This window comes from Salvia miltiorrhiza, chromosome 7, assembly GCF_028751815.1.
Source record: "Salvia miltiorrhiza cultivar Shanhuang (shh) chromosome 7, IMPLAD_Smil_shh, whole genome shotgun sequence".
In the NCBI taxonomy this organism is placed as follows: Eukaryota; Viridiplantae; Streptophyta; class Magnoliopsida; order Lamiales; family Lamiaceae; genus Salvia; species Salvia miltiorrhiza.
This window is the reverse complement of record NC_080393.1, coordinates 32,251,645-32,323,733: the sequence shown is the minus strand read 5'-3', so window position 1 is coordinate 32,323,733 and position 72,089 is coordinate 32,251,645. Positions and strand designations below refer to the sequence as shown.

The 72,089-nt window shown below is 38.6% G+C and overlaps 3 protein-coding genes and 1 non-coding gene across 5 annotated transcripts in view; 2 read left to right on the top strand and 2 right to left on the bottom strand.

Moving 5' to 3' along the window:
- Positions 1-22,314: 22,314 nt before the first annotated feature.
- On the top strand, positions 22,315-27,552 carry LOC130996040 (polyadenylate-binding protein RBP47B'-like). 2 transcript variants are annotated; one of them, XM_057921543.1, is made up of 8 exons: positions 22,315-22,605; positions 23,388-23,874; positions 24,743-24,813; positions 24,886-25,016; positions 25,270-25,366; positions 25,821-25,976; positions 26,956-27,056; positions 27,140-27,552. In XM_057921543.1, the coding sequence occupies exons 1-8, from the start codon at positions 22,477-22,479 to the stop codon at positions 27,228-27,230; spliced, it is 1,263 nt and encodes a 420-aa protein (XP_057777526.1). In that variant the 5' UTR covers positions 22,315-22,476; the 3' UTR covers positions 27,231-27,552. The 2 variants fall into 2 exon arrangements, with proteins under 2 accessions (XP_057777526.1, XP_057777525.1); XM_057921542.1 differs by having other exon boundaries at positions 24,740-24,813.
- Positions 27,553-43,112: 15,560 nt separating this feature from the next.
- Positions 43,113-49,310, bottom strand: LOC130996039 (origin of replication complex subunit 1-like). The gene is made up of 16 exons (XM_057921541.1): positions 48,399-49,310; positions 48,164-48,299; positions 47,747-47,899; positions 47,519-47,671; positions 47,281-47,432; positions 47,109-47,208; positions 46,869-46,991; positions 46,624-46,782; positions 46,491-46,548; positions 46,214-46,392; positions 45,964-46,075; positions 45,009-45,079; positions 44,505-44,600; positions 44,128-44,204; positions 43,545-43,628; positions 43,113-43,412 (listed from the first exon to the last, which is right to left on the bottom strand). The coding sequence occupies exons 1-16, from the start codon at positions 49,172-49,174 to the stop codon at positions 43,349-43,351; spliced, it is 2,493 nt and encodes an 830-aa protein (XP_057777524.1). The 5' UTR covers positions 49,175-49,310; the 3' UTR covers positions 43,113-43,348.
- On the bottom strand, positions 47,762-47,839 carry LOC130996370 (small nucleolar RNA snoR28). The gene has a single exon (XR_009092552.1). It is a non-coding gene; the product is annotated as a small nucleolar RNA snoR28 (small nucleolar RNA).
- A 21,901-nt stretch (positions 49,311-71,211) lies between the features above and the next one.
- The window catches only part of LOC130995986 (pectinesterase inhibitor 11-like), a 1,136-nt gene continuing 258 nt past the window's right edge, over positions 71,212-72,089 (top strand). The window contains exon 1 of the mRNA XM_057921519.1: positions 71,212-72,089. This exon is cut by the window's right edge and continues 258 nt beyond it. Coding sequence (XP_057777502.1) covers positions 71,484-72,089 — 606 coding nt within the window. The 5' untranslated portion in view covers positions 71,212-71,483.

The window sequence follows — 72,089 nt, the reverse complement described above, 5'->3', positions numbered from 1 at the left end:
GTTCACCATTCCTCTGGCGACAGAGAGTTCGTCATTCCTCTGGCATTTCTCTACTGCTATGCCAGAGAGTTTATGATTTCGCTGCCTTGGCAAGTTGATTCCTCTGCCCTGGCGAGTATTTTCCGCAGTTCTGCCGAGCTGCTCCGCTCCGCTCTGCTGAGTTTTCCACCTTGACCACCGAGCATTTCTCTGCTCTGGTCTCCGAGTCAAACTTATGTTTGTTTGTTGTGATATGTTATGTGAAGTTGTATGCTTACGTGATTGTGCATGCCTATGTGCTTGACTGCTATGAGTATGGTCCGAGTTGAGAGTTAAATCGAGAGTAAGTCGTGGAAATCCTTAGAAGTCGAGTATGCCTAGGGATTTAGTTTTACTGGGTAAATAGACGTTGAGTGAGAAGTTATTGTTGAGACGAGTTTGGATTTCAGTATTTAGTACTAACTGAGGTTGTTTTATCACATGAACCTTCGTGATGATGTTGATGATTTATGAAGATCCGAGCGAGACGAAGAAGTAAGTCATCTATTCCTATCCGAGCTTAAGCGAAGGACTACAGGTGGGCAATATTTTGAGTATACGTTTATCGTATGAGCTTTCTAAAATGATTGATGATGATACTTATGAGTTTATCAAATATTGAGATAAATGATGTTTAAGAACTGTTTGACTTGCCAATTATTTTTTATGTTGAGCATGTATGTTACCCTCTACTGATGAGACGAATTCGGTCCTGCCACAAGCGGGATTTTGTGCACAGAGGTGACTGTGAGCCGTCTTCGGGTCGGCCGGTCACGGTACTTGAGAGGGAGGCCTACTTCTCAGTACCGATAATAATGATGAGTTGTAGACGTGGTACATACATGATGAATACTTTGATAGCGCTATCGTTTACTTATGATGTTATGATTATGAAAACTGCATGCACAGATTCATTGATGCTAAACTTATTTCTGTGTATTGCTGATGTTATGGCAAGCTTCAAACATATAGCTCTAAGAGCGCCTTTGATGTTTTTCCGGCGTTTGCCCACTAAGTATTTTTACTCACGCCCTGCATATATTTCTAAATGTGCAGGCTAAGCCTTGGAGCGAGATTGGACTGGTGCTGGTGGGGACTGTTTCGTTGAAGAAGTTTCTTTGATGTTTTCCTTTGATGTTAGAGTCTTAAGGATGATGTACCTTGCTTTCCTTCTAACGTTGATAAAACCTTAGTGAGATGATGTCTTATTCCTTTCTAATCAAGCAATATACTCGCAGTTATATGTCTTCATACATATAATTGTTACGTTTTTTGCTGTGGTACTCTTGATATTATGTTTCCTTATGAAAAATAAGTTGTACCCACTTTGCTTTTCTTCTTGAAATTCCTAACATTCAAGAAGTTATAACGATGTTGACGTATATACCTTTGAGCCGAATGATAATGCTTTGCCTTAGTATGTTCTGATGTAAGCTTCCGCCCGATGTTCAGTTTAGTTCTATTGTTCTTTATTCAATTATATTAGTCGTATCGATACTCGTACCCCGCTATCACTAGCGTCGGGAAACGGGCTGCGACAGATTCGTTGGCGTAGAACGTCCTCAAGATTTCTTCCGTTGGAGAGCAATTCGAATTTGGGCTGAGGCTTCAATCTTCGAGGTTCCTTGTCTGGTGGAAACGGCTCTCTTGAGGGACAGGAGATGTGACGTCTCTGATAAAGTAGCCACCAAATAGGAATGACCTCTACAGAGATAAGATCCTGAGATCTCTGCATTTAATGCGGCTGTACTTTTGTGAGTACGTGGCTTCCTTTGAACGTTGGAAGATCAGTCCGAGGAAGAATGTTCAACTGATACTTGACTTTAGTATCAGTCCGCTGAGTCCACGTGGCACGCATTAAGTAATCAGTTCCGAACTGATTCTTCAACTGATACTTCAGTTGGTATCTTCAGTCTTCGGTCTTCAGTCCTTCGTCCTTCAGTCTTCAGTCTTCAGTCTTCAGAACCGCAAGCTAAACTAGAAACGAACTCTAACACTTGAGTTCAAAACAGTTCTAGTCTATTACAATTACGACCTATGAATTTTGGTATCATCAAAACAAGGATTAGGATATTCTACAAGGTTCCCAACACATATAAAGACCCCAAAATCCTTATAGTAAGATGATGGAAAGTGAATAAAAGATCAACTATTTGGGGAACCCTTGGGAAAGTCAACTCGATAATATGGATCTTCCAACTCAAAGCGCTCGAAAGCTTTAACAAACTTATGTGCGACACTCAACATCAAATAAGTGGAATTACATCTAGTGCACAACACATCAAGACACAACATACTTTTGTATTCAATATTTTCAGTTGTCACAGCCCAAAACCATTTATTTTCCTTATATAATTTATTTGAAAATTATTATATTTTTCAAGCTATAAAGTTTACAAAAATATTTTATTTATCGAGCTTTTTGGTTAGTCAAATCGTGCCCTAAATAAAAAAATGACTTTTTAATTTTATGAAATGGAATTTTCATATTTTTAATTTCCAGTATTTGATATATTTAATGTATTAATTAAATTTGTAATTATATATACATATATTAAAAATATTTCGTAACAAACGGTGCATTGAATTTAAAAGTTATATAAATTAAATTACATATAGCTTTCATACGTATATATATATTTAATGTGCATGAATACCATTATAATATAAATATATGTATATATATATGATAGACCAAATATTTTATATATATCTAAATTTAAATAGTTGTCTTATGTATTGATACTCCCTCCCCACGTGTCTCATATATAATTGAAAAAGAAGTGTTTAGTAAGCAAGCCTATGTAGTAGACTACTGACTCATATTATCTATGCTACAAACTTTTCTCCCTATATATATGTTCCGATAGTTTCTTTATATATCATCCCCAGCAAGTTTTCAATATATATATATATATATATATATACATATATATATATATATATATACATTAGATTTAAATTTATTTAGTCTTTGGTAAATTATTGTTCTATTTTACCGGGCATGGTGCGATACGACTAAGACGTCGACTTTGATTTGAATTACTTAAGTTTATTTTCAAAGCTCAAATTCAGGTGTGGAATTTATTTCAGTACATGCTGTGGTTAATTCTTGTCCATTTTAATATTATGTGTTTACCATATGTGAGTTGCATTAAATTATATCGCTAGGGGCCCGTTGAATGGGTCCAGGATGGAAAGATCCTTGGTATGCCACAATGCGATATTATGTTAAAGTTATGGTTGCAACCAGTCGCCAGGGGCCGGCTAAATCGGTCCAGGACGGAAAGGTCCTTGGTATGCCACAGTGCGACTTTCAGTTACGAATGTATTGATCATATGTGATTCTCATTTTATTAACGTGGACAATGATTGCATGTTCCCACACTGAGTGTACCCTGTATGCTCACCCAATACTTAACATTTTCAGGTTTATAAAGGCCGGAAGCGTGTGGAAGGTCGAATGGCGAGTCAAATATTTTGAATTTAGCATTACTTAAAAATGTTATGTTTAGTAAAGTATTTTAAAATAAGATATTTATTTCTATATTTTCACATTAAATATCTATTTATATTCATAGTTTTTCCGCGTGCGTTTTCATGGATTTGGGTGTCACAAGGTGGTATCAGAGCAGGTCTACTTTCCTGTAGACTCTGCAAAATAAAATTTTTTCTTAAAATGTTTTCAAGTCATTTGTGATAAAGCCATTCGACCACTACGCGCTCCGATTTCAGGGTAAAGGTATTTTAAAAAGTTTTTCAAGGGGATGAGTATAAATTGTTTACGTTGAAAGTATGTTGGAATTTGCTGCAATAATTGAAGTTATTATGAGAAAATTCAAGTTCAGTATCCATGTTATTATGTTGAAGATTATTGCAGCTATGAATTGTTAAATTTCGAGGACGAATTTTTTTTTTAAGTGGGTAGGTTTGTCACAGCCCAAAACCATTTATTTTCCTTATATAATTTATTTGAAAATTATTATATTTTTCAAGCTATAAAGTTTACAAAAATATTTTATTTATCGAGCTTTTTGGTTAGTCAAATCGTGCCCTAAATAAAAAAATGACTTTTTAATTTTATGAAATGGAATTTTCATATTTTTAATTTCCAGTATTTGATATATTTAATGTATTAATTAAATTTGTAATTATATATACATATATTAAAAATATTTCGTAACAAACGGTGCATTGAATTTAAAAGTTATATAAATTAAATTACATATAGCTTTCATACGTATATATATATTTAATGTGCATGAATACCATTATAATATAAATATATGTATATATATATGATAGACCAAATATTTTATATATATCTAAATTTAAATAGTTGTCTTATGTATTGATACTCCCTCCCCACGTGTCTCATATATAATTGAAAAAGAAGTGTTTAGTAAGCAAGCCTATGTAGTAGACTACTGACTCATATTATCTATGCTACAAACTTTTCTCCCTATATATATGTTCCGATAGTTTCTTTATATATCATCCCCAGCAAGTTTTCAATATATATATATATATATATATATATATACATATATATATATATATACATTAGATTTAAATTTATTTAGTCTTTGGTAAATTATTGTTCTATTTTACCGGGCATGGTGCGATACGACTAAGACGTCGACTTTGATTTGAATTACTTAAGTTTATTTTCAAAGCTCAAATTCAGGTGTGGAATTTATTTCAGTACATGCTGTGGTTAATTCTTGTCCATTTTAATATTATGTGTTTACCATATGTGAGTTGCATTAAATTATATCGCTAGGGGCCCGTTGAATGGGTCCATGATGGAAAGATCCTTGGTATGCCACAATGCGATATTATGTTAAAGTTATGGTTGCAACCAGTCGCCAGGGGCCGGCTAAATCGGTCCAGGACGGAAAGGTCCTTGGTATGCCACAGTGCGACTTTCAGTTACGAATGTATTGATCATATGTGATTCTCATTTTATTAACGTGGACAATGATTGCATGTTCCCACACTGAGTGTACCCTGTATGCTCACCCAATACTTAACATTTTCAGGTTTTTAAAGGCCGGAAGCGTGTGGAAGGTCGAATGGCGAGTCAAATATTTTGAATTTAGCATTACTTAAAAATGTTATGTTTAGTAAAGTATTTTAAAATAAGATATTTATTTCTATATTTTCACATTAAATATCTATTTATATTCATAGTTTTTCCGCGTGCGTTTTCATGGATTTGGGTGTCACATCAGCCACACAACATTCTTTGAATCGTGCAATTCTAGCAGGAGATTGTTTAATAAACTTAACTGCATCTCTAACTTTGTCAATTGATGGATTGACTTCTTTCAAACCATCTTTCACAATCAAAGCAATAACATGAGCAATGCACCTCATATGCAAATATTTTCCCTTAACCAATGCAGCACCCCTAGAACTCAATCTTCCTTTCAAATATTGAATGCAAGTATCATTTGAAGATGAATTATCCACTGTGATTGAAAAAACTCTTGAAATTCCCCATTCACGAAGACAACCATCTAATTGTCTACCCAATTCCTCATCTCTATGACTTTCAATTGTGCAGAAATTGATTATCTTCTTATGATATTTCCACTCATTATCAACAAAGTGAGCAGTGATGCACATGTAATTCAAATGTTGTAGAGAAGTTCATGTATCAGTGGTAATACACACACTTTGACCTGTTTTTTTGAAATACTCCCTTAGTTTCAACTTTTCATCTAAAAATAGTTGTTGGCAATCCCTTGACATAGTCCAACGTGATGGGATTTTAAATTTTAGCTGTAGAGCAGCAACAAACTCAATAAACCATTCCCCCTCGACATGCCTAAAGGGCAATTCATCTTTAACTATCATTGAAGCTGATTTCTTTCTACAAAACTCTTGATCAAACCTCCAAGTCGTGAGGCTACCCTCAACACAACCATCCCCTTCATGTATTGTTTGCAAAGATAATTGGGATTGCTTTAAGTCTACACTAGCAGGATGCTTCTTGCAAACATTAAGATGATTCCTAAGTGTAGAAGTGCCATGCTTTTTAGACTCGGATATGTAAGGCTTACCACAATAATTGCACTTTCCTTTTCTTTTAAGCCTTTCATAAAAGATGGTGAAGTGAGGCCATACATCACAGTACCCTTGTTTATGTTCGTTGTTAATTCATCACCCGTCTCAACTTGAGGCTCTGATTTATGCTTAAATTACTCTATTTTTAAGGGTTTGTATGTGAGTATTTTAAGATAATCTTCTGGAAATTGGTGCGTTTTATGGTGTATTCTATGCTTTGCAGGAGATTTAGGCTTTCGAGATGAAATAATGCAGTTTTGGAGAATTTTGGATGAATTTGGCATTTTCTAGGTGTTCTGGTCTCCAGAGCAGAGGAACCGACATCTCCAGAGCAGAGAAATCACCATTTCTCTGGAGTCAGAGAAATCACCATTTCTCTGGAGTCAGAAAAATCACCATTTCTCTGGAGTCAGCGAAATCCAGAAGTCAGTGTAGCGAAGTCATCATCAGAGGAGTCAATAGTCAGAGCAGAGAAATAAGTCAGATCAGAGGGGAGAGAAGCCATTACAGCGGAATCGAGAAGCCAGAGAAATCACCGTTCCTTTGGCGATAGCAGAGAAATCACCATTCCGCTGGCGACCCATTTCTCTGGCGAGGTCAGAGGAATCATCCATTCCTCTGGCGTGACCTGTTCCCCTGGCGACATCCATTCCTCTGGCGAGAGCTGCGAATTCGGCAAGAGTGGGAGTATTTTTCGGAGCGCGCATCCAGCTGGAGAGTTGCTGTATTTTACACGATTCTATTACCTTTAGAATTCTACTTTGCATGGCAACTTCCATGGTGATCGTAGGAAATATGAAAACTATAAATAGGTCCTCTTTTGACCTATCTAGATATACCGAGCACCCGAACATTCATATTTCAGTTTTATAGGTTTAGAATATTTTAGCTTTCTAGTTTTCAAGGCTTGGATCAAGATTGAAGATTCAAGCCGCTACTTCAGTTTTCATTCGGTTTTTATACAATTTGTTTTTACAATTGCGTTCAATTTAATTATGTTTATGTTTGATTTTAGTATGTTTGGCTAGTTCTTTTATTCTGAACCTAGGGTTTGTACATAGCTGATTAATTATGTGTTTTTGATTTATTGATATCAATTTGCCCTCCAACTTGTGATTCATGATTCCTGGTGCTTATTTTCTTGTGAATTATCTGATCAATGATTTACATGTCTAGCTGTTCAGTTTAAGTCTTGAATGTGATAATTGTTCAGCCGATTCAGGAATGCATGATATAGTGTTAGCCTTGAGTCTTGAATGCGATATGTGAAGCTATAGGAAGCTATTCTTTATGTGCTATTTGGAGTTAATTTATTCCTTGGAGTCTTGAATACGAAAAGGGGTTAATTAATCTACGTTCATAGGTGTTCGTTAGAGAAGCTTGTGAATAATATAGTGATCTTTCATCAGGGTTGGATTAAAATTGGTAATTGAATCAATAGGTTGAATGCATGTAGTTGATTAGTAAAAGTACATCCCTAGGGTCAGAGTTTTTCTTATATTTGAGTTAGTTATCATTATATGCTCTTTAGTTTTTATTTGATTAATTTTAGTTCGTAAATCACCTTCATCATTGTTTTGCCTGTTTAGGAAATAGATAGAGTAATTTCGTTTTACAGTCTTTGTGGATACGATACTCGATTGCTACGTTTGTGCTATAATTGCACCGTGTTAGTTGCGGTATTTTGTTGCTAATAAATTAGTGATCAACTTTTTGGCGCCGTTGCCGGGGACTGTTAAGAAGTTGCTTTAATATTTTCGATAGGACTCTATAGTACTACAGGTTTTATTTGTTTTTATTTTTTATTTTCTAACTTTTAAAAGGTGTGTTTCTGAAGGTTGCGTATGAACACTAGATCTCACGGAAATCCTCTGTTTGAGTTGGACCTTGAAATTAACAAGACTTTGCGCGATCTTAAGAAGCAGAAGAATCAAGTTGAGAAAGATACGATGGCTACTCCTGAACAAATTCAAATTCGAGCTTTGCAAGATCAAATGAAAAAGATACTTGATGAAAAGGCGGCTGCAGAGGCTCAGAAGCCAGCGATTAATGAGGCATTCATACCGCAATATATTTACCAGGAACCTCCACGAGTGAACGTGAACAATTTTGAGCTGAAGACGGGGTTGATTACAATGGTCCAACAGAGCCAATATGGTGGACATGCAACCGAAGACCCTAATGCGCACCTGGCGCATTTTCTGGAGCTATGCAGCACGGTAAAGATGAATGGTGTTCCCAATGACATTATCCGTCTTCGTCTTTTTCCTTTCTCACTGCGGGATAAGGCGAAGTCGTGGTATCATACGCTGCAGCTGAGAGAGAATACCATGTTGGAGGACTTAGCTCATGCGTTCCTACGCAAGTTTCGTCCGCCTGGCCTTACTTTGAAATTGAAGATGGACATAGTGCAGTTTCAACAGTTTGAAGGAGAAAAGCTAGTGGAAACTTGGGAGCGTTACCAAGAAAAGCTCAAAAAGTGCCCGGGCCATGGATTTGATGAAGGCACACTCGTGATAATGTTCTACAATGCCTGCGGGGAGCGTACAAGGATGCATATGGATACAGCTGCATGTGGCGCTCTACTCCAGAAAAGCAGCTCTGACGCATGGAACATTATTGATAGTATGGCTTCTACGAGCTACCAATGGCCATCTGAAAGAATACAATTGAAGAAGGTTGCAGTTGCGTCCAGTTCTGATCCTATGGCAGCATTGGTTACTCAACAGGCATCGATGGCTACACATCAGGCAACGATGGCTACACAGCTGGCAGAGCTGACTACAAAAATTAGTGAATTGAATGTTGGACGTCCTGAGCAAGCTGTGATAGACCCTTCAAGCATGGAAGATATCAGTTATATTAATGGCAGAAACTATGGGAATTTCCAGCGAGGACAGCCAGGAATGTATAACAGAGGTCAGCAATATCAGCAGGGCCAGCAGCAGTTCCAGCCAGGAGGACGCCCGCATCCGAATCTTTCTTATGGCAACCCAAATAATGTTGTGCAACCTCCACCAGGATTTTCTGTTTCTAGTGGGGGAGTAATCAATGAGCCAAAGAAAGATTCAATGGAGGAGATGATGAAGTAAGTGTTGGTGAAGGTCACTGGGATAGAGGCAAACTCGGCAAACTTGGGAACCAAAATGTTCAGCATGGAGCAAAAATTTTCAGCACTTTCCAAGCAAGTGCAGATTTTGGAGACTCAAGTTGGTCAGATTGCCAACCAAGCAGCTGCGCAACACACACCAGGAAAGTTTCCTAGCAACACTGAGATCAATCCAAAAAATCAGTGTAATGCAATTCATCTAAGGAGCGGAACTCAATATCAAAATCATGCAGAGCAGAGGAATCACCATTCCTCTGCAGAGCAGCGGAATCATGCAGAGCATAGGAATCACCATTCCTCTACAGAGCAGCGAGATCGTACAGAGCAGCGGGACGGCAAGAATGGAAAGGAGAAAAATGTAGAGATTATGGAGGAGGATGACCTGGAGACGATTGTGTGCGATTCGCCGCCTACTTCTAAGGTATCGTCGAATACCTCTGCTGTTAAGAAGCCTATTCCTACTCCTACGTTTCCCAGGCCAGAGTACAAGCCTGTAGCACCCTTCCCAAATAGCCTGGCAAAGCCGAAGATGGATCAGAAGTTAGCCAAGTTCATGGAGATGTTTTCAAAGCTTCACATCAACATTCCTTTACTTGATGCTTTGAGAGATATGCCAGGCTATGCCAAGTTCCTCAAGGATGCAGTCTCCAACAAGAGAAAGTTGGGGAAATATGAGACGATTAATCTTTCCGAGGAATGCAGTGCAGTGCTACAAAGGAAGCTACCATTGAAGCAAAAGGATCCTGGCAGCTTTACTATCGCTTGTGTGATTGGAGGGCAGAACTTCTCCAGCGTTCTTTGTGACTTAAGGGCAAGCATCAATTTGATGCCTCTCTCTATTTTCAACCGGTTGGAGATTGGAGATATCAAGCCTACCTCTATTGCATTGCAGATGGCAGATCGTTCCATCACATATCCCAAGGGAGTTGTGGAGGATGTTCTAGTGCAGGTGGAGCAATTTATTTTTCCTGCAGATTTCATAGTCTTGGACATGCCGGAGGACAAGAATACTCCATTAATCTTAGGACGTCCATTTCTAGCTACGGGACATGCGTTGATAGATGTGCAAGAGGGAGATCTGACTTTCCGCGTCAATGATGAAAAGACGATGTTGTCCATTTATGATGCGATGAAGAAGCCAGCTGAGCCACAAATCGAGGATTGCAACTCAATTGAGTCTGTAGTGGATTTTTCTGCAGCCGTGAAGGATCCTTTGGAGGAGTGCATCACACGGTCATTATACCCTTATTCCAATCTAGACGAGGCGTGTGATGAGATCTTAGATTATATTGCAGAGCTGGAGGCCGTAGAGAGACATCCCATCGATCCTGTGCCTTACATGGATATTCACAAACCTGTTGATGGGGGAAGCAAGTCGGTGGAAAAAGAAAAAGAATTCCATGCGCCAGCGGAATCATCCAGGCCAGCGAAATCATCCAGGCCAGCGAAATCATCCAGAGTAGCGGAATTATCCACAGCTGCAGCCGTACCCAAAATTGAGCTGAAACCGCTTCCTGAGCACTTGAAGTACCAATTCTTGGGGGCGAATGAAACTTTTCCGGTTATTGTATCTGCCTATCTATCTCCGTTGGAGTTGGAGAAGTTGATGAGTGTTTTGAGAAAATACAAGTCTGCTATAGGATGGTCTATTTCTGACATCAAAGGAATTAGTCCTTCTATTTGCATGCATCGTATTTTATTGGAGCAGGAATACAAGCCTAAGGTGCAGCCGCAGAGACGGTTGAATCCGGCGATGCAAGAAGTTGTGAGAAAGGAGGTGCTTAAGTGGTTGGATGCCGGCATTATTTATGCCATCTCTGATAGTGAGTGGGTAAGCCCAACTCAAGTTGTCTCTAAGAAGGGAGGCATGACTGTGGTTAAGGATGAGAGAGATGAGCTCATAGCTACGAGGCTGGTCACAGGATGGCGCGTGTGCATTGATTACCGAGCTTTGAATGCAGCCACACGTAAGGATCACTTTCCTTTGCTGTTTATTGATCAGATGCTTGACCGATTGGCAGGATACGAGTACTACTGCTTTCTGGATGGGTACTCGGGCTACAATCAAATCATGATAGCCCCGGAGGATCAGCATAAGACCGCGTTTACTTGTCCCTATGGCATCTTTGCTTTTAGGAGGATTTCTTTTGGTCTTTGCAATGCTCCTGCCACTTTCCAGCGCTGCATGATGGCGATTTTCCATGGGATGATTGAAAATATCATGGAGGTATTTATGGACGATTTCTCTGTCTTTGGATCTTCTTTTGATAATTGCTTGGAAAATTTGTCGCAAGTATTGCAGCGTTGTGAGGAGACGTCTCTAGTGCTTAATTGGGAGAAGTGCCACTTTATGGTTCGTGAAGGCATAGTTTTGGGGCATAAGGTCTCTGCCCAAGGTTTGGAGGTGGATCGTGCTAAGATCGTGGCCATTGAAAAGTTGTCGCCGCCTACTTCTGTGAAATCAATGCGGAGCTTTCTTGGGCATGCAGGATTTTATAGGCGCTTCATCAAAGACTTCTCCAAACTATCCAAACCACTATGTACTTTGCTAGAGAAGGATGTGAAGTTTGTCTTCACCGATGAATGTCGCGTCTCCTTTGAGAAGTTGAAAACCGCGCTGATCTCTACGCCAGTGTTGATCACGCCGGATTGGAGTGCTCCGTTTGAGTTGATGTGCGATGCTAGCGATTGGGTCGTGGGAGCTGTGTTGGGGCAAAAGAGAGATAAGTTATTCAAGGTAATTTACTATACTAGTAAAACTTTGGATTCTGCTCAGAGGAATTACACAACCACGGAGAAGGAGCTGCTAGCTGTGGTGTATGCTTTTGATAAGTTCCGTTCTTATTTGATTGGAACTCATTCAATTGTCTACACTGATCATGCCGCCATCCGCTACTTGTTCACAAAGAAGGACTCCAAGCTCCGCTTGATTCGATGGATCTTATTGCTTCAAGAATTTGATATGGAGATTCGTGATCGAAAGGGGAGTGAGAATGTGGTAGCCGACCACTTGTCTCGTTTGGAGAATCCGATCGAGGGGGATAATCCGAAGATGGCCATCAATGAGTCTTTTCCCGATGAGCAGATTTGGGCGTTGCTATTTAAGGATCCTTGGTATGCAAAGTATAGCAATTACTTGGTTATTGGAGCCCTTCCCGAGGGGTTGTCGCACTATCAAAAGAAGAAGTTCCTCCATGATGTCAAGTTTTATTATTGGGAGGATCCTTACCTATACCGGAGGTGCGCCGATGGCTTTATTCGACGATGTGTTAGGGAGCATGAATGGCCGAAGATCATTGAAGAGTGCCATAGCTCACCTAGTGGAGGCCACTTTGCTGCCAACCGCACTGCCATGAAGGTAAATCATAGTGGATTCTATTGGCCTTCAATTTTTGCAGATTGCCATGCTTTTGTGAAGTCTTGTGATCGATGCTAGCGCATGGGCAACATTACAAAGAGGGATGAAATGCCACAAAACATCATTATAGAGGTGGAGCTGTTTGATGTTTGGGGAATTGACTTCATGGGTCCTTTCCCTCCTTCTTGCGGTTTTTCTTACATATTGCTTGTTGTGGAGTATGTGTCTCGATGGGTGGAGGCGATCCCAACTACCACAAATGATTCCAAGGTAGTCATTAAATTCTTGCAAAATAATATTTTGACTCGGTTTGGAGCACCGAGAGCGTTGCTTAGTGATGGAGGGTCACACTTCAACAACAAGTTACTAGCAAGCGTGTTGGCGAAGTATGGAGTAAAGCACAAGGTGACGACTCCATATCATCCTCAAGCTAATGGGCAGGCAGAATTGGCAAATAGAGAAATCAAGCAGATTTTGGAGAAGAGCGTCGCCAATAAGAAAGATTGGGCAAAGCACTTAGATGATGCTCTTTGGGCGTATCGCACTGCCTACAAGACTCCAATTGGTATGTCTCCCTATCAACTTGTTTTTGGCAAATCCTGTCATTTACCTGTTGAAATTGAGCACAAGGCATATTGGGCGACGAGGAGAATCAATTTGGAGTTCAAGGAGGCCGGTCATACAAGGCGAGATATGTTGACGGAGTTGGATGAGTGGAGGAATGAGGCTTACGAGAGTTCTCGTATCTACAAGGAAAGGGCGAAGAAGTTCCATGATTTGAACATCCGCACAAAGGAATTCAAGCCAGGACATGAGGTACTCTTGTATGATTCTAAGCTTCGACTATTTCCTGGCAAGCTATAGTCTAAATGGAGAGGTCCATATGTGGTTCACAAGAGCAATTGGAATGGGACCTATGAGTTGCTTGCGTAGAATGGGTCTACTTTCACTGTTAATGGCCATCGCCTCAAACCGTACTTCAAAGCAGAGTTGGACCGCGACGTGGAAGTGGTCAACATCGTTGATCCATGACCGTAAGGCATCGTCGAGCTCTAGACGTTAAATTAAGCACTTGTTGGGAGGTACCCAACTGTTTTTCTTTGTTTTGTTTTTCGTTCTTTTAGTGTAGTTTTGTTTCGTTTTATTTCTTTTTGTTTTGTTATTTTGTTTGTTTGGGGTTTTTAGTCCGGTGTTGAGCTTGGAAGTTGCGAGATCTCGCGCTTTGTTCATGTCACCGCCAGAGGAACAGGTGTTTCTCTGCCGGATTCCTGGAGATCTTCATGTCCAGCACAGCCTTTTCTACTCTTCGCTGCCATGTCCAGCGCAGCCACTCACTTCGCTGCCCTACCCAGCGTCGCCACTCTCCACTCTGCCCAAGGTCACAAACCTCATTTCGCCGCCTCTCACGATGGTTCAGTTTTTCAATGCCGATAATCAGGGACATTTTCTACACTCTTCTTATTTCTTTTATGCCCTGAGGACATGGCATGCTTTAAGTGTGGGGGGGTGTTTTGTTGCTTATAATTTTCAAGAATTTGGGTGAGATCAATCTTTCTACGCTTAGTTTTTGGTCTCGAATCTTGCTAATTTTTATGAATTTGTGGAAGAGAAGATGGTTTTCGATGTGCATTTCGGGTTTGTGTTTGTTTGGTGGTTATTCTTATTTTACTTTTAATATATGTTTCTTGATTGTGCAAAGAATTATGAGTTTTGTTGCAACACTTTTGTAAGTTAGTAAAACGTGATTTGTCCGGTAGATGCTAGAAGGAGTGTTGTCATTGTGATTGCCTACGATCATATCTTATCTATGAAAAATGAAAGTTGGAACGAATTACCAACTCTGAAAATGCCAGCTCTGAAACATCTGGCCTGTTCTGAAAAAGTGGCAGCTCTGAGTCTCTGCTCCTCTAGTCTAACTATGAGCATGGGAAACCACGTGAAAAGACTTTGGATTATATCCAAAAGGTTTTATTTCATGAATTAAGGCTCAACTGTCGAAAATTCTAAGCACACAAAGTGTGAAAAATGGTGATATTGATTATAAAGGCGATCACATTAGGGAATTCACTTCTAGCAAAGAATTGGGTCTGATCGAATTACTTGCATTACTCTTTTGTTGCTTCTTAAACTTTGAGTTACTTGCATGACCGAGAGATGTGTGTTGATTGTAAAGTGTTGAATTGACTTTGTGAATGTCTGGATGGAAATTAACATTGTTGAAATCAATCTCTTCCTATGATTCATATAGATTTTGCTTGAGGACAAGCAAAAGGCTAAGTGTGGGGGAGTTGATTTATGCTTAAATTACTCTATTTTTAAGGGTTTGTATGTGAGTATTTTAAGATAATCTTCTGGAAATTGGTGCGTTTTATGGTGTATTCTATGCTTTGCAGGAGATTTAGGCTTTCGAGATGAAAGAATGCAGTTTTGGAGAATTTTGGATGAATTTGGCATTTTCTAGGTGTTCTGGTCTCCAGAGCAGAGGAACCGACATCTCCAGAGCAGAGAAATCACCATTTCTCTGGAGGCAGAAAAATCACCATTTCTCTGGAGTCAGCGAAATCCAGAAGTCATCATCAGAGGAGTCAATAGTCAGAGCAGAGAAATAAGTCAGAGCATAGGGGAGAGAAGCCATTACAGCGGAATCGTAAAGCCAGAGAAATCACCGTTCCTTTGGCGATAGCAGAGAAATCACCATTCCGTTGGCGACCCATTTCTCTGGCGAGGTCAGAGGAATCATCCATTCCTCTGGCGTGACCTGTTCCCCTGGCGACATCCATTCCTCTGGCGAGAGCTGCGAATTCGGCAAGAGTGGGAGTATTTTTCGGAGCGCGCATCCAGCTGGAGAGTTGCCTTATTTTACACGATTCTATTACCTTTAGAATTCTACTTTGCATGGCAACTTCCATGGTGATCGTAGGAAATCTGAAAACTATAAATAGGTCCTCTTTTGACCTATCTAGATATACCGAGCACCCGAACATTCATATTTCAGTTTTATAGGTTTAGAATATTTTAGCTTTCTAGTTTTCAAGGCTTGGATCAAGATTGAAGATTCAAGCCGCTACTTCAGTTTTCATTCGGTTTTTATACAATTTGTTTTTACAATTGCGTTCAATTTAATTATGTTTATGTTTGATTTTAGTATGTTTGGCTAGTTCTTTTATTCTGAACCTAGGGTTTGTACATAGCTGATTAATTATGTGTTTTTGATTTATTGATATCAATTTGCCCTCCAACTTGTGATTCATGATTCCTGGTGCTTATTTTCTTGTGAATTATCTGATCAATGATTTACATGTCTAGCTGTTCAGTTTAAGTCTTGAATGTGATAATTGTTCAGCCGATTCAGGAATGCATGATATAGTGTTAGCCTTGAGTCTTGAATGCGATAGGTGAAGCTATAGGAAGCTATTCTTTATGTGCTATTTGGAGTTAATTTATTCCTTGGAGTCTTGAATGCGAAAAGGGGTTAATTAATCTACGTTCATAGGTGTTCGTTAGAGAAGCTTGTGAATAATATAGTGATCTTTCATCAGGGTTGGATTAAAATTGGTAATTGAATCAATAGGTTGAATGCATGTAGTTGATTAGTAAAAGTACATCCCTAGGATCAGAGTTTTTCTTATATTTGAGTTAGTTATCGTTATATGCTCTTTAGTTTTTATTTGATTAATTTTAGTTCGTAAATCACCTTCATCATTGTTTTGCCTGTTTACTGTTAGTGTCTGTTTAGGAAATAGATAGAGTAATTTCGTTTTACAGTCTCTGTGGATACGATACTCGATTGCTACGTTTGTGCTACAATTGCACCGTGTTAGTTGCGGTATTTTGTTTCTAATAAATTAGTGATCAGGCTCTGCAGGTTCACTCGTTTGTGGTGGCTTTTCTTTAGAACTTGATTCCGCCATCTACAATAATAAGCCACATACAAATTCAGCCACTGCCACTACTAAGCTTAATCAGTAAAATTCAATAAACTTGTTCATTTCCTGCCACACAAATTCAGTAAACAAATTCATTTCATTAATCAGTAAAATTCAGGTAAACAAATTCCTTTCCTGCCACACAAATTCAGCAAGCTTAATCAATCAAAACACAAATTCATATTTTCCAAAAACTACAAGCTTAATTGAAGCCAATCTATGGTGGTAAAATTCAACCTAAAAAATTCAATAACCTGTGAAGCCAACCCATTACAATTTAGTAGTAAAAATTAAAAAATCAAACAAGAAAGAGAAAGGACTCACCGAGGTAGGGACGATGATGCTGGGCGACGGCGACAGCGGCGGCTCTGGGCGATGGCAAAGCTCGGTTGGACCTAGGCGACGGCGTCGTGGGGCGGGTGGGACTTGAGCGACGTCACGAGTCTCACGACGACAGCTCAACTGCTAGCGGCGGGGAGGGACGGGGGAACCTGGATGAAGAGGCGGCGCCGACAGAGGCCTCGGGACGGCGGGTGTGGGTGGGGATGGCAGTCGGCATAGGCTAGAATGGGGTGGGGGCGGCGGGGCCGAGGAACCCTAGCTGGAAAGTGGAAAAATCTCTAAATCTAAAATGGGAGTGGGGGCGGCAGAATATGGTATTAGGGTTTGAATTTTGAAATGTTTAATATTATTAATATTAATTATTTATAAAATATATAATATATTAATTAATTAAAAAGTTCAGGCGGGTTCGGTTTGGAATTTTCCAAACTGAACCCGAACCAAAAATTGGCGATTTGAAAAATTTCAAACCAAACTACATCGTTTTCACTACAAAAACTGAACCAAATCGGTTTGGTTCGGTTTGGTTCGGTTCGGTTTGGAAAAAAAGGTTCGATTTTGCTCAGCCCTACTGGTCAGGATATCATCTCTTGATGGCATAAAGACTTTCTCAGGAAATGGCTTGCCACTTCGTAGAGATACTGCATTCACGTGGGTCTCTTGCACTTCCACATTCGCTGGTAATTCCCTTTGCCTATGTTGCATCTGAGTCATTGTAGTGTTCAAATAGGTAAGCAGCGCATTGATATTGTTGATCGCCCATTTTTTCTCTACTCTGAATCTTTCATACTCCTACAAAATCTTGTTTTGTTCTTGTTGATACTTGGCAAGGTTTTGGGTATTTTGAGTAGTTTCTCGCAATATGGATTGCACCATATCGGTCAAGGAGGGTCATTTGTTCTGTTGTTGGTGCTGCTGTTGTCCTACCCTTGATAGTTATTGTTATTCCACCTGAAATTCTCATGATTCATCCATCCAGGGTTGTAGGTTTGGGCATTAGGATCATAGTTCTTGTTCTCATTGTTGCCTCATCCATGGTGTCCTCATATGGCATTTATTTCCTCTTCATAAAGGGTTGGACACTGGTCAGTGGCATGAGTAACAGCCATGCATATGCCACACTCTCGAACAACAACATTTTTCTTCCTTCGTGGTCAAGGTAGTTGTCAGATGCTTGATCAACGTATTTATCTTGTCAAGATCTCCATTTTGTACTGGGGCTGGCTGAAGTACTTACCTGGGGTATCTCCTCTTGATTCCTCTGCCATCTTAGCAAACAACTTGAATGTGTCACTCGGGATCTTGTTCAAGATAGATCCTTCACATGCGGCATCAAGACACGTCCTTTCATGGGCACGCAATCCCGCAGTAAAGTATTGAATCAAATCGTGCTCCTGAATTTGATGTTGAGGGCATTTGTGTAAGAGTTTCTTGAAATGTTCTCAATAATCATGGAATGTCTCCGCCATACCCATTTTGATGCTACTGATCTTCTTCCTCATATTTTGAATACGTGTGGTTAGGAAGTATTTCTCAAGGAACTTCTGTTGAAGTTGTGCCCAAGTTGTAATATTATCGGCTGGCAGAGTATACAACCACTCTCTTGCCCCATCATGCAATGAAAATGGGAGGATAATAGTATGATGTACTCTCCAATGTTCCTTGCATTCCGGACCATGCCACATACCATCTCGAAATCCTAAAGATGCCCCTAAGGGTCCTCTCTTGGGTAGTCACTGAACTTGGGCAAGATATTGATGAATGAATGCTTCAGTTCCCAATTTCCTTATATCGTGGGCAAAGTTATGCTTGATGGTCTCAAACTGATATTAGTCGGGAATACCATCTCTCGCAATGTTCCTTCTTGATCCCCCATCTCGTTGTCCTCTGGATCAAGAAGAATGAAATGATTGTTGGGCGGATTGTCCTCTCTGCCCGGGATCGCCGGTCGACCTTCGTCCTCTGGGACTCCTCCGTCCAGGATAGCTTTGTACACTTGCTTTGCCTTCTTGGCTACTCTCTTCCTCGCCTTTAAAGTTCTTTTGATCTCAAGATCAGTCCCAAGGTTCTTCGTGTTCTCCTGCAGGGTTAGGAACAAACATACACCAAAATAACAAAACAAATGAAATTGAGACTTTCTACTAGAACCGTAACTCCCCGACAACAGCGCCAATTTGATGACAGTTGAACTTTGGGTTTTATTCGAAGTTGTCGTTCTAGCTAACATACAAACAAATTTATAAAACCTTGCTCAATACAGGTGTAGTGCCAGTGGTAAGCGAGGGTCGATCCCACGGAGAGTTGGTGTAGCCTCTCTCTTGTCACGAACAAAAATAAGAAAATGGTGGGATGGACTATCGTCCTGGTCACGAGACACCTCTCGGGACTAAACTCAACTTGACTCACAATAACGAAAAATAGACTGAAAACACTAGGGGTGAACAAAATCGGACCAGAACCGCTGAACCGGACCGAACTGTTGTATTTAATAAATATATATTTTATTAATATTTTTAATAATTTAATTAATTATCTATAGCAAATCTAAAATCTAAAATCTAAAAAAAAGGCAGGATGTTACACTGCCAACAAAAAGTATAAACTATCTTGCCCAAACCGGGACTTAAACACTAAATGCAGAAAATAAATGATTGTTTTTGGCAACACCCTCACTACTCTAAGTTTGTGCACATACATAGAAAACGAAATGGGAACATATTTATAGGGATCCAAGCGTGGGCCGAAGGCCAACACGCAGCTAAAGAATAAAAAAAGTCCGACTTTAGTTGGAGTGTCCAGGTTCTGCCTTAGACAGAGTCTTCAAGCGTGAGGACTCTTCCTTGGATAATTTTCGCCTTTGATCCGTGCATATCCTGAAGCTTTGGACATATCCATTCCGCGCATGGGAAAAGGAATATTTCTGCGCCTTATCCTCTTGCACCGGATCTCTCACGTCAGCGTACTGCCCTGGATGCCTGGTCATGATGGATCCTTCCCTGTTCACCCTTCATGTCCTTCATCCTGCCCTTCTCGTGCCCTCGGTATCTCTCGTGGTGGATGCTAATTTTCGAGCGTAAGTCAGGCCAACCTCTTGATCAGCGGCAGATAGCCTTGGCTGCAATACTCTCTCCTGGAAATCGACTTTAGAATGCCCAGGACCCGACATAACTCCTCTTGTGAGCGGTACTACCTTCTTGATCAACATCATGCCCAACAGATCAGCATATGTGACTCTCGATCTTTGGATTGCATCCAACCTGCAGTATTCGTTAGACTTGATCGTTGAGACGCCTTCTCAGATCTCATTAGAATTCGTTCCATCGTGCCCATTATAGCTCCCACGAGTTCATGTCCATACAAGTGTCCTCCCGGACACAAAAACACACAAAACACACACGAAAGGCTTTATTTAGACCTAGACACGACAAATAAAAAGAGCACAAAACTTGGGCTCGTCAAACGTCAATACATAACAAATATTCTCATATAACTCATTATTTATATCAAATGTCATTCTACCTCACGAATAATTATTTTTTCTTTATTTATCTCTCCTATTTTTTGGACAAATATATTGTAAAAAAAGTTATTTTCTATCTCTTAGTTTATTATAAAGTACTATCCGTTTTTTAACATTTATGCCCAATCATGAGGCCTATTGAATTGGGATGAAGAGAGGAACTATTTTCTGCTCTTAGATCATCAAAATCTACGATTGATTCATCACTTTATTGAATGAATTCATGGTCCCGAGTTCGAATCTCATAGGTAGAAAATAATTTATTTCTCGCAATTCATACATTTGCACAGCAAATTCATAGTATTCTACATAAAATCCATACATTTTAGGTAGTTCGTAGTTTATATGTTAAGAAGTGATTATACCGTAGCCCTCCCCTGTATGTATATATACTCCATCCATTCACCAATTCGTATTCTAATTTGCTATTTTGGTTCGTTCATCAATTCGTGTCCTAATTCATTAATTAATGTATTGATCTTTACTAATTGTGAGTCTCCTTCTCCACTCAATAAATAATATATATATATATATATATATATATATATATATAGGGAGAGGTTCAAGAAAGAACCATAAATAAAAGAAGACCGGAGAACCATTTTCAGCCATTCGATCATCAAGATCTACGGTGGATGCATCATCTTGTTGGATGAATGCAGATCCTGGGTTCGAATCCTGAATGAAGCATTTTTTTAAAAAAAATTAGTGCATTAATTTTAACAGCAAATGCATTAATTTTTACAGTGGATGCATTAGATTTGATGGTTCTCCCGTTCTCACAAATAATGTAGTTCTCTCTAGAACCACACCCTATATATATATATATATATATATATATATATATAAATATATATATATATATATATATATTTTAAATCTATGTCCCTTTCCCTTAATACATAAATTGGTAGACGGAGGGAGTATTATTTTGTGGAGGATTAATATGCAAAAACACCCATAATGTTACCATCCCAACTACACTTAAGCCCCTAACCTAACGTTGATAGCAACTAACACCCCAAAGTTCATTAAGTACTACAATTAAACCCATAAACAAAATTTCTTTCACAAAATTAAGAAATTCATTTTTTTAATTTATATAATATATAAAAGGGGAGTTTTCTCCCTCCATTTTTTCCCATCATTTCTTCTCTCTCTTCTCCCATCAATTTTTTATATAAATAAATATATTCATACGCAGACATAAATAAAAGAATTGTAAAATTTTAACAAAGAGAAAGAAAATAGAATATTTTAAAATTTTAATAATTTATTTGTTTTAAATTTATTTTTAATAATTTTTACACCATATTAAATATTTTGTTACAAACTTAAACAAAAGATGCTTATTAAATATTTCTTCATAAATTAAATTTGTTATTATTTAGAAAGGTATTAAAATTGTAAAAGAAAAAAGAGATGAAAAATAATGAAAAAATTGATGGGAGAAGAGAGAGAAAAAATGGTGGGAAAAAATGGAGGAAGAAAACTCCGCTTTTATATACTCCCTCCATCCGAACTTTCTATCTTTCTTTTTTGGGACGTCCACAAAAAAACTTCCTACCTATATTTAGACTATATCCCACCACTTATAATTACTCTTACTTTTCACTTTTCACAATTCTTAATGTTAATTATAACATCTTTTCATCACTCCCAATACACTCAAGTATCTTTTATCCACTCTCAATGCACTCAACAATATTTTTTCTTAAAATTCGTGTCACTCTTTCTTAGAAAGTTCTTTCATGAACGGAGGAAGTATTATATAGATTAAAAAAAATAAATTTCTTAATTTTATGAAAGAAATTATTTGTTTATGAATTTAATTGTAATACTTAATGAACTTTGGGGTGTTAGTTGCTATCGACATTAGATTAAAGGCTTAAGTGTAATTGATGTGGTAACATTTGGAGTGTTTTTGCATATTAACCACAAAAGAATTAGGGAGTAATAGATATATAATGGGTCTATCAACTTCCATTTGTCATCCGCCCTAATAAGGAATAACCAAAACCCCTTTTGATGACATCGTCGTAGAAACTCGCAACAGCAGAGTTCATATCTGTAACAAAGACGATCGAATTTGAGGTTCTTGCATAAATACCAAGAGAAGAACAAGTAGAAAATGAGCGCACAAACGGCGCCGTATCACCAGCCAGCGACGCTGGAAGAAGTCCGCACTCTTTGGATTGGAGATTTGCCTTATTGGGCTGACGAGAACTATCTCCGTGCCTGGTTTTCCCACACCGGCGAGGTATCTTCCTCTCTCTATTTGCACACACTTATGCATGCCTATTTACCATATTTGCTGGCGCTTCTTAATATTTCACTCTATTTTATTGCTAGTCTTTTTTAACTGTTTTTCTGAGCTGATTAGTGATTACAGTGCTGTGCTGCAAAACACTGAGTTCGATGTCTCCAACACAATTTTATCCAGGATTCTTGAAAATCTCTTTTAGATTTTATTTGGAACCAATAGCTGTTATTCTGCAGTTTGCAAACCCCAGTTCTGTCTTTGTACTTTCTGTAGTTGCTGGTAGTTTGAAGTTTTGGTTTTAGGGATTGCCGTAGAAATTAAAAATGCTGAATTGCCTCTTCCGTTCTCATCTTAGCTTGAGTCCAATTAGATTTAGTCTGGATATTTTAGGGTTTATTGTAATTAGAAATTTTTATAAGTTTAGGGGGCATTTGGTTTGGTGGATAGAGATTGATAAAGATTGATAGGATTAGAGGGTGATTAAATAATCGATCCAACTTTGGGGTAATAAATAATCACTCAATTGGGCGATTAGAGTGTCAGGCAAGTTATCCATCACGGGCCAAATCATGCATATCAAACACTTGATTAAGTTGAATTATTTTATCAATCATGCGTTATCACTCAAACCAACGCCTCCTTAAGGTTCAAGGATAACATTTTCTATTGCCTCTTACCATAAAGATACTATTATTGTGTTTTTCTCTACATGAAATTAAAACTAGATTGATTTTTGGTCTATTGTTTTGTTGAACACTTGAACCCAAAATTGTCAGCAGGTCCTCTCAATTAAAGTAATTCGCAACAAAATAACAGGACAGCCAGAGGGTTATGGGTTTGTAGAATTCACATCACATCAGGTTGCAGAAAGTATTCTTCAGTCCTATAATGGAACCCAAATTCCTGGGACTGAACTAACTTTCAGGTTGAATTGGGCATCTTCTGGGATAGGGGAAAGGCGTACTGATGGAGGCCCTGAACACTCCATCTTCGTTGGAGATTTAGCACCAGATGTTACAGATTATCTGTTGCAGGAGACTTTCCGAGTTAGTTATCCATCAGTTAGAGGGGCCAAGGTTGTCACCGATCCGAATACTGGGCGTTCCAAGGGATATGGATTTGTTAAGTTTGCTGATGAAGCGGAAAGGAATCGAGCAATGGTTGAGATGAATGGTCTCTATTGCTCGACTAGGCCCATGAGAATTAGTGCAGCAGCTCCAAAAAAAACAGCCACTGGCGTCCAATTGCAGTATGCTGCAACTAAAGGTGAGTTCATTGGGATGGTTATGACTGCATGCTTTTGACATGATTGCATCTTATGGCTTCTGATAGCTTTAGCCACTGTTGAACGTTAAGTCATGTCAGTATTCTCTCTATCTGTTTTCTTTCTTGTTGGGTTTATCTCATCCTACTCCATTGTGTTAATGGCTTTGTTCTGTCGAGTGCGTGGGTGTATTGACCACACTCAGAGAAACAGTTACACAGGTCCTTATTGTCAGCAATTTGGAGCTGACAAAGTTTCTTAAGACTTTTTCTAGTTGGGGAACCCCTCATTCTTTAGAGTCTAGTTATACTTGAACTAATGCTAGTATTCTCTCTATCTGTTTTCTTTCTTGTTGGGTTTATCTCATCCTACTCCATTGTGTTAATGGCTTTGTTCTGTCGAGTGCGTGGGTGTATTGACCACACTCAGAGAAACAGTTACACAGGTCCTTATTGTCAGCAATTTGGAGCTGACAAAGTTTCTTAAGACTTTTTCTAGTTGGGGAACCCCTCATTCTTTAGAGTCTAGTTATACTTGAACTAATGCTATAATACGAGTGAATTCTGTGCCGTTTTTGTAAAAGATTGCACCATGTTTGTGAATTCATTATGTTGTACTCCCTCCGTCCCACTTATCTTGGCACATTTGCGTTGGGCACGAAAATTAAGAATAAAGGGTTAAGAGTATAAAGTGGGTAGGGTCCACTTATTTTATGTGTGTAGAGAAGGTAGGGACCACATACTTTATTTGGAAAGTGTCATTATAAATGGGACAAACTAAAAAGGAAAGTGTGCCAAGATAAGTGGGACGGAGGGAGTAGTACTTAATTTCTGTGCTCTTAGAAGGACCTTTTTCTCCTAATGGCAGCAGTATATCCAGCTCCCGCTTACACAACTCCTGTGCAGGCAGTCCCAGTGGATAACGATATCAACAACACTACTGTAAGATTATCTCTAAGCTCTAAATACTGTGGCTACGCATACGCTTGATCTCATTTCCTTTAGAAATTACAGGTTTTTATTGGTAATCTGGACCCTAATGTTACTGAAGAAGAATTGAGGCAGATATTCCTGCAGTTTGGGGATATTGTTTACGTTAAAATCCCTGCAGCCAAGGGATGTGGTTTTGTGCAGTTTGCTACAAGGTAATATTGGTAGGCAATTGTGTTTTCAGAAATAAGTGAAAAGCAAACTTACTCTTAAATCTCTAATTATTTGTGTGAAATGTAATCTCTTTTCCCTATTTTATCCTCTACTTTTGACATGTCTTAATCTGATCTCATTGAATTTCTAATGGAAAAGAGCCTCGTTCTCAGTGTGGACAATGTCATTCCCTTAAAATTGATTAGTCTTTTTCCCCACCTGAACATTTTGCTTCCGTGCTGTTTACTTGGACAGGACGTCAGCAGAAGAATCAATCCAGAGAATGCAGGGTACTGTGATTGGTCAACAAGTTGTCCGGCTATCTTGGGGAAGGAGTCCAACGGCAAAACAGGTCATCTAGCTTGAACCATTGTGTAAATTTTTTTTCTGATGCATCAATTATCTTTTGGGCAAGTTGTGTCTTTTTTTTTTTTTTTTTTTTTAACCAGGGGGCTTAGCCCACTGGCCACCGGGTCCTCACTTAAGTGAAGTGACCCGGGTTCGATCCCTCTTGGGAGCGAATTGGAGATTGGAGATATAAGGTGGATTTGGTGAATGGAGAGATAAGGTGGTTCTTGGAGTGGATGGGGAACTAATTACTAACATCTAACATGACTTTGCCCGATCAAAAAAAAAAAAAAAAAAGTTGTGTCTTTTTTTTTTGGTTTGAGATACAATCTTTTGGACAAGTTGAGCATGGCTTGTTTGTTGCTTTTGCTGCAATACTTAATTTCACATACACACACAAGATGGGAACAGGACAAACATCTTTTTCAATGATACTTGTCTATCACTGTACACTGTAGGATGTTGCTGGTGTTTGGGGTCACACAGATCCAAATCAATTGAGTGCATATTATGCATACGGACAAGGCTATGATGCCTATGCATATGGTGTCACGCAAGATCCTTCAGCATATGCATATGGTGCATATGCTGGTTACGGACAGTACCCCCATCAGGTGATCATCAACTTGTTTTTTCCATTATTCTGCAATGCCTATCTAAAAAAGGAAAAGAAAACAAGAAAATAAATGAAAAATAATTTCTGCAATGCAGCTAATGGTACATATCTGTGATTATAGATTGGTGCCCTCTCGTACTTATAATATATGAATTCTATTAAAAATTTCGATACAGGGCAGGAAGAGATATGCCTAGAAACTTCTAATACTTGGGTAATGGAATTGTTGAACTCATGCACCATTGTCTTTCAATCGTTTGTTCTCATGAGAATAGATGGGTGCTAAATCAGCTATTGTGTATGAACATTGCCAAGCTTCAGAAGTTTTTGTCTTGTTTAACACACTTAGTTTATCATTCTAACTTGGGATACTGAATCCTACAAGTCTTTAAATTTTACGTTAATCCTTGGTCATAAACCATATATATAGAATGAAAATATTCTCTTTGGCAGTGAAGAATTTTTTTTTTTTGTGGATAAATTGAAAACATTAACCATTCTACCACTAGGCCAACACAGACATACTTGTTAGTAAAGATTTTTTCTCAGCGGAGAGAAAAAAATGAAGACCGATCAATGCTGGTTCATACCGATCACACTTGTCACTATATCTTGTATCACTTTAGTGAAGATCTTTATTACTAAAAATGGATGGACTTCATACAACACATATCATATCTCAAAAGTTTCTGGATATATATTTAACCCTGGTACTTCTTTTAGGGACACTGACATATGAACTAAGATTACTTCACTCCAAGAAGTATCGAAGTTGAGGTGTAGTAGGAGTAATATTATGTTTTTCTGAACTGTCTTCAAGCTCGACTGTTTTGATATAATTGTTCTAGAAAAAGCCATTCACTCACTGAAAGATCACTTTGAAGAAAAAATTTGATTGGTAGAATGTTGCGATATGTTTTTGTGGATTTACATTTGGTGTTAGTATTATTGAATTAACATTTTCTCTTCCTATATAGACCGAAGGAGCTCCAGACATGACTGCCTTATCGGGAGTCGCTCAACCAGTGGAACACACAGAGGAACTTTATGATCCTTTGGCTACGCCTGATGTTGACAAGTAATATTCAAACTGTGATTTACTTGATAGAATTTTCTTTTTTTGATGGCATTTGTGATCCTTTTTCATTGAATGTAACCTAGGTTAAATGGTGCCTACCTTGCTGTTCATGGAAGAGCTATCTTAGGAAGGCCGTTGTGGCAGACCACCTCTCTGCTGCCACAGCAAACCTAGAAGCTGTGGACCACATATGACGGACTCATTACTGTTATTGCGCTCTGGGAAGAAAATTATGTGCTGCATTTATAATATTTTGCAGTGAGACTCTGTACAGCGTTGCAGCCATCTTTAGTTGCAAATCAGAGTCTTGAGTTTATTTGAGGCAGTAAAAATCATTAGTCGTTGATGCATCATCCCCACTTCAGGCAAGGCGATTGGCTTCGTTAGTTTTAGTTATGCCATCTGTATTGTTGGAATTTATAGATTGTTCTGTTGCTGTAATGTAAGGTTTGCCAGCGATTTGAGTAGCATTATACAAAATTATCAGTGTTTAACACTTCTTCGAAAAATGTCATAATATTTAGGGTTATTGGCGCCTAAATACATTAATTTTGGGGGTAGTTTGGTTTTGTACATGAACTTTGAAATGTGTAAAAAAATACATGAGTTTTAATGCGAGGCAAATCTTTTTATAGCCATGTTTCATAAATATGTAAGTTATATAGCCCTACTTTTTAATACTCCCTCCGTCCCATAAATAATGGCCTGTTTTTCTTTTTGGGTTGTCCCATATATAATGGTCTGTTTCCATTTTGGGATAAAATTAACACTTAATTAAAGCTTTTAATTATACCCAACAAAACCCTAATTATTTCAACCTACGCCTAATCTTTTTCTCCCTTACCAAACTTTTCTACCTTTTTTCCCAAAACACTCTCTCTCTCTCTCGCAGACACTCCTTTGTGCTTGCCGTCTCTCTCTGTCACTGGCGACATCACCGGTTCTCGTCGCCTCCGGCGCGTCGAGACCGGCGCCTCTTCTTCTCCCTCTTTCCTTTCTTTTCTCTTTACCTCTCTCTCTCTCTCTCTCTTTGCCCTCTCCCTCTCGATCTCCCTTTCCCTCCTGTTCGCGGTGGCCGTTGTGAGCCGCGGCGGCGCATGCAACGCCGGCGGTCACCGCCTCCTCTGTTCTTTCTCTCACTCCGCCTCCATGCCCCTCACACATCTGTCTCTCCCTCTATCTTACTCTGTCTCTCCATTGTTCTTCAGCCACGGTAGGGCTCGCCTCCACCTCTCCCTTTTCATCCACCATGCTCGTCGGATTCGAAACAACGAAATGGCAGTGGAGAGAGCCCTAATTTTGTCCAAGAAATTGGGATTTTTGGCGTTGGGTTTAGTGGTGTCCGGCTTGTGCAGTGATGCCGAGCCCTACCTTGAGATGAGGAGAAATTAGGGAATTCGAGGGGGTGTTGCCGGATTGTGCTGGTGTTGTCCTGCGTGTGCTGCTTTGCTTTGCTGATTTTGCTTTGCTTTGCGTTGCTGGTCGGACGGCTGAAGTTGCCGGATTTTTGCCGGAGTATTGAAGAAGAAGAAGGTGTTGAGTGAGGTCGAGCCCTACTTGGAGATGAGGAGAAATTGGAGATGGAGTTTGGTGGTGTCCGGCTGGTGGTGGGTTCAGCAATGGGTTTCGCACCGAGGCGGCGAAGGAGGCTGGAGATGGCGATTTTCAGAATTTTAATTTTGGGGATTTTCAGGATTTTAGTTTTGGGGATTTTCATGATTTAGATGATGGCAAAAACATCAACGAAGGTGAAGGTTAGTGTTGCCGAATTTCTGTATTGCTGGTGTTGGCAGTGGAGGAATGGCGGGAGGTTGGTGTTGCCGGATTTCTGCCGGAGGATTGAAGAGGAGAGGAGGTCGGTCGGATGATGTAGATTAGCTAATAATTAATCTTACTAATAAATTCTTTAAATACATGACCCATCACTTTATCTCCTTAATTCAACACTTCTTAATCTCTGTGCCCAAAAGAAACGGGCCATTATTTCTGGGACGGAGGGAGTATATAAGTTACATAACCTTTTTATGTTGAAAGTACTATTATACCCTTATTTATTTTTTTCTCACAAAATAGAAATTCCAACAATCCTCTCTTCTCTCTCTCAATTGAATTTCACGGTTTTTTCAAAAGAAAAGGAAGAACAGCGAGTAAGCGACTGTGCAACATCTTCACCACCCGTCGTCGCTGCCGCCGCCTCAGCTCCGCCGTCGCCGTCGAAGCCCAGCCAAGCCCGCCGTCACGACCTCCTTCTTCTTTCTTCACGCCGCGATTTCTGTCCCGCCGATTTCAAGTAGCGCGATTTCTTCACGCCGACGTCTGCCCCGTCGTCGCGTGCTGGACGCCGTCAGCCCCCGACCCGACGCGAGCCCACTGATGGGACGCGCGCGCCCGTCGCCCGGCGCGCGGTATCAAAATAATTTGTGTATGCCCTAGACGGACAGTACACGCTCCTATTGCTCGCAACCAAAGAATAGTCTTAGCAGCAAGTATAGGGTCGATCCCACGGAGAGTGAGGAACTACTTTACTCTTCGGGTGCACAAATTGAGTTGTCACGGTCTCAACCTGTTTATCTGCACAAGTAAACTTAAACAAAGATCAAATATAACAAGGGGTAAGGTTTTCGGTTAGGTCATAACTGTTGTCAATATTTATTTCGGTCATAGACATACTGATGATCCGTCCATGATTCATATAAACCCAAGGCGTGACCCAAAGACATTGGGGCGTTTCAAGGGGTTATACTTCACATTTAGGATGGTTGATCCCATTGCGATCACTTGGTCCGAAGGTCACACATTCCCCGGTCACAAGGCAGTGCTTCACTTCCCCTTAGATGGTAGTCATACCCGTTACTCACCAAGTATGACCCTCACCAACCTTCTCTCCCGAGGTCCCCAACTCCGCACTTTGAGTGACACATGCCTCCTGGACACAACCATTTCCGGCTTTGTCAGCCGACCAGTCATAGACATGCTACGGCGCCGAGATTGCTTTCCTCGTTTGATAACCATGGCTTTATGCCTCGGCACAGTTGATGGATAGTCTCTAGAGAAGCCCAAGACTGAGGAAGGACAGTGTATCCCATCAATCCTTTCCCCACCTTCCGGATCTACAACGCCTTTTGTTGACGCTGCTCAGCTACTCGGTCGTGGGTATACCGATTGTCACGCCCTGGTATGCCCTGGCCTTTGCTTAACACGAACAGCGTTTTACCGAACGGAGATCACCCGTTAGGCCCCTAGTGTCCATGGTTTGGCACAGATCCGTCTGGAACCACGAGACTCAACCGAAAGAACAAATGCCTCACGAATGTTTACATATTGACAACAATTATTTCCACCCCTTAAACCTCACCAAAGGAACTACTCACACATAATGGAAAACATAAATGCGAAATAAAATAAACACATGAATGAAAGGAAATTTGAAATACTTGATATAAAAATACCTAAGGCAACAACCTTGGCTTTGTTCGTCACAACGAAATTGAAATACGAAAAACAAATAAAGTGTTTGGTGCGAAAAATGTAAAATGACAAAGTAAATTATTTTCTTGGTGAACTAACTAAAGTCTAAGTCTAGAAGAGCACTAAAAACTGATGTGTAAGTGTAAAAAATCGTTCATCCCCCCCTTTTGGCAGCCACACATGTTGGTCTTTAAATAGCAGCTCGGTAGTGGTCAAACCCTAGCCGGCAGACCAAATCTGACAGATTATTTCCTTCCATATTTAGCTTGATCCTTGATTTGATTTGATAGATAATGGATCTCCAGCGGATTTGGGGTTGATTCCACATTATTCCAGATCCTTCCATTGCTAGAATTCGCCAGAATCTTCCATGCAATCTCCTCCACACATCTTTCCATATATAGCTCCAGCTGTTGACTGTTGTTGACGGGAATGGTCATACTAGCTTCTTTATTCGGTTGGCCTCATACCAGGTGGTACACTTCAAACGTTCCCGCGCCTCGAATGGTTCTGAGGGGTACTTCGTCGAGCTCTCTTCCTGGTTCATATATAGCTCATCTGTGCTGACTGCGACTGCTGTTATGGCCTTACCAACTGTTTCCTTCGGTTAGCCTCCCACTAGGTGGTACACTTCGGAGATTCCCGCGCCTCGAATGGTTCTGAGGGGTACTTCACCGAGCTCTCTTCCTGGTAAGTTTCACTTCTGGAAGCTCAGATAGTTTTGTTCCGGTAATGCCCATTCTGATCACATTTCGTGCATATGCCCTTTTCCGAGCTTCCTCCTCCTGAATATCTGTTTTCTCCCCAAGACGACTCAAACAAAACAAAATAAAGAGAAAAATAGGGCCAAATGGCTTAAAAGTCGAAGACGCATCACCTACTCAAAGCCCAGCCCTTGTCCGCCACCGTCGATTTAATCGCGAACTAGGGCTCAGCCCAGCCGTCGAAGCCCAGCCCTTGTCCACCGTCGAAGCTGCCCGTCACGAACTAGGGCTCAAAGCCTCGCCGCCGCCGTTAACTTCGTCGAAATGAGAGAGAGAGAGAGAGAGAGGGAGAGAGAAGAGAATTGAAACGTAGAGAGAGAGACCCGAGTTAGAGAGAGTTGTGGACGGTTGGACGGCGGCGATGAGTAACGCGGACGGCGGCGATGGTGGCGCGACTGCTCCTGCTGGCGGAGACGCGAACGGCCGGCGACTGCTCCTGCCGGCGACGCGTTTGGTGGCTGCTCCTGCTGCGGCGACGCGGACGCGGACTGATGGCTGCTCTTGCTGCTTCGCGCTGCGCCGACGGCCGGCGACTGGGCGGCTGGCGCGGCGGCCTGAATGAAGTCATGAAGTTTTTGTTTTTGAAAGGGTGGACGTGAATGTGAAGGAGGTGGACGTGAATGAAGGAGATGATGGGGTGAATAGTTGATTTTCAATTGTTTGTTTTGTTTTATTTACATATAAAATAAAATATGATATAAAAATATTGAAAAGTCAAAGGGCACTCTAGTCTTTTAAGTTAAAAAAGGTTGTTTAACTTATGTTTTATAAAGTGGGGCTATATAACTTATGTTTTTATGAAAAATGGCTAAACGTGATAATTCACACTTTTAATGTTGTAGCAATTTTATCATAAATTTAAATATTAAATATTCAAACTCCATAAAATTTTAACGATTACGGGTTTAGAGATGTCTTATACGATATCTTTTGGCGATATCCTAAACGATGTCTTTTTTTAAAACGCCTGATGAATACATGTCGATATTTCGACTTGGTATGTCAATTTAAATTTGAGCAAATATTGAATTTGCAACATCGTATAGGGCATTTCTAAAATATATCGTATAAGACATCTCTAAACCCGTAAATTGTAAGATTTTTATGAAGTTCGAATATCTAATATTTGAATTTGTGATAAAATTGTTACAACATTAAAGTTCATGTATTTAATTTACACCTTTTAAAGTTCATATGCAAAATCAAACTACCCCAAAATTGATGTATTTAAACGCTAATAATCCTAATATTTAATTAGTACTCCCTCCATTTCACTATTATTATTATTTTGAATGGTCACAGTAAAAGTTGCTCAACGGCAACAATGAACTCCCTTCGACTATTATTGTCATTCTTTCCGCTTTGAGTTGTTTTACTAAAAATGGTTCATTCCATAATAAAATTAGTTTTTTGTTTTGGTTTGCTTTGGAATTTAAAAGAAAAATAACAATTCAAGTATAATACTCTTTCCGTTCATGAAATAGAGTTTCATGAATTTAAAAAAAATTGTTAAAGTATGTGAAAGTGGAATATAAATAAAGTTGTAGGGGTAATGTTAAAGTAGGTGTAAGTGGAGTAAAAGTAAAAGTAGGTTTAAAAAAGTGGTTAATGAGGTGGGTCCTCCAATGGCAAAATAAAGTAAATATACAAATTCATAAAGAGTAAAATTGTACAAAAAAGTGAAACAAGACTCTTTTTCGTGAAAAAAAATAGATAAATATAACTTTTTTTCGTGGATGAAGGGAGTAATAATTTTAGTATTAAGTTTTTTTATTTTTCAAAATTTTCAGGTTTTATTTGATTTAGTATAAATATTGTACCGAAAACTGAATTCACGCTCCAATCGGTTTGGTTGAACCAAATTGGTTCAACCAAACTGAAAAACCAAAACCAAATTATTAAAAAAAATTATAATATCAATCGAACTAATCAATCTTTTTTCTTCCAACTAAACTGAATTGAATCGTACCATAACTTCAATTTTTGGTTTGATTTTTTATTTAATCAAAATTCATAATAAAATCAAAATAATCAAGCATTAGTTATATATATTTTTTTAAATTCCCCCTTGTAGTTTCGTCTTGAACAGTTCTACTACCCTCTGAAAAAAAAACATTTTGAATTAAATTTCATTCGCTAATAGCATTCCTTTTTGTTTGCCCATATAACATCACTTAGATTAAAGTGGGAATTTTATAATTATCCATTATTAATAACTATATATGTACACTTTTATAACTGTACATGTTTTGCGGCCAATTTTATTAGTTGAGAAATAATTTGTAGACCCATATAGAATTGATGGATAGTTATCTTTTATTTAAGGGTGCTAAATGGGGACGGTTAATCGGTTATACCAGTGGCTGAATCGTATCTGTCGATTATTCAGTTACTCGATAACCAAATTTTATGATTTCGGTACTAGTATCGATTAGGAGATGTGGAGGATATCAGTTAATCGATATAACCGATCAGTTATCGGGTGTACCGACTAAATTGAATTTTTAAAACTAAACCCTATTACCTTAAGACTAAATTTCCCCTCAGTTCTTCACTTCTTCTCATTCGTAGGCTCAACTTCACTGCTTGAACATTGTTGTATTTTTATTTTTATTTTTAAGTTACAAGTTTATGTAAAATCGTACTATAGTGTGTTAAAACAAAAGTGGTCTGACAATTTCTCATAGAGTATTAAAACCATAACTTCATCGTCAAGTCCATTGACAACGAGTGGGACTCCGCGGACAAGGAGATCTTTGATAGATTTTTTGACACGGATCCTCGCATATCTTCCATGCACAACCCTCCTGCACCGCAATCGACTTCGAATCCCTTTCGATATTTTCTCCAATACGTCGAACTATATGTGGAACCATGCATGCAACCGACATATTTTGTTGTTGAATCAATATATTGATATTGTCAAATTGAACAGTCGAGGCCGTTAGCATAGCATCCAATTTCTATAAGAGCATAAGATCATGAAAAAAATGCCATGGACCTTTTGATAGAATATGTTCCCTGTCTGTTTCTAGATTTAGTGAGATCGCGAAAATATTCAATCCCACTAGTTCCACCACCATCATGCATGTTGGTTGTAAGATCGTCGGAAGATGTTCATGCAAAGTTTCACGATTACCATATGCCCAGAGAAGATCTACCCATAATGATTTTGGCTGCCCTAGCACGTCCATGCAGAATCAAGAAGCGAGAATCACAGAAGTTAGAGCTTCAGTCGATAATTTCAAACCATCCACTCTCTTAGCAATTTCTTTAGGATCTATGGCCGAAAAAAAAGTCAAGGCACACCAGGACGCAACAACCAGACTCTGTCAAACTAAAAAACTCAAGAACTAATCAGAAAGACTACCGTCGAAGAAAGAAGACACTGTTTCCTAGGGAATAGAAGGCTACTCTCTCGGTAAACCCTAGCCGCCTAGGGTTTTACAGAGGATTAAAAAATTAAGCTAATAATAGGAAAATATTATTGATCCTCTTTTTTTTAAGTGGAAAATTAAGAAGAAAAAATAATGAATTCAATATCAAAATATGCCTAGCCAAACGATCAAGAAATGCATTGTACGCAGTATCAGACTGCCTCAAGTAGATCAAATGTCCAAAACACATTGCTTTAAACCTGTGTACCCTTTATTCTTGACCGACTATTGTTAAACGATCTCTAATTTGCCCTAAAACCTCATTGTGCGCATAAGAAATAATATGTGCCTTTACATTGCAAATCTAAACCAATGCCAACCAACCTACAATCAAGCCAAAAAATAATGTTGTAGTCACTTGGTCCGAAGGTCACACATTCCGCGGTCACAAGGTCCCTTAGGTAGTAGTCTTACCCGATATCCTCCAAGTATGACCTTACCAACCTTTTCTCCTGAGGTCCCTGGCTTCGCATCTACGGCATATGTACCTCCTTGGCTATTCATTTCTCGAACTACGTCCAACCAGTCCTAGATACACATACAATGCGTTCGGTGCTTTCCTCGATCGATAACCATGGCTTTATGCCTCGTCACAGTTGATGGGTAGTTGCTAGAGAAGCCCAAGACCGAGGGAGGACAATGTATCTCATAAATCCTTTCCTCGACTTCCGGATCTACACCGCCTTTCGTTAACGCTGCTCAGCTCCTCGGTCGTGGGTATACCGGTTGTCACGCCCTAGTACCTTGGCCTTTGCTTGATATGAACAGCCTTTTACAAAATGGAGATCACCCGTTAGGCCCCTATTGTCCATGATCTGGCTGAGATCCTTCTGGAACCCCTAGACTCAACCGAAGGCATGAAAGCCTCTCGAACAATTACATATTGACAATAATCATTTCCACTCCTCAAATCTCACCAAAAGAACTACTCACACATAATGAAAGACATGAACACAAACCGAATTGAACTCATAGCTAAAACAAAAGATATATAGATACTAGATAATAAAATACCTAGAACCAAGTGCCCGAGCTTGTCATCCTTGCAACTTTACAACAACTTGAAAATGATAAAGTGTTTAATAAACTACAGCAAAACGTAAAATGAAATTGTTTCTGGATGCAAAATGATAATGATAAAGTGGGATCAAAAGTTCAAAAGTCCTCTCCCAGCTGCATCTTCTCTTCCTTAAATACTGGCTACTGGTGGAGGGAAAACCCTAGCTGCTCTAGCTTCTATATCTTCATCATGATTTTCTTTCCTTTTTAGCTCAATCCTTGATTGATCTGACTGAAGATACTCTTTCAGCTGCATTCTTGAGTCAACTCCATTTTTCTCTCGATCCTTCCAGTCCCTACTGCCTGTGAGCTTCCCTTGGTAAACTTTCATTCTTTAATTCTTTCTATACGAGCGATTGGTTGCTGCTTCTGGTAATGGTTGAACTAATTATTTCTTCTGGTTTGCCTCATACCTGGTGGTACACTTCGGGTTTCCCACATCTCAGATGTGATACTGAGGGGTACTTCGCCTTGGCTTCTTCCTGGTAAACATGACATAATGCAACTATGGGCTGGTAACGCCCATTCCGACAACTTTTCTCTCGTCTGCCCCTTACTGGACATCTCCCCCTGTAAACCCTATTTTCTTCCCAAAAGATTCTGAAAGACGCAATAAAATGAAAAAAAAAATAAGGCCAAATGGCCCAAAAGTCAAAAACGCATCAATAAACATGAGAGTTTTTTGTTTTTCTGGCCTTATTTGGTCGAGGTGGCTTCTCACTAAGAATCATTTCTATGCTCAAGATTGAGAATTAGGGTTGATTTTCCCCATGCAATAGGCATAAGAATTTTTGGTCTTCTCATATGTAACAATATTTTCTAAATCAAGGCCAATTCACTTGCACATAAGCATGAGAGTTTTCGTTTTTCAGGCCTCATTTTATCAGTGGCTTCTTACTATGGATCATTCTTATGATGCAGGTTTGAGAATCAGGGTTGATTCCCCCACGCAATAGGCATAAGGATTTTTGGTCCCCTCCTACATTCCCCATCTTCCTCCTATCTACCAAAGGTTTTTGAATCATGGTTGATTCACCTTGCACATAAGCATGCATGTGTTTCATTTTTCAGACCTTATTTTATTGAGGTGGCTTCTCACTAAGAATCATGTCTATGCAACAAGTTTGAGAATCAGGATTGATTTGTCCCACGTAATATTCTTAAGGATTTTTTGGTACTTCCCTTATGTAACAAGGTACCACCTGACACGCACTCGTCGTATGGTACAATCAAAATACTTATTTTTGCCCCAGATGGACAAATCACTCTCCTATGCTCACAACCAAAGATCAGTCTTAGTAGCAAGTATAGGGTCGAATCCCACATGGAGTGAGGAACCACTTTGTTCTCCGACAACAAACTGAGGTGTCACAAGTCTCAATCTGTATAACCTGCGCAAAGAAACTAAGCGTAGATAAAAAAATAACAAGGGGTAAGGTTTTAGGTTAGGTCATAACCATTGTCAATATTTATTTCGGTCATAGGCATACTGAAGATCCACCTATGATCCGTGTAAACTCAAGGCGTGGCCCAAAGACATTGGGACGTTTCAAGAGATTACACTTCACACTTCAGATGGTTGTGTCCATTGTAATCACTTGGTCCGAAGTTCACACATTCCCCGGTCACAAGGTAGTACTTCATTTCTCCGTAGGTAGTAGTCATACCCGATACTCTCCAAGTATGACCCTCACCAACCTTCTCTCCTGAGGTCCCCGACTCCGCACTTTGAGTGACACATGCCTCCCGAATACAAAACTTTTCGGCTTGTAAGCCGACCGATCATAGGCATGCTTCGGCGCAGTAGTCGCTTTCCTCATTTGATAACCATAGCTTTATGCCTTGTCACATCTGATGGGTAGTTGCTAGAGAAGCCCAAGACCAAGGAAGGACAGTGTGTCCTATCAATCCTTTCCTTGCCTTCTGGATCTACAACGCCTTCTGTTGACGTTGCTCAGTTACTCGGTTGTGGGTATACCGGTTGTCACGCCCTAGTATATACCCTGGCCTTTGCTTGACACAGATAGCCTTTTACTGAACGGAGATCACCCTTCAGGCCCTACTGTCCATGATTCGGTACAGATCCATCCAGAACCACTAGACTCAACTGAAAACACAAATGCCTCACGAATGTTTACATATTGACAACAATTATTTCCACCCCTTATACCTCACCAAAAGAACTACTCACACATATTGAAATACATGAACACAAATTGAAATGAATTCATACTAATAAACACAATGCAAAGTAGAAATAGATAATCAACAAAGTACCCGGATCGAAATGCCCGAGACTGTCGTCCTTGCAATTATAACTATTAAAAGCGAATAAGTGTATGATAACTAATAGCAAATGTAAATGAGATTGTTTTTAGATGTAAAACAAATGCCACAGATCGGCTAAAAAGTCTAAAGTTGCAAAAAGTTCTTTTCCCGCTGCTCTTTTTCATCCTTAAATACTGCAGAATGGTGAAGGGCTAACCCTAGTTGCGTCAGCTTCAATATCTTCAATCTTGATCTTCTTTCCTTTTCTGGCTCCTTGCTTGATTGATTTGATTGAAGATCCGATTGAAGCTTCCTTCTTGCTTGCAAATTTGGGTCAACTCTCAAGGTTCTCGATTCTTCCAGGCTCTTCCTCTTGCATTCTCCTGTCAAATCTTCCTTAATTCACCTTTCTTTCTCGGCTTCGGTTGGCTGCTTCATCTGGTAGTGATCGAACGGATTGCTTCTTCGAGTTTGACTCATACCAGGTGGGTTGCTTCGGGTTCCCATGCCCCAAGTAATACTTGAGAGGTACTGCGCCTAGGCTCCATGCTGGTAAATATGACATTGCAATCTGGGCTGGTTGTAACACCCCGCCCATTTATATTATGATTAGAAGTATTTTTTGAACTTAGATTTAAGATGATTCACGCCGGATTGAGAAAAAGAAATTATTTTAATTCCAACAAAAATGATTTACAAAAGCATTTGTAAATTTAGTAATTTAATTTATATGCATTGCATATTTTTTTAATTAAACATTCAAGCATTTTAGGTGTGTTGAGATTTATTTCATGTTGGGCCTTATGTTTTATTCACATTTGAGTGCATAAATGAAAGCCCAACCCATCATCTTCCATCAAGGCCCGACCCACCTCTTTCCTTGATATTTTCGACCACCACCACCGCCTCACTGTTCTCTCTCTCTTCAATATATATATATATCTCCTTCGCTGCACTCCGATCTTTCTCTTCTCATTCACTCACTTCTCTCTCGTTTTCTCCCGGACTGAGCTTCAAACACTGAACTCCAAGAACAACAGCCAACGATTCACCCAGCAAATCCAAGCCAAGGTTTCACCTTTAAACTCCTCTGCTTCTTTACTTCACTTTTCGTCCAATAATTCAAAATGCATGTTCATGTATTTGTGTGTTTATATGTGTTTTAGCTTCATAACTGTTAAATGAATAAGGAAAGGTAGAGTCATGAACTGTGCTGCTTTAGTTTCGAGTCTTGAGCATGGTTTTTATGGAGTTGGTTGTGTGGGTTGAATGGTGGCTAAATTGGAGTTTTGGATGAGAGTCGAGAGTAGATGAGAGTTGAGGGGGGGGAAGGCCGTGGTTGCTGCGGTCGCCGGAAACAGAGGGAGGTACAGGTGCTTCGCCGTTGCCAAGGAGATGATCGGTGAGGTGTTCAGAGGTTGGAAGAGCAGAGCAGAGAGATGAGGGCAGAGCATGAGAGCAAGGCCAGCGGAGTCGAAGCCAGCGGAGTCAAAGGCCAGCGGAGTCGAAGGCCAGCGGAGTCGAAGTCAGCGGAGTCGAAGGTCAGCGGAGAAGTGATTTCTCTGTTCAGCGGGGAAGTGATTTCTCTGTCAGCAGGGAAGCGATTTCTCTGTTCAGCGGGGAAGCGATTTCTCTGTTCAGCGGGGAAGTGATTTCTCTATCAGCGGGGAAGTGATTTCTCTGCTCGAGAGACTCGATCCCTCTGCTCGGCCAGAGACGACTTCGCAGAGCTGGAACGAACCCGCTGGAACGCCCAAGCTGTAGGCCAGAGCTGGTAGAGACCAGAGCTGATTAACGTAACCGAGCAGAACAGATGTAGAACTCTTGTGCACTTTTTAGTAAATACTCTTTATGCTTAATTATGAAATGAGTCATGCATTGCATCACGTTTTAATTGGTTTTATTTATAATTCCAATTACAAAGGAAAGACGAGTAAGAATATTGTTGGTGTTCTTGACTCAAGAGAATTGTTTTCAATTATTTATTCTTTAAATTTTGAAAACCCGGCTAAGTGAATCATAGAATGTAAGCACTTTACCATGACTTGAGTTTAGATTTAAAAGACCTATTATGAATAGATTTCTTGTAGGCTTTGAACGTCAGGAGGATTAGTATTGCTATTCCGATTCAGAGTTAAGATTTAATGACAGGCATTGCCTAATCAGGTGGGCTTACTTTCCAAATGTATAAAGTATGATTGAGTTATTAAGCTCTAAATGTTTCAATGAAATGCAAATTGTTTATTTAATAAAATGCAAACTGTTTATCCAATAAAATGTTTATGTGCATTCTGCTCTGTTTAAGGCTCGCAATTCATGGATCGATCGAGGTTCTCTTATGGCCTAACACGTTATTTGAGAATTGTGTACACTTCTTAGTTGTTTCGGTGGGTTGATCTCCATCGGGCACTAATTCATGTATGAGGCGTTATAAGGGTGCTTGGCAGGATGTGTTCCGGAGCATGTATCATGTAAGGCCTGCCTGGGTAGCGTCCCGAGGTCAATTCAACTTGTCTGAGTTACGTCCTCAGGGCAAGTGCAATGGGATAAATGGATCCGTCGGTGGCTAAAAGGTCCGGGATCACAACGAGTAACAGAAAGGGAGTGTGACATGTGCGCACAAATGAAAGAAAATATTTTAACATGTTTAGAAGTCTTTTAAAATCTTCTAAGTCATGTCAAGTATAATTGGATAAATTGCTCTTATGATTATGAAATGTTTATAAAAATGCTAGCCCACTAAGTACATTAGTACTTAGCCCAAAATTACTTTCAAATGTTTTCAGGTTGATTGGTCGGTGCTGACGGAGCGAGCTGAGGCTAGGGTTCAACTCTGTATTTTGTCTTCCGCTGTTGCACTAGCTCTTTTGTCTTTTGTTTCTCTGACTTAAGACCTATATGTAAATTCTGAATTATGTTTCTTATCGAGCTTTGACTCTCAACTTATATATATATATATTTTGTTGAGCCGAGACTATTATTTCACAAGTATTTCATTCTAAATGTTGGTTATCAGAAGCATGACACTAAACTTGTGATCCAAAAGGGACTAGCCTGACTTGTTATTTTATTCGGGTTTTAACAAGGTTGTTCCTTGTTTATTTCTATGAATTAGTTGCACCTCGATTATATTTATTCATTCAAGAATTGGGGTGTGACACTGGTAATGCCCATTCCGACCACATTTCTCTTCTTTTCCTCTTATTGGACCTTCCTTCATCCACAATATTATCCCCCGGAACGACTTGAACTGACACAAATAAAGGGAAAAAGTAGGGTCAAATGGCCCAAAAGTTGAAGACGCATCACCACCCCACCTCATCCTTACAATAATGGGTGAATTTTGATTTGAACATATCATAACATTGACAACACCATATCAGATAGCACACATAAGTGATAAGTCGGCTACGTGATACCAAGATATCCAAAATCAAGAGTATCTATTTTATTAAGATAATTTGGCCTAAACCTCGTTAAATTCTAATGAAAAAAAGAGTGCTTGGTAGCATGATAAATATGTATATCTCGTGTTACAGAATTAAGTAAGTAAATTAGCGCAGCACGACAAATGAAAATATTGCGCCAGTTGCTATAACCAAATTTAACCATAACAAAATAGATAATTCGGAAGAAAAAAAATGAAATTTGGTATGGAAATCAAGCAAGGAGCTAGGAAATAAGGGAATCAGACTAGATATTCGAAATCGAGGACGTTAAATTGAATCTACTGATAATTTAGGATAGATTACTCAGAGAATGGCGAAAGCTCGCTCGATGATTTGTAGGAGAGACATACGACAAAAGTAAATAACACAAGAACACTTGATGATTATGAGAGGAAAAGTATTTGGATTGAACTGAGGCCATTACAATATATTTCTACAAAAATGGGAGAGCCTGAATCCAACGAGATAAAACTTATATTTATAGAGGGAAAATCTAGACTACACAAAGTCGCGCACTCCTTATACTTAAAAATGTCTTTGCACGAGCTCACGAATGAGACATGTCTAACCAAGTTAGTTACACTGAAATCACCCAAAAAACCATCTTCTTATTCTGTTCCTGACAAGGCCGACGTGATCCAACATTGTTACTCAACTGGACCTGAACTTCCTCTATACTTCATTGATCCTCCGATCTTTGGGAAAGACTAGCAGAGTTGACTTCTTGATCAATTCACATGCTATCAGCGTTGACTTTCCCGCTTTTTCCTTAATTAGCATATTTCTTCCATCATTCCATCATAGTCCAACAATTTTCTACAGTTTTAACGAGCCATCAGGTTCAATTATTATGCTCTTTGTTGAGATGCCCAATTTGTCAAGGGCCGCACATATATATTCACCTCACTAAAGATGGAGTTAGGGATGTCAATAAGTATGTTTCACCTGATTCAGAACAATTAAAATTGTTTCTGAAAATGAAAAAAAAAAAAAAACCATTAAGATGGATTAATTACCCATGGTATTATTTAGGGAATACCCAAAATTAAGAAACACATAATACTAATATCAAAATGCACACGGCAGAATCCTTCTTCAATTCAAAAACCCAAATTTCATCGTCGTTGCTCGCCTTCGTCACTGAGTCTCCTTTACTAACCGTCGTTGCTCAAAAATTTGAGTAATAGTTAAATTTTGTACCTATTTAAGTTATTTGTACTTTTTCTTTTTGGTAGAAAATATTATTGCAATATTATTTTCTGAAATCATTTTTAAAATGTCATTCCCAAAAGAAAAAAAAATCACAAGTTGGGTCAAACCAGACCCAAAACAAACGGCTCAGATCAGGTCTAGACTGATTAGGTCTCAAGTCTGAGCAAGTCGAGTCTAGAACTAAAATCAAAACCATTACTCTATAGTTCAACAGTTTCGGATAAATATGGATGAAACCCATCCATTGACACCCCTAGATATTGTCATTGAACTTACAATGATTAAATCCCCCGTCAAGGCATCAGCTTCTAAACATAAGTCCCCGCAAGGAAATCAAGTTTTCATTTAGGCTCACATATTCCATAATCCGCCGCACTTCATTTCCAAAGAAAGGTAAAATATTCAACAAATGTTTCAATAATAAAGATATTTCTCAGTTTACAAATGTATAAAGCTAGTTTAAATAAATGTTTTCAGGCTCTGCATAACAATCCTTTTGGGAGGAAAAGAAGCAAACAAAGTTTAGGCTCTGTTTAGAGCATACATGGTCATAAATTCAAGAAATGTGTAAACATACAACTCTAATGTAAATCAGGAATGGATCATCTAAATTGGATCTCCAAGAATTTTTAGATTCAGATATACTTTGCTAACCAAGGTAGGTCCTTGCTATCTTTCAGTGCAAATGTAACATCATCACTGCCAAATAAGGGGAAAAAGGTATACGTGTTACTGTTGTAAATAATCCATTGATGTAGTAAACAAGAATCGTTTTCGGAAGTGTATATTGATAGACTATCAACGCTTGGTTTTGTTTTTAAAGGGACTCACTTGGGATAGTTCAGTTGCAATTTCTGCAGTTTGTGCCGTGTCCCAGCCTCGCACAATAGTAGTCTGCACTCCCCGAGTTTACATCTGCCAAGATATTTGAAGGATAAGATGATCAATAAGTTCAAAAATTAATCAATCTATCAAAGTGGTAGATTAACCTGAACTATTTTATATATCCATCCTATCACTCAACGTAAACATCCTCGGAAAAGAACACCTTGCCACACAATCCTATCTCGTGTGGTTCTTGTTTTAGTTGGTAAAAATGCAACCCTTATGTGCATGGACAATTTCATGAAAACAAAATATTGTTTCAAGAATTCAAGTCTAGTTTTCCTTGCATTTCACTTAAAGAAGGTAATTTTCATTTCTCATCACATCACAGATGAGGCAAGTGATCTTGAAAGGATGACAAAGATAAGTCTCCACTGTCGTATATTATAGAAAGAGGCTTTTCTTAGCTTCTTTAACATAAGCTCCAAGCACTAATGATAGGTAATAATGTGGCGGTAAACTTCCCCAATCCTGATGTGTTAAGACCACACTGTTCATTTTAATGCTAAAAGAATATATAATGACTTACCCGACTTTCAGGAGCATGTCATATCCAGGAAAGGTTTCTCCATTGTTAGCACAGAAGCATGAGACCGCCATTGCTAACTGTAGAGATGGAACAAGCTATTAAAGAAGGCACTCGTTGGTGTAAAAAAGATTGAGCAAGCTAACATTGCATTTTCAATTTAATAAACTGGCAATATCTGTAGTTTTCTTCTGGTTGATTCATGTACACAATATAAGGGAAGACAGTCTTGGCTACTTAACCATGTATAGTTAGTTACTAAGGAACCAAACCAATTTGATCTGTTATCTTTATGTATCTGCTATTTGGCGAAACTGTGCGGATGTTATTAACATGACTTGCATGACAAAAATCTAAGCTCTTGAGCAGAGTTGAAGTACCTTTTCAAAGGTCGTTTCTCCCATTCCTGTTTTATAAAGCTCATATACCATAGCAGCCAAGAAGATTTTGCTTAGTTTACAAGAACTTCTTATCACCTGGTGGTGGAAAAAGAAACAAGAAATAGTAAAGGATCAACTTTTTATTGCATGATTACTACTCCCTCCGTCCACGAAATAAAGGCCTACCTGCCAAAACACGGGTTTTAAGAAAAAGTGTATTTTTATTAGTTGAGTGGAGAAAGGGTCCCACAAAATGTATTGTTTATTAGTTGAGTGGAGAAAGGGACCCACCAATTAATGTATTGTTTATTAGTTGAGTGGAGAAAAAGTATAGTGGAGAAAGGGACCCACCAATTAAATATGAATAAAAACTTTCCAAAAATAGAAAGTAGAAAGTAGGCCTTGTTTTTGTGGACATCCCAAAAAGGCAAGTAGGCCTTTATTTCGTGGACGGAGGGAGTATTTCATTGATGTAATTGTAATATAAAATGTCATTCAACTCACTTGGATATGAGGAGCCTGGAACATCTCCTTAATAGCTGCTTCAACATCTGCCATACCAGCAACAACTTTCCCTGCAAACCAGATATTTTGAAGTCTTAGCCATCAACAAAACATCCATAACATGGCAGTGATAGGGCATTGCGGAGATAGCATGGGAAACAAGAAGACTGTGCTAGGATGTACCGACTTCTTTAACAAAAAACAGCCTAATTTAAGTTTATTTTCTACCAAAGTGTTTCAAATCCTGCATATTCTATTCCTTTTTACAGCTTGATGATCTTCTCTAAATACATTTGCGAGAAACAGAATCTTATGAGTAATTTTAAATGGTTAGACTAACCCACCCTTTAGTTGGAGCAAGTGAACTAATGACACAAGATTTGAAATTCTTTTTGGAAGTAGTTAGTTGCTTCAATGAGATGAATGGTAGATTTATCGATTGTTAATTCATGTAAATAAACACCGAGCTTAATGGGATAAATTTCCATGATCCAACATTATGAGATGTCATTTATATCTCTTGAAGCTGAAGGGTGCAAGACTATGAGTATCTAAATTCTAGTCAGACCTACTGCCAGTGGAACAATAATGTATTTTATGGATAGATCATGCTAGAGTCTTTTAAGTCTTGTGGTCTTTAGTAGTGGCAAAAGAACAATTGTGCTAGAGTGTGTATAATTGAGTGCAGTATTTGGTTTAATGAATGAAGGAGGAACCACTTAATCTGCAACATTGTGAGATTTATCTTCTACAGTGCTGGGTGATACAAGCTATCCTGTTAAATAAGTCTGAACTTGATATCTTAGACTATCCAAACTCCTGGTTCAGTTTTATATGCAGGTTCGTTTTTTTAGAGGCATTAAAATGGAAAAAGATAACGACTTTCAATCAAACAACTTAACATTCTGCAGAAAATAACGAACAGAGAAATAAATGTCAGAGAAAAAAGTCCTGCCTGAAGCATCTGAGCCAGAAAGTGCAGTTTTTTTAGCACGATAGTCTGCTACTTCTGCAGCTCGCCTACATATCTCTAGTGCACGACGAGCATCTCCAGATACAGCAGCCACCTAAGGTCAAGTACAGTATGAATACCACACAAAAAAACTTCCTGGTTTTATCATATCATATGTCACAATTGGCATCCACCCTCTAAAGTGAAGGATCAGAATCCAACTTATTCAGGAAATATAAAACAAAATACGAACCTTCCTTGACGCAAATTCAATTGCAACTTTTTCAAAAGCATCAATTCCTTTTAGGCGACTAGAAATTATTTCTTGAAGTTGCTGGTAGTTATATGGACCGAAGCAAAGCCTCTGTATGCCCATACGACTAGAAATGCGAGGCAGCAACTTCTCTGGAAGATCCATAGTGTTTGCTATCCCTGAATTTGTAAAAATAAAAATAAAAAAAGAAGCAACAGAATCAGGTCAACCTGTTAGAAACTTAATAAAACTTATTGACGGCAGCAACATTTCCTACCTATCACAATCAGTTTCGAATTTGGCTTGGTAGGCCAATCAAGAATATTGTATAGAACCTGCAAATGGAAATTGCCTATTACAATATTGAACCTAAGAGCATATGGGTTATGTCACATATATGCACAACGTACAGCTTGATTCCGGGTTACTAGAAGATCAAGTTCGTCTATGAGAAGAATGCAAGGCCTAGTATCTTTTCCACACTTGTTTTCATTAGAAAATCGTGCATTCAGGAAATTGAGAGCCTTTTTCCAACCAACTCTATGTCCGGTTAGTCCCTCATAGATTACCTGGAAATAATTACCTCAATAAGTTAACAAAAATTAGGAACACCAACAGAAACTGCAAAGTAGAAGAAGTTATAATGCATCCCTACACTGTATATATTTTCTGGTGAAGCCAGTTTAAGACCATTAATCTCCACGAAGCAGTAAGGCCTTATGCTTCCTGCATCAACCTCAGACTTCAAATTCCTCATCACAGCAAGCACACTCATGGTCTGCAGTGTGGTCCAGAAAACAAGCAAGTTATACCGACCCGATTTAAAAAGTATGGATGGCTAGTTGGTTTTAACAACTGATTGTCTTATACTATATATAATACGAAAATATTTTACCTTTCCAGTTCCAGGGACACCATGAACATACAGGCATCTTCCCAGGCATTGCTCATCACATATAGCACCTTTGATAAATGTGGTTATCTCATCCATTTCCCTGCATAAAGTGTGTATGATTAAAGGAAAGGTACTGCATTAATCAGTGCTCCGATACCTTAGTAATACATACCTATCCCTACAAGGTAGAGACTTAGGCAGTGTTGCAAGCAGAAGCTTTGATTTTGCCTTTTCCAAATCAGTCTGCTTATGACATCTTAAATGTTCTGGTATTTTCTTTGCCCCAATCTTTTGCAGCCCGAAAATCCGTCCCTTGCGCGAGTTCTGTATAAGGAATCCAAATCCAATGGCTGGTTATGTAGTAAACAAACATGGAGATTCGTGTGGAAGCAATGTTGAAGTTAGAATACCGCTGCTACAGGGTGGAGCAAAGATGCATGAGATAGTCTGGTTTTCTTTTCATGCTCGTACACTACATCTTCTTTTGAGTCAGAGTCGAACTCATCACAAGAACTCCAATCATTATCATCATCATCATCATCATCATCAACTCGTTCACCATCCTGCAAATAAAATAAGAATGTATAAATCCTACAAGAATACGGAATTCCTTTGGATGGAATCCACCCCCAACTTACATCTTCATTGTTATCAATCTCTGCAATGCGCCTGAAGTTATGCCACTGTATGTCATACTCATATTCACAGATAAACACATCATCTCCTTCACTGCCAGCATTAGCAAAGTCCTTTGGGCTCATAACAGAGCAATGCCTAATGATTGACTCCATCTAAGAAAATATTACTTTGTTAGAAGAGTAAAATGGGAATCAACCACAGGAAACAGAAATCCTTGTCTTTCGGCACATCACTAACCTAAGAGAAGGTGTTCGCCACTTAATAGCAATAACACATACAGTTCATCATAGCTCCCTTAACTAAATAAACTCAAGGAACATATAATCGAGTTGAATAACAAGGTACATTACCATTGCAACTTAATAGAATTACAAGCAAACCAATCTTATTAGAGAGAAAAAGATGACAAAATTCACCTCAACATCAGCAAAATCATTGGTCCTATAGAGCTCCCTCCTCAAATTATGAGGTTGTCTCCCCACAGCAGTCTCCTCCGGAATAATATACCACCGAGCTCGAAACCAATACGTACCATCCACTTCCTTCCATAAACTTCAGAGATCCAAACGAAAATCACAAAACAGAAGATTAACCAACCAGTGAAAATTCCGCAGAAAAAATAAGAATTTCAAAGAAATTGACAGCACAAACCTCTCAATACGTGCAGCCCATAAATCACTTGAAAGCAACTTCTCCCTGGCAGTCCTGGCCCTCTTCTTCCCCGCCGGTGGCTCAGCAAATTCCACCATTTCTCCATTCTTTTTTGCCACGCAATAATTACACATCCAATCCCCTTCGGGAACTGCCCTTAGCGGCGGGCTCAGGCACTTCAAATGAAACCCATTCAAGCAATCATCACACTCGATCATAACCCGCCTCCCAGCCGGCTTAAAGCACACTCTGCATTCCTCCACCTCCGGATCTTCATCATCCGAGCTAGCGTCGGACCGTTTCTTCACGTACACATCGTGCCCTGCTGAAAACTCGCCGCTGTCATACACAACTTTCTTGTAATACACCTTTTGTTTGACTTTGTTATCAGCTCGTCTACACTTGCCACTCGTTAGATCCTTTTTTCTCTCCGCACTCGCAACCGATTTTTCTTGAAATTTCCTCTTCCTCCGAGATTCTGTGGGCTGTGGAGATGCAGGGGTAATTGAAATGGTGGTCGGTAAAATTGAGGTCGGATTCTTGAGATTTTTCGTAGTTCTGGTAACAGATTGAGGAGTATCACAGGTGGATAATACGGGGTGACTCTCCGGCGTGGCGGCGCTGAGGCGGTGAGAGCGTCTGAGATTGATGGCAGCAGGTGTAGCGGATTGTGGGGTTTGGGGAGCAATCAGGTGGTCTGAAGAAATGCGCTGCTTTGCTCTGGGGGTTCCTTTAGAGGGCGTCTTAGACTTCTTCATTTGCTGAGTCTCGGCCATCGGCGGGCGGTTTGCGACTACGGCGGGGATTGCGGCGGTTTTCCTTTTCACGGCGTGGGAGAGAGGGAGGAGGGGGGGCGGAAGTCTAAATTGGGGGCGGAAACTGGCGGGAAACCGCCTCCCATCACAATCTGGCGCCTCTTTTTCTTTTTTTGAATTAGTTACTTATTAAATTCATGGACAGGGTCAGATTTGTCTCACATTTATTTATTAGCATCATTTATAGTATCTTCATTGCTACGTGGACGTGAAATTTATATTTATGGTGCGTTGCTTTCATGGAATGAGAGAATGAGATAAAAAAAAATGAAAAAAAGATTAATATTTTCTCATTTTTCTTGTCCATCATTTTCCAATAACAAATTTACAACCAAGTAAGGACCCTTAAGGGTTAATTATATACTAATTATTTTATTTTCATTATATTGAAATTTTTTATATAAACTTTAAAATGTTTGTGATGACACAATGCAATTAATATTTGAAAAGTATGCAAAATTATATTATTCGGATAGTCATATCAGGAGTAAATTTGATCGATATTTTGACTGATAACAAAATCAAACTAAATCAATAACATAATAAATATTACACTCGAGATCGTAATTGGTAAGAAAATCATATTGACTTAATAGCTTAATAATTACCACCCTACATTATAAAGTTTATATGTAATATTGTTAATTTGATAAAAGTTCAATAATTTATATACAATTAAGCTTATATTTAATTTTGTTATAATTTCTATACTGATAGCACTCACTTTTCTTAACAAAAAAAAAACACTCACTTTTCCATAGTTTTTAATGTTCTTATGGTATTAATTTTATAGGAAATTGAGTACTATTTGATAGTTGTTTTGTGCTTATATTATTTTATCTTGTGAAATATAATACTTTCTCAAACTTTGATGGTTTTTACAGAAATATGAAGGCTGAATTTGGAAGCATGGTCTTGTGAAAGTTGTAGATCATCTCGATACGAGTTTGTGAGTGTAAACGAATAGTAAATCGGAGTTAGGACGAGAGAGATATGGCCAAAACAAAAAGTCGCGTGCAGCAGCGGAGGCGCGGCGACCCCGCAGCGATCCAGTCGGCGAGCACCCCCTCAAGAAGACATTTTGGCCTGTGAGCGGCGACCCATGCGGTGATCGCCAGTCGGGTCGCCGAAGTCGTTGTTTTCCACGTGTTTTTGCGGATTTTTGGGCTTTTATCAGTGTTTTCGACTTTTGTACTATATTTATTTCTTGTGCCTATATTATAAAGTTTTACACCTTTCTTCTCCATATTTTCATATTTTTCAGTTTTACATTTAGAATTTATAGCTTATATAGATTAGATTTATTTTTAGCAAGATTCAAGATTTCACATGTTACTTCAGATTTCATTATGGGTTTTATCTATTTCATTTATTTCTATTGCTTTCTTTTTATTTATGTCTTTTATTTGTTTATTTATGTCTAGCTCGTTTTCTTTTATGATTCTAGGGTTCGTAAATAGCTGATTAGATTTGTGTGTTTGATTTGTTGATGTCTTTTTGCCTTCCAGATTCTGATTCATAATTTCTGGTGCTTATTTCTTATGGATTATCTGGCCAATAATTTGCATGTTTAGCTATTCGGTTTAAGACCTAGCGGAGATAACTGTTTAGCGGATTCAGAAATGTGCGATGAGAACTATTCTTATGTGCTTTTGAGAGTTAGTAGATTTTTTTGAGACCTAGCGGAGATAGAGAATTTACTAATCTACTATCATAAACTGCTCTAGCGAGAGTGTATGATTATCTATGTGATCTCTCATCATGATTGAATTAAATTGGTAATTAGGATTAATAGATTAATTGTGTGAATTTGATTAACAAAAGGGTTATTAGCGTGTAAATACACAAACTTAGTGTTTTTCGGATTTTTTTCCATGACGAACAATTCCGGTCAAATTAAAACTGATTTGGCATCTATATGGCCTATTATTATTTAAGTGTCATATACACGTCAATATTTTAATTTCTATAAAAAAAATTAACAAAAGATGAAATAAAATTAAAAGAGGTACCCCCTTCCCCACCCCACTGCGTAAAACAACAAAAACCCTTAAAAAGAATAAAGCCATATAATTGATCTCACTCTCCGTGTAAACAACACAAATTCTTAAAAAAAAAAGGTAAACTCATTATTCATGACCTATAAAAAATTTACATGCACGCATGCAGATGGGGAGCTAGAGATCAATCGTTTTGCATGCATGTAGATGAACACAATGCAATTCATATTATCTTGCTGATGAAATTGGTGATCACTATGCGTGAGTCTCAATTTTAGTTTTTTTCTCATTAAGGCCTAACATGTCCATCTCACCATCTTTATATCACCTAGACTCTGTGAGGACACAAGGAATTAATTTTAGGAGATCGTGCACCTGTCTTACTTTATGTGCAAAATAGGCAAGTCCATGACGTTAGCAACTGGATTGTACAATTCGCAAATTCTTTCAGTCATTATTGAGTTGGGTTTTAGGCTCAACATCAATTCCTAATGACATTAATCATAGCAAATTTGGACTCGATTTGGTGAGGGAAACGACATCAGAAGGAAGTGAAAAATAAAGGATTCGCGAAGCTAAAGTAGACTCAACACAAGAAGGATTAAATGAAATTCAAATGTGAAACATAACAGTCTATTCATAATTATTCAACTTGCTTTTACAATTAAAACACTAATAATAGAGTTTACAAAATGGAGGGTAAACTAGTCTTTCTGCTCTACTCTTAGAAGGCTATTTTAGTCCTTTTAGATTTGCCCTTCTTTGTGTTGAGGGGCATTGATGCGTCTTCGACTTTTGGACCATTTAGCCATATTTTTTCCCTTTTTGTGTCAGTTCAGGTCGTTCCTGGGGAAAACAATATTGTGGAGGAAGGAAGGTCCAGTAAGAGGAAAAGAGGAGAAATGTGGTCGGAATGAGCATTACCAGCCCAGATTGCAATGTCATGTTTACCAGCATGGAGCTAAAGCGTAGTACCCCTCAGTGTTTTATCTGAGATGTGAGAATCCCAAAGCATACCCCTGGTATGACCTATACCCAAAGAAGCAATCCGTTCGACCACTACCAGATGAAGCAGCAAGCCGTAGCCGAGAAAGGAAAGTAAATCAAGGAAGATTTGACTGGGAAATGCAAGGGGAAGAGCCTGGAAGAATCGAGAACCTGGAGAGTTGACCTAATTGGCAGCAAGAATAAAGCTTCAATCTGATCATCAATCAAATCAATCAAGCAAGGAGCCGGAAAATAAAAGAAAATCAAGATTGAAGATATGGAAGCTGGCGTAGCTAGGGTTAGCCCTCCACCACTCTGCAATATCTAAGAAGAAGGAGATTTTGCGAGCAAGAACTTTTTGACTCTAAGCCGACCTGTGGCATTTTACTTAGCATCCAAAACAATTTACATTTCAAGTTATTTTTATTTCCAGTAAAAACAAGTATCTTTTGCTTTCATTTCGATTAGTAGCAAGGAGCAAGATTAAGGCTATTGCCTTATGTATTTTTCTTATCAATTCAAGTATTTCTCTTTTGTTACATGTTGTGTTTATTTCGAATTGCATTTATGTTTACTGCTATGTGTGAGTAGTTCTTTTGGTGAGGTTTAAGGGGTGGAAATAAATGTTGTCAATATGTAAACATTCGTGAGGCATTTGTGCTTTCGGTTGAGTGTAGTGGTTCTGGATGGATCTGTGCCGAATCATGGACAGTAGGGGCCTAATGGGTGATCTCCGTTCGGTAAAAAGCTATCCGTGTCAAGCAAAGGCCAGGGTATACCAGGGCGTGACAACCAGTATACCCCTAACCGAGTAGCTGAGTAGCGTCAATAAAAGGCATTGTAGATCCAGAAGGCAATGAAATGATTGATGGGATACAATGTCCTTCATTGGTCTTGGACTTCTCTAGCAACTACCCATCAGCTGTGACGAGGCATAAAGCCATGGTTATCAAACGAGGAAAGCGACTTCTGCGCCGTAGCATGTCTATAATCGGTCTGCCTACAAGACGGAAATGTTTGTTTCCGGGAGGCATGTATCACTCAAAGTGCAGAGTCGGGGACCTTGGGAGAGAAGGTTGGTGAGGGTCATACTTGGAGAGTATCGGGTATGACTACTACCTAAGGAGAAGTGAAGCACTGCCTTGTGACCGGGGAATGTGTGACCTTCAGACCAAGTGACTACAATAGACTCAACCATCCTAAGTGTGAAGTGCAATATCTTGAAACGCCCCAATGGCTTTGGGCCACGCCTTGAGTTTACACGGATCATGGATGGATCATCAGTATGCCTATGACCGAAATAAATATTGACAATAGTTATGACCTAACCTAAAACCTTACCCCTTGTTATTTTTTATCTTCGTTTAGTTTATTTGTGCAGGTTATACAAATTGAGACTTGTGACACCTCAATTTATCGTTGGAGAACAAAGTGGTTCCTCACTCCCTGTGGGATTCGACCATATACTTGCTACTAAGACTGATCTTTGGTTGTGAGCATGGGAGAGTGATTTGTCTGTCTAGGGCAAACACGAGTATTTTGATCGTACCACACGACGGGTGCGTGTCAGGCACCCTCGTCCTTTTAAGGCCTTTCACTCACTTATCGTAAATAGATGATATATATGGTATGTCGTTGTTGTGAATGATCTTCTTCTAACGGTCCTCTGTTCGCGTATGTGACAAGTGTAAATGGATGATTGCCACGTGGTGCACTCTAACAAACTATTTTGTCTTCTTATGCCAAGATGTCAGGTCTGCATTAATCACCTCAGAGTGGAAACTCTATTAGGTCTGCTCTGATTTAGGTTCCTTATTTATATCTAAATATGCATCTTCCTGTCTTCTATTCCTTGGCCTTCTGTTCGGATTTGAAAACATCTTATGCCAGATATCGCCCTCATAAACCATTTCCCCAAGTTTGGTAGAGATACGATGCGTATATCCATCGGACCAAAAATTTCAATGTGTATGCCATTATTATTACTCATATTTGCGAGAACTCATGCCACCACTACCACTTTACTCACACATTATGCTTGCCTTTTCATTTGTCATGTACTCGTGATTTATTTTCCACGTAGGCCCAATTTTTCCCAATTTCAAGGACATCTCTTCAACTGCCTTGTTGATCTGGACTCTTGACCTTGACCGTATCTTTCCTATTTTTTTAAGCAGTCGATCCAGACTCTTGTTTTTTCGCATGGAACCCTAAGTTATACATATAAATTGCAAAAAAAAAAAAAATCATTCTTTTCCTTTTCCCTTCCGCCATTGTTACTTCTCAGTGTTCTTGAAGAGAAACTTCCACTTAACTTTTCATCTACTTGTTTACTTCATATTTATCTTTTGCACAGATACTTGGTGGCGACTTTGTTCTTCTTCTCCGACTTCTTTAGCGATGATTTCACTAGATTTTATGGCTTCTTCTGGGAAAGGTACCCTCTGACTTGGTTTCTCATTATTCTCTTTAATTTTGCATTAGTTCTAGCTTTTTCGCGAATATTTTCCTTTGCATCATCCCTTTCATTCCTTTTCTTTTCTTCTTTTGATTTCCAGGAGTTTCTCTGATGAAGAGGATACTCGTCAGGCAGCATTGATGCCAAGAACTATATGGGCTTTCGTAAATTATTACCTTTATTATTAAAAATTGAATTAAAAAAACATTCGCAAACTTTTACGTTGCTCTGTCACCCTAGATCTTAGGATGCCTACTCGTAACAGGGATGTGAAATTAAAGACTCCCAATATTGTACTCCCTCATATAATTCCCCTTTGGAAGCAACAAATTGAGGCAGGTCTACGTTTTTTCCATCCCAATTTCATCAGATTAGTCGCTAAATTTTTTAAGATCCCCTTCTTTCAGATCAGTTCTTTTGCTTTGCACAGAGTTTTAGTTAGGGGCGAGCAAACCCAATCCACCTGTTACACTGACCCAATAAATACACACGGTCCAGACCGAGTTAGTTTTAGGGATCGATTATTTTTTGGGTCGGTCCAAGTCTAAACCCGCTCGAACCCACCGAACCCGAACCGACCCCATACCTATTAAATAATTATTTAATGTATATTTTATAATGAATAAATTGATTTTTATATAATATCTAATCTAACTAAAACTTGGTAAAGCCTAAATAAATTTGTTTCACGTTGGTCACCGGCATCAGCCTCCCAAGAACTGAGGACAGTGTAAGAATTTTGAACAAATTTTGCAATAACTTCGTTAAATTACTCCAATTGCAACACTAATAGGAATATGAATATTTGGTAACTAACTATGAGAGTTTCCATCTCTCAGCGTTTTTGGAGGTGTAATATTCCTTCAGTACTTGTACCCAAATCAAAATTTTGTATGCTCACAGATCTAATTTATTTTGTAAGAATCACATTAAATTATGTCTCCATTATGTATACATTTATACATATAAAGCATCCAAGAAATAAATTGCAGTACTCTTAACCTGACTTGGTGACCTCATGCATAGCATTAGCCAAGTAGTGAAAAGTAACTTACGTTGCCAGTAGTGACTCTAGCCATACTGTATTGGAGTTTATACGATATATAATGGATTAATTTTAATTTATGTTTGTTGTTGTGGTTGTGATTGAGAATATTTGAGACTAAGAAATGTGTTTGTATGGAAATTTTCAAGTTTTAAATCTAAAAAATTGAGTACAAAATAGGAAAAATCAAAATCTAAAACTTCGGCGGGTAACCAGACCCAAAGTTCGGTTTCGATCCGGTCTAGGGTCAATCCTTCCCTAAATTTTGTCCGAGTCAGTCCATTTATTGGAAATTCCGGGTTATCGGTCCAAGCGGGTTTGTCCGGGTTGGACCCGATGCTCACCCCTAGCTTCAATCTTTCATATTCTCCTTCACTTGCATGGTGTGACCGACACAATCATGTTATTTAACCAAACCCAAGCTTTGAAAAAGAGTGATAATTTTTATAGCTTCTCTTCCCTTCCTCGGTATGACATTAAGTTTTTAGGATGAAACCCCTAAATAATTTTTCGCCGAAAGGTCTAGCCGAAAACAATAGTGCTTTGGTTGGTTCTGGTTTGTTCTCAGCGTTTTCCTCCAAATTAATCGATAACCCCACTAATTATTCATTTCTATTGCTATGTGTTCAAATCATTCATATCCGAATAATTGTTTCTCGTTTTCTAATGTTCATGTAGAATTGTCGTGGCAAGAAAAGACCAAGTTGAAGCATCAATTTGCTCTGGCTACTAAAGCCATGTCTCAAAAGAAGACCCCCTTTGATGAATCCTCAAAATGGTTCGTAGATCCAGATCCTATTAGTGTCGTTCTCCCTACTCCCGTTGTGACTTCCCCGACCTTAACTCCAACTGATGTTTTGATATCCCAAATGGCCAAAGTGACTCAACCAAAAAAAACAGAGTTCTGCTTCCGTTGATTCCCCGTAAAAGAAAGCACAGACAGATTCCTCCAGCAAATCAAGCAAAGAGTCTTCGCAACCTCTTTCCAAAGAGACCATTTCCAAATCCAAGGCTCCTTCCGACCTACCTCTTATTTCGAAGGAGGCTCCCTTTGATGATAATCACTTGATCTCCATGAAATGGTTTAGGGCTTTGACATCCTTCAATGGTTCCGAATATTTTATATAAGTATAAAATATAAAGAATGGATTTTAAAAATGGCAACTTTGAAATAGTAAAAGTAAAAATTGTCCACTAAGATAAAAAAAAAAATTAAAAATTAACCATACTTACCATTTTGTCCTTCACTTAAAAAACTTAAAAATTATCCCTAAATTTTTTGTCTTGAATTCGAGTTTTTGAGCTACAATTCACAACTAATAATATTTCTAGTCGTGAATTCGAGTTTTAAAGCTTGAATTCACAACTAGAAACAGTGTTGGCTATAAATTCAAATTTTAAAGCTTGAATTCACGATTAGCACTATTTTTAGTTGTGAATTCAAAATTTAAAACTTGAAGTCACAACCAACACTTCTTATTCAGTTGTGAATTCGAGTTTTTTTTTTGAACTAGAATTACAAGAAGTATCTAAATATAATCAAATAAGCAACCCACATACAGGCAGGACATCTACATCAGTGGAAAAATAACTACATGCAGGCGGAACTACTACCCGCAGAAAGGTGAGAACATTTGTAATACTCCGTTTCCTTATGGCTAAGTTTAGAGAAATTTCGAACTTAGAATTAGGATGATTCACGCCGAAATAGGAAAATGATCAATTTTAATTCCAACAAAAATGATTTACAAAAGTATTTGTAAATTTAGTTATTTAAATTTATATGCATTGCATATTTATTTAATTGAGCATTTAGTATTTACACGAGGTGTTTAACTAGCGAACATTGAACAACTATTACAGTCTCAATAATTTTATCCTGAAGGATTTTAATTGTCTAATTACTCCCCTCATGTATCCCATGCTCTACCCCCACCAGCCACCCTACACCATGCCTTTCCTTTCCAAGCAGCCCCAAAAGTACAGTGCAAGCCATACTTTGCAGAGGCAATCAACTCCAACACTCCTCCGCCAATTTAAAGTTTAAACTACAGCCAAGTCTCCATTCTTCCATTTCCTACAACCAAACTCCTCTACATATTCGAAGCACACTACCACCGTTTAATAAATTCTCTCAACTTCAAGCAATTCTCCAAGTTCTTGCCATAATTCAAGTGTAGAGGTAAGAATACAAAATCAATTCTTTTACCTTCTCTTAAGAACAGCCCTCGTTTCAATTTTTTCATGATTCTAACTCTTTCCAGCAATCAAGCCAATCAAAACAGCCACACATCTCAAATTTGAGCAACTTGAAACTTTTAAAGGTTTCATGTTTTAACTCCTTACTTATTTCATTTCATAGCATGATCAATATATGAATCCTACAACTGCCCAACAAAGAATCACAAGTATCCATACACTCACTAGGTTCTGTTGAACAAGCTTTTACACAAAAATACATATTTATGATAGCATAACTTTTGAAAAGAAAAGAGAAGAAGTAGAACTTTCAAAGCTATGTTTGCCCTTATATTGTTATGGTGTTGAGTCGAGTTGTTGCCCCTATTTTGGTACGAGAGTCGAGACCTTGTAGTGTTGTGTTTCTTGCTGGGTTGAGTCAGTGGAGGGGAAGGAGAGAGCGGCGACGGCTTGGCGGTCGTTGTCCGTCGGAGCAAGAGGGGAGGTGGAGCGGCAGCTTATCGCTGTTACTTGTCGGAGGGAGGCAGGGCACGGCGGCTGTGCTGCTGCTGCTCGGCCACGGCTGGAGAGAGAAAGGTGGGCTGGTCTAGGCTGGGTTTGCTAAGAATGTGACCGGAGGACGGCAGCGGCTATGGGTTGCTGTCCCCGGGAGTTGGAGAGAGAGAGAAACCGAGGGAGGCGGCGGCGCTTCACCGCCACCAAGGAACGAGGCAGCGCGGGGTGACTGTGTGGGCAGGATCTTCGTGTTAGAGGGAGAAGCTGACTGGCGGCGACGCGGCCTCGCCGGAGGGGCGACGACTTCGCCAGGTAGATCTTGGGAGTGAGAGAGTGATAGTTTAAATGTGTGTGTGCGTTAGGGCTGCCACCGGTTTAGGAACCGCCGGTTCTGGTTCAAAAATTTCATGAACCTGAACCGGCCCACCTAAAATTTGAAGGGCCGGTTTTCGGACCCTGAACCGGCGGTTCTGGGCCAGGCCGAAAACCGGCGGTTCACAGGCTTTTTTTTATTATTTTTTTGTTTTTTTTATGAAATTAAATGATTTGTGATGAAATTTCAAAATTTTTATTCAACTTAAAATATAAAATATAAACATGTGCTGAAATTGAAAATATAAACATGTAATACTTTCTAGAGTTAATATATAAAACTATCTACTTTCATATTGTAAAGATAAAAATTGTCCACTAAGATAAAAATAATAAAAACTATCCACTTTTTGATTGAAAAGACAGAAATACCCTCCTTTAAAAATATGTACTCTCTCTCTCTTTCTCTCATTCTCTTCTTTCTCTCTCCACTCTCTTTCTCTCTTTTCTCCCTCACGGTACACTCCCTTCCCCCTTCTCTCTCTCTCCCTCCCTCCCTCCCTCCCTTCGAGCTCAGATCACTGGCGAAGCGCAGCCACCTCAGCCTCGTCACCTCCGCCATCTCTCTATCGCTGTACTCTCTCTCTCTCCCTCCCTCTCCATCTCTCTCTTGCCTCCCGTCTGCCGCGCCGCCGCCACTCAATCTTCGGCAATCGCAGCGGCAGCATCGTATAGCCACCACCACCGTGACGCCTCTTTCTATCTCTTTCTCTCAATTCTGACTTAGAGTCGTTGGATTCAATTTGTGGAGAAACGCAGCCGCAGTTGCGGTGGTAGATCTCTGGCAATCACAGCGGCAACGCCGCACAACCACTACCACCGCGATGCCTCTGTCTATCTCTCGCTCTCGATTCTAACTTGGAGTCGTCGGATTCAACTTGTGGAGAGCATAGATCTGGTGGCCTTGGGGTGGTTGAAGTGGAAAGGGAATAGTCGGTGGCTGGGGTGTTGTCTTCGACATCTTGCTCCAAATCTGGAGAGTCGACGGCTGTTGTCTTCCAATTATTTCTTTTATTTGCCTTGCTTCCAATTAATTCACATGGGGTATGTATTAGAGTATATTAATCATGCACTTGTTGGGAAAGGAGCAAAGCAATGGCGTGATGGGGATTGGATGTGTTCAAATTGCAATAATCAAAATTATGCTTCACGAGAACAATGTAATAGGTAGAACAATGCAATAATCACAACCAAATCTATGAGGGTTTAGGGTTTAGGGTTTAGATAGGATTTAGGGTTTATGGTTTACGGTTGTGAATTAAATTTTCGTTGTGAATTCGTCTGGTTTTGAATTCACAACCAATTTTTTTTTATTGTGAATTAAATTTAGGTTGTGAATTCGACTTGTTGTGAATTCACAACCAAAAAAATCTGGTTGTGAATTAAATTTTGATTGTGAATTCGACTGATTGTGAATTCACAAACAAAAAAATTCTAGCTGTGAATTAAATTTTAGGGTTTAGGGTTTAGGGTTTAGAGTGGATTTAGGATTTATGGTTTAGGTTTTAGGGTTTAGGGTTTAGGGTTTAGAGTGAATTTACAATTTAGGGTTTAGGTTTTAGGTTTTAGGCTTTAGGGTTTAGAATGGATTTAGGGTTTAGGATTTAGAGTGGGCTTAGGCTTGTGAATTCACAATCAAAAAATTCTTGTTGTGAGTTCGACTATTTAAGGTTCAGGGTTTAGGGTTTATGGTTTAGACTGAGTTTATGGTTTAGGGTTTACGGTTGTGAATTAAATTTTCGTTGTGAATTCGACTGGTTTTGAATTCACAACCAAAATTTTTTTATTGTGAATTAAATTGAGGTTGTGAATTCACAACCAAAAAAATCTAGTTGTGAATTAAATTTTGATTGTGAATTCACAAACAAAAAATTCTGGTTGTGAATTCACTGGTTGTGAATTGCGGGATTTTTTTAAAGGGGTGATGTAAAGTGGACATTTTTTTAATTTTTAATGTGAAGGGTATTTTGGTAACACTGGCCATTTTTTAATATTTTTATCTTAGTGGACAATTTTTAATTTTACAATATGAAAGTGGCAATTTTAAAAATCACTCTATTTTTTATGTCATATTTTTAAATTAAATGACTTGTGTTGAAAATTTATAAACATGACAATTAATATATTTTTTAAATAATATTTTTTATGTCATCTTAATTCTTAAGTAATACTTGTGTCATCTTAATTAATATCATGTCATTTTTTAAAATTTATAACAAGTTATAAACTTATAAAGTCGACAATCAAAATATTTTTTAAAATTAAATGACTTCTGTTGAAAATTGAAATACAAAAAAAGAAAAATAATTCTAACACATTGACAATCAAAATAATGCATAAAAATTGATATCTTTATTGAATTTATTCTATGTACAAAAAAATATTACAAGGATACAAATTACAATCTTCAAAATTGAATAAGTAAACTAAGTAATACTAACTAAATAACTAATTCATTATAATAATTTTGAAAGAGAGTTGTCTAAAACAGGGAAAAAAATAATAATAATTAAGGGCTTGAGCTCAATTTTAATATAAATATTAAAATTGAGTGGCTTACGCGCCGGAACCGGCGGTTCAGGGTCAAACTGCCGGTTCAGACCGACGGTTCAGGGTTGACAAATGCTTGAACCTAAACCGGCCCTCAACTACTGGCGGTTCAAGGTCGAACCGTCGGTTCCGGTTGGCCCTTGGTAGCCCTAGTGTGCATGTCTGATGAGGGGAAAAAGGGTAATAGGGTTTGGGGAGTGGGTTTATTTTGGGTGGTGGGCTTGAGTGTTGGGCCTTTTCTTTTAATTTCAGTTGGGCCGGTTATTTTAAGTGTTTCGGCCCCTATTTTATTTAAACTTGGGTTGTCCTTATTTATTGGGCTACGAAATTATATATATAAAAAAAGAGGTCCTCGATTTAATTATTTTAAATAGGCTGCCCAATATTTATTAATTAGACTTATAATAAAATTTGATTAATTTTTTAAAAGATGATTTGCATAATAAAATAAATATTATTATGTGCATATTTTAAGTAAACACTTATTATATGTTAAGCATGACATGAAATTTGCATTTGCATTATGCAATAAAAGTATTTATGATTTAAAGAAAATTGAATAAGGATATTGTTGGTGTCTTTAGCTCAAGAGTTAGTTTTCAATTATTTATTTATTAAATATTTGAAAAACCCGGCGTGATGAATCATAGTAGTTAAGTGCACCCACTAATATTTTAAGTTAGCTTCACGAGACCTATTAAGAATAGAATTTCTTGTAGGCTTTGTGGACCAAGGGGATTAGCGTTGCTTTCTCAAAATGAGTTCATGTGATAATGATCTTCAGGCTTTGCCTAACCAGGTGGGCTTACTTTCAAAATGTATAAAGTATTATTGAGTTATTAAGCTCTAAATGTTTCAATGAAATGCAAACTGTTTATTTAATGAAATGCAAACTGTTTATCCAATAAAATATTTATGTGCACTCTGCTCTGTTTAAGGCTCGTAAAGTTAATCAATTGAGGTTCTCTTATGACCTAACACGTTGTCTGAGAATTGTGTACACATGCTAGCTGACCTGGTGGGTTGCACTGGCCAGAGGCGTTATAAGGGTGCTCGGCTGGATGTGTTCCGGAGCATGTGAAATATAAGGGCCTGCCTGGGTAGCATCCCGAGGTCAAAGTAAACTTGTCTGGGTTACGCCCTCAGTTCAAGTAAGCAGGAGACAGAGATCCGTCGGTGGCTAAAAGGTCCGAGATCACAGCGAGTAACAGAAAAGGAGTGTGACATATGCGCACAAATGAAAGAAATATTTTAACATGATTAGAAGTTCTTTCAATTTAAAATCTTCTAAGTTATGTCAATTATAATTGGATAAACTGCTCTTACGAAAATATGAAATGTTTTAGAAAATGCATGCCCACTGAGTACATTAGTACTTAGCCCAAAAATACTTTCAAATGTTTCAGGTTGGCTGGTCAGTGCTGACGGGACGAGCTGAGGCTAGGGTTCAACTTCTTATTTAGACTTCCGTTGTTGCAATAACTCTTATTCGTCTTTTGTTTTCTCAACTTAAGACTTTCATGTTAGATTTTGAATGACATCTTGATCGAACTTAGATTTTTAACTCATAGTTGTATGCTAATGAATGTTGGTTATCAGAAACATGAACAAAACTTGTGATCCAATGGGGCGTAGCCCGACTTGCTATCCTATTATTCGAATTCAACAAGATTTTTCCCTTGTTAATTTCTATGAATTAGTTGCACCTCGATTATATTTATTCCTTCAAGAATTGGGGTGTGACAACATTACCTACACAAAAGTGGGAAAACTACACTTCACACCGGCGGGATTGAATCTAAGACCTATCATAAAGTAGAGTCTTTGGGTGCTTCAGCTTTGCTACTTGAGTTAGGCATCATTGACAGTTGTGAATTCGAGTTTTAAAGTTTGATTTCAACACTAGAAATAGTGCTGGTTGTGAATTTAAACTTTAAAATTCGAATTCACAACCCTTACTATTGGTAATCGTGAATTCGAGCTTTAAAAACTCGAATTCACAACCAACAGTAGTGATTCAGTTGTGAATTTATTGAATTGATTGTGAATTGTAGAACATTAACAACACAAACAGACCTTCACAACAATTGATAACATACATCTTCGAATATTTGATTAAATCCACATCAATTTCTCCATCGCTTGTATTTTTCCTATCAAATTTAAATCGAGTTTTATATGTTCATAACAATTGAAAAGGAATTGATCGGTTCATCAATGGAAACCATCCAAAAATAAATCGATGAAAAAGCTACTAGATTTGGCTCTTCGACACTAAATACACAGAGATATCTCCATACTATGTATTCGAGTATATTTATTTTCCTTTAGTTTCCATGCAGCAAAGGTGGTTACAGAGTTAGTTAGAGGTGTTAGTTAGAGTGCTAGCTAGTCTATTGTAACAGCCGTGTATAAGTAGCTCTTGTTTCAGCTTTTGTAAATCAATTTTCACATATGAAATACAATATATTTTCTCTGCATTTCTCTCTCAAAATCTCTGCTTAGGGTATCTCTCAAGATAGTATCGAGCCTGAGTTAATTGAGATCATCTCTCATTGAGATTAATTTTCTCTGCAATTTATCCAATTTCTATTCATGACAACTGCTACGCTATCTTCTGCTCCATTCACTCTACCAAATCTTCATCCTATGGTGTTACACTTGGATCGGAACAACTATGCCTTTTGGCGGATTCAAATCCTCACAACAATCAGAGCTCACGACTTTCACGATTTTATATCATCAACTACCATACCTCCTTCTCCTTTTCTTCCGTCTCACTCTGCTATCACCGTCCGAGAACAAATCCAGAGTATCAACAATGGCTACGTCGCGATCGTTTTCTTATGAGCTGGATGCTCGCTTCGATTGGAGAAACGATGCTCGGACATGTGGTGCGATGCACCACAACTTGAGAAATCTGGAGCGTGCTAGAACAACTCTTCAAGTCGCAATCTCGCACTCGAGTTTTACAACTGAAGAAGATGTTACACTCACAAAAGAAAGGCTCAATGTCAGTTGATGATTACTTTCTACGCATGAGAAGCTATGCGTATCAACTCAATGCTGCTAGATGTTTTATTCCTAATGATGAACTTGGTGACTCTATTCTAAATGGTTTTGGATCTGAGTTTGAATTTGTTGTGGTAAATCTAATGCACAGATCTGAACCTCCTACTTTGCAGGAAATGCAGTATCGCATCACAATCACGTGAGATTAGATTACAACACTCCTCTTATGCTATTACAGATCCAGCTTCTCACTATATTCAAAGAGGTGGAGGAATGGTTGGCAGAGGCAACTATAAAATCTCTAGAAAATCACAAATCATTTGTCAACTTTGTGGAAAACCAGACCATGTAGCATTGAAATACTACAAACGATTTGATGTGCACTTCACAAGTTCTAAGAATCAAAATTCCTCTAGTCCTCAAGCTTATCTTACTGACTTTCAACATATACCAGAGTATGAATATGATGATGATGAAGGAGCCTAGTATGTGGATAGTGGAGCCACAAATCATATCACCAACTCTATGGCAAATATGCAGATTCAAACACCTTACAGTGGAACAGAGAGTCTCACAGTGGGTAATGGTAAGTCGATTCCAATAGCTTCAGTTGTTACCTTCTTGTTCATCTACTTCTTCCTCACTCCTCCTAAATCAGATTATGTTTGTACCTCAAATCACCAAAAATCTAATCTCAATCTCACAATTCGCAAGAGATAACAATGTTATTTTTTAATTTCATAACTCTTGTTGTCTTGTGAAGGACAAGAACACTCAGCAGATACTACTGAAAGGAAAACTTCACAAGGTCCTCTAGAAACTTGATTTGTCTCAAATCTGCAACCGGTCTGCCACTCCTCCACTCTCTCTTTTGTCATCACATAATTCCTCAGTTTCTTCCACATGTAATTCTGCTTGTTATCATTCTAGTTGTTCCATAGATCAGTCTAGTTCAAATACTTCAGTTTGTAATTCTGCTCCAGCCTGTACTTCATCTAATAACTCTGCTAATAAAATGAAAATTTGGCATCAAACAATGGGACATCCTAGTGCTTCTATGCTTACTCGTGTTCTTAAATTGCAGCATGTGTCATCAAAAGAGTCTTCTATTAGTTTTGTAATGCTTGTAGTCTTGGTAAACTTCATCAGAAACCACATACTACCCAACCCCTCTAAACCACAAAACCTTTTCAATTAATTCACTCAGATTTATGGGGACCTGCTCATATACCTACATCACAAGGGTTTAAATATTATATTCACTTTGTTGATGATTTTAGTAGGTATACATGGATATATCCACTCACTCTTAAGTCAGAAGCCTATTCCATAGTAAAACAGTTCTTTGCAATGATTAAATGTCAAATTTCCACCACCATTCAGTCCTTTAAGTCAGATTGGGGAGGGGAATATCGCAAACTCACTTATTTTTTTTTTTTCCAAAAATTAGGAGTACATCATCAACATCCATGTCTACATATTCACTCTGGTAAGGCCGAGAGAAAACACCAGCATATAGTTGATATGGGACTTACTTTACTGAGTCAAGATTCTCTTCCATTGGATTATTGGTGGCATGTATTTACTATATCCACATATCTCATCAATAGGTTACCCACTCATTCCCTAAACATGCAGTCTCCATACTTAGTTCTCTATGGTAACTACCTGATTACTCAACTATGCATGTCTTTGGTTGTGCATGTTTTTCTTATTTGAGACCTTATAATGCTCATAAGCTTGAGTTCAGATCTACCAAATGTATATTCCTAGGCTACATCTCTAATCACAAAGGCTACAAGTGTTTAAACTCTAACGATAGACTTTATATTCCTGACATTGTTACATTTAATGAAACCGAGTTCCCACATTCTGAACTGTTTCCCACCACTTCCCCTACAACCTCTATTTATGTTTCTCTTCCATCTCTCCCTTTCATTATCCCTACTCCACTCCCAAATCCTCCGTCTCCCTCACCATCACCTGATCCAGCCACACCTCTCTCTCCTACTCCATCACATGCATCAGTTTCCTCCTCTTCTTCTACAGATTTTGTTCCTCCTGTTCCTCTTGTCTCAAATACACATGTCATGGTTACGAGAGCCAAGCAAGGTATATTCAAACCCAAAGTATATGTTGCTCTCCTAGATAGTCCTTCTATTCTATCTACATATGATATTCCAGACTTACCATTGACACTAGAAGAAGCTCTATCTCACAAAGGTTGGTTTGATGCCATAACAAAAGAGTTTAATGCCATATTGGGTAAAAGAACCTGGAGTTTAATACCTCCTGACCCCAGTCAGAAAGTAATCAGTAATAAATGGGTATTCAGAGTTAAGCTTAATCTGGATTATACATTGGATAAACTCAAAGCAAGACTTGTTGCTAGAGGTTTTGAGCAGTTAGCAGGTGTGGATTTCATTGAGACTTCCAGTTCTGTGGTAAAACCCTTTACTATCAGACTGGTTTTCTCTTTAGTAGCAATAAAGGACTGAGATCTCAGGCAAATTAATGTTAATAATGCCTTTTTGAATGGGGATCTCACTGATACAATTTATATAGCACAACCTGCAGGTTTTCAAGATCTTATTCATCCAAATTATGTTTGCAAGTTGGAAAAAATAATCTATGGTCTTAAGCAAGTCCCTAGGGCATGGTATGATACACTTCGAAATGAGATATATCAATTGGGCTTTTAAAGATCAGAGTCAGATTTCTCACTTTCCTTTCACAAGAAAATTTCATCTCTTACTCTTATCTTAGTTTATATGGATGATATTCTAATTATAGGAGATGATGCCACAATGGTGAACTCTGTCATTGATACTCTTCATGATAAGTTCTCAGTTAAAGATATGGGACTGGCCAATTACTTCTTAGCTATTGAAGTTCATAAGTCTGAAGGAGTCTTTCACTTATGTCAGCACAAGTATATCAGTGAGCTTTTACACAAAACTAAAATGCTGGATTGCAAACCATGCTCCACACTAATGACACCAACAACCAAGTTATCTAAGGCTGATGGAGTTCCTTTTGATGATCCCACACTCTATAGAAGCACTATAGGTGCTTTACAGTATCTCACACTTACAAGACCTGACATAGCTTTATCTGTGAATAAGCTTAGTCAGTTTCTCACTTCTCCTTCCATAGTGCACTAGACAGCTTGCAAGAGGCTTTTTGGTTATCTCAAAGGCACCTTCACACTTAAACTTCAGTTCTTGCCCTCTACTTCCTCTGTACTTGAAGGTTATTCTGATGCAGATTGGGCAAGTTGTCTTGATGATAGAAGATCAACAGGCGGGCACTGCATATTTTTGGGTTCTAATATTCTCACATGGTCTACTAAGAAACAAGATGTGGTCTCTCGCAGCAGTGCAAAGTCAGAGCATCGCAGTATGGCGACTGCTACCACTGATGTCATTTGGCTCAAAGGCTTATGTGCAGAACTTGGCATTGCTCTTCGCACACCACATAAGCTATGGTGCGACAATATCAGTGCTCTTGCGTTGGCAAATAATCCAATTTTTCATGCAAGGACCAAACATATTGAAGTAGATGTTCACTACATCAGGGAAAAAATAACAGACAATACTATTGAAGTTGGTCATGTACCCTCTTCCGATCAGATAGCAAATGTGTTTACTAAACAATTAGCTGACACCAGATTTTGAGTATATTTATTTTCCTTTTTTTTGTCATGTCAGCAAAGGTGGTTACAGAGTTAGTTAGAGGTGTTAGTTAATTAGAGTGCTAACTTTTCTGTTGTAACAGCCATGTATAAATTAATAGCTATTGTTTCAGCTTTCGTAAATCAGTTTTCACGTATGAAATACAATATATTTTCTCTACATTTCTCTCCCAAAATCTCAGCTTAGAGTATCTCTCAATACTATGAAATGATTGATCCATCGCCGCACATCAAAACACACATAGTACTAAAATTTGAATTACATAAAATGAAAGGTAGGTAGTAATTAATTAGATTGAAGCTGCAATTGGATGGATATGAAAATTGATACGGGAATTTAGTTATTCTTTGAGCTCGGGAATTTCACCCATTTTGGTAGTGGAGAAATACTTGGATTTGTAACTGCTCATTTCGACGAGTTTAGCCAACATCGAAAGACGGTGAAGATAGATATAGTAGAAGTGGAGGAGAGAGAGAATATTAGCCATTTTTTAGATTTTTGTACTATTAGAAATAAATTTGTATTTTTACATGGTTAACTTTTAAGTTTTTTATGAGTGAATAATTTTTATTTTTATTTTTATTAGAGTAAAGCGGTCATTTTCAACTCAAATATATATATATATAGGGAGAGGTTCAAGAAAGAACCATAAATAAAAAAAGAACGGAGAACCATTTTCAGCTATTCTATCATCAAGATCTATGGTGGATGTATCATCTTGGTGGATGAATGCAAATCCTGGGTTCGAATCCTGAAGGAAGCAATTTTTTTTTATTTTTTTGAATGCATTAATTTTAACAGCGAATGCATTAATTTTTACAGTGAATGCATTAGATTTGATGGTTCTCACGTTCTCACAAATAATGTAGTTCTCTCTAGAACCACACCCTATATATATATACATATATAGGGGAGGGCTACAGTAAAAACACTTCTTAAAATATAAATATAAACGTTTTTTAATGTACGAATTTTATCCAACAGGGTTACAAATTCATCCAACATGGTTACGAATTGTGAAAAATAAATTTTTGCTACCTTTGGGATTCGAACCCAGGACCACGAATTCATCCAAAAGGGTTACGAATCAACCGTAGATCTTGATGATCTAAGGGCTGAAAATCATTTATATTTTATACACTTAAGAGTGTTTTTATTCTAGCTCTCCCCTATATATATATATATATATATAGGCTAGGCGCGCTCCAGTAAGACCCCCTATTTTTCGTGTAACATGAGTACAATGAATAAGACATATAATACTAATGAATAAAACGTATATCTAATGAACAAGATGTATATACTGATGAAAAATAAAATTTAAAAAATTCGTAATGAATAAGACATATATACTGATGAACAGGGCCTATATACTGATGAACAATGCAGTACATACTGATGAATAACAAAATTTAAAATATTCTGCTCCCTCCAGGATTCGAACCCTGCGAAAAAAAATCATCCTCCAGATACAATATCAGCCATAGGATTGATAAAATAAACGCACCAAATCGTGCCCTAGATCTCACTAAAATTAGGGGGTCTCATTGGAGCGGCCCCTATATATATATATGAATCCGAAAACAGTTCATGTCTTTAATTATGATTAGAAAAAAAAAGTATATATGAAATATAGTCGCAAAAAGAAAGATAAAAAGATTATTTAGCTGTATATCACACATTATCTTGAGCACAAAAAAAGTATGCCTGTATATAAGCCGTAAAGTAGCCCACCATAAGAAATAAGTTGAATGCAGTTGTGGCAATAAATTCAGCAAAAGAAAATGTATCCGGTTGGTGGGAAATCTATTTATTTATTTCGCAACATTCCCTTTGTTTCATCGAGTTTACATATGATTATTCGAATTTTAGGTAGTCGTAAATTAATAATTCGAATTCTCTCTCACAAACATCCAGAATATTCTTCATATTTTACCTTAAGTTTTCACCTATTAAACAGACAACACAGGTTAAAATCCAGAAGGTTCTACACTGTCGCAATTTACTTTGGACACCTTGCAGATCGCAAACGTCAAAAAAACTAAAAGTGCATATTTAACTACTTTTAGAATATATAAAAGGCAAATTCTGGCTCAAAGTTTTTATTGTTCGACTTTTACTTATTTTCATTTTTTTTTTTATCTAAAGCAACAAAAGATATTCTCAAGAGTCAAGACCATAAAGGAACGTGGTCTCTCGTTCTAATACAACAGTAATGTCATTTCTAAAGATAATTAAGTAATTTCTCTCAAACAAGCTTAAATATATACATTCGTTATGACAAAAAACAGTAATTTCTTTCAAAAGCAAAAAATTGATTTTGCACCATTATTTCTGTCAGAGCAGAAGCATCCAAAATTTGGTGCTCACATGCGATACAGGATTCAAAGAGAGGTCATAATGAGATTGTGCATTTGTGCTAGCTACCTCATCACCACATCCACAATTTAATGATTATATATCAAATGTGGTGATGCTGAGCCAAGACGAGATTGCAAGCCCTCAATTTCCACTTTCATCAGTTAATAATTAAATTTGTTATATATTACTAATATATGATGGTACTATCTAGTGGAACCGAATATACCATACAATAATATACAGCAATTTTATTAAAATTTGTATCATTCATAATCTCACAAATTTTTTATGGACGAAATAATAGCAATTTAATTCAAACACTTGAATTGAATATATTCGTACATAAGTACATCAATTTATTAGTGGAACAAACAATAATAGCCATCACATCATGAAAATCAAGAATTAATGTATTTTAACCTTTTCCTATATTTATATGATGAACTCGGTAATATTTGCAATTATATGAAAAATGAGAAATTTTTGGCTTTCGACAAAAATAATCAGACTGAAGGAATCAGGGTACGTATACTTGGCATCTCCAAATAAGAACTAAATAAGTTCAATTTTGCAAAAGTCGTACGTACGTCGTCGACTACTTCTTACAAATACTCTATCCAACATATTCCCAAAATATTTTGGCAGAACTAAAATTTAGTTGCAGACAAGAAAAAACCACATGATATCCCTAAATTATGGGCATATATAATTAATTAAGGCAACACAATCAACGTTATTGCGCAAGTAATGCTAATTAATTGATGATGCGCACATAGAAGTCGTGTTGAGGATTATGAAAGTGAAGAGCTATCTCATGGTTAGCATATATATAATATTTGGCATGATTACCTAAGATTCGTCTAGACGCCAATACACAACCCTACTTACATAAAACAATTTTTTGCGACCCTACTATACCATTACCAAAACAAAATATTCATATTCACATGATATAAGCTTCCCTGTCACAAGGGCATAATCGTCATTTCGTATCCTTAGTCGCTTTACGTTGCCTCCCTACTTAAAACTCCCCAACAATTCCATCAACTAACTCATTGCAAAGCCACATATTCAATTCAATTCGATAAAACAAACCATGAGAGCTCCACGCTCAGTTTTCCTAACAATCGCCCTCTTCCTCACGGCCTCCGCTGCCACGCCGCCCGCGGCCGCGCCGGAAACTGCAGCCGCCAACGGCGCCGAGTTCATCCGCACCAACTGCGAGTCCACGCAATACCCGGACCTCTGCTACCAATCCCTAAACGGGTACGCCAACGTGGTGCAGCAGGACCTGGCTCGGCTGGCGGTGGTGGCCATCGGCGTGAGCCTCTCCCGCGCCACCATGGTGGCCGTGTACGTGGCGAACCTGAGCCGCCTAGCGGAGGCGGAGCCGCGCGCGTCGTCGGCTCTCCGCGACTGCCTCAGCGTGTTCCGCGACGCGGTGGGGCAGATGCGCGGGTCGGTGAAGCAGATGCGGCGGCTGTCGGGGGCCGGGGAGGAGCTGCGCTTCCAGATGAGCAACGTGCAGACGTGGATGAGCGCCGCGCTCACCAACGAGGACACGTGCACGGACGGCTTCGAGGGCGTGGCCGACGGCGCGCTCAAGGCGGACGTCTGCGGCCGGACGGTGGAGGTGAAGGAGGTGACCAGCAATGCGCTGGCGCTCGTCAACAGCTTTGTTGATAAGGTTGTGGTGCCATGA

Excerpts from the sequence above, each read along its gene's own strand:
- LOC130996039 (XM_057921541.1), bottom strand. The coding sequence starts at position 49,174 with ATGGCCGAGACTCAGCAAATGAAGAAGTCTAAGACGCCCTCTAAAGGA. Across the intron at positions 47,209-47,280 it reads TCTCTACCTTGTAGGGATAG|GGAAATGGATGAGATAACCA; the intron begins GTATGTATTACT and ends CACTTTATGCAG. Across the intron at positions 43,629-44,127 it reads GACATGCTCCTGAAAGTCGG|ATGTAAACTCGGGGAGTGCA; the intron begins GTAAGTCATTAT and ends ATATCTTGGCAG.
- LOC130996040 (XM_057921542.1), top strand. The coding sequence starts at position 22,477 with ATGAGCGCACAAACGGCGCCGTATCACCAGCCAGCGACGCTGGAAGAA. Across the intron at positions 22,606-23,387 it reads GGTTTTCCCACACCGGCGAG|GTCCTCTCAATTAAAGTAAT; the intron begins GTATCTTCCTCT and ends AATTGTCAGCAG. Across the intron at positions 25,977-26,955 it reads ACGGACAGTACCCCCATCAG|ACCGAAGGAGCTCCAGACAT; the intron begins GTGATCATCAAC and ends CTTCCTATATAG.